This window comes from Chenopodium album, chromosome 9, assembly GCF_948465745.1.
Source record: "Chenopodium album chromosome 9, dcCheAlbu1.1, whole genome shotgun sequence".
In the NCBI taxonomy this organism is placed as follows: Eukaryota; Viridiplantae; Streptophyta; class Magnoliopsida; order Caryophyllales; family Amaranthaceae; genus Chenopodium; species Chenopodium album.
The window spans coordinates 55,678,793-55,750,508 of NC_137842.1; the positions used below are offsets into that span (position 1 = coordinate 55,678,793).

A 71,716-nucleotide genomic window follows, 5' to 3' on the forward strand; every position below is an offset into this window, starting at 1 on the left:
ATCACAGGAATGCTTTTCACTATAAGAATCGAGTAGAGGCCAATACGGGCGAATGTGGCTCCATGACTCACTTCGTACCATCATCCCCGATCCTCCTTTCGTGGTTCCGAACCATATGGAGTTAGTAATCTCATGGATTATGAATGGGGTGTAACCTTCACGGGTCAATCGTTGTTGCCTATCGTTGTCCCTTATCGTGGTTGCCTTTTTATGATCCGTGGACGGTTTACAAGTTCCTTAAAAACTTGTTGGCGGCTCCCTACTTTATTTGTCCCTAATCGTTGTCCCTAATCGTAATGTCAATTCCCACTTCCTATGAGTGCCAAGCATATTCACAACATGCTTTTTAATGTAGGCGCACTTCGAGCGACGCCTACAATAGTACATTACGTGTAATTTGCGATGGGGGGAAAGGGCGTGCTGAAATAGTCCTGCTTTGTTTTTTATTGCTCATTGTTTGTTTAAAATGTTTTTTGGTTGAGTGCATAAAATATTGCTTATTGCACGTTAATTGTGCTACTGTCTAGGTGTAAGTTTGTTAATATAACAGATAGATTTTCATTGCTCTGCAAGAGGCCAAAAGTGAAAGTAAATCAGTAAATCACCTAGCTTTAATTTATTTAAGTGCCTAAATTTTAGAGTAATACAAAAGTCTGCCAACAATTAAATCTCAAATCGATCCTCAGTTCAACTAACATGTCAACGCAACTATTGATTGCCGCCACTTTGACATTATTTATCCTTACAATAAATGTTGCAATTTTAAAGAAACGGAAAAAGTATTAGATTTAGATAGCCAATGCCACCAAGATATCTATGAATAATAGTATCATGTAAGATAATTTATTTTTTTCGTAGTACAAGCTGATCGAGAAGATGTGCATAACACTATGTAGAATATATGTTCTGATGCCATCTACTTTCTAGGGTAGTCTAAGTATAACCAAACTCCATGAATACATTTTTTTGTTGTTTGATACTCTAATTATAATTAGCAACTAGTTTAGCACTCATTATATCACTCGATTTATCCAATTAACCCTCAAAAGATGGGTGATGATAGGCATAGGCGAATAAGATCAGTGGAAAGGATGGACATTGAACAATGAAATGTGTTGGATGTATAAGATTATGGAGAAAGCCCCAGTTAATCAATTTGATAAACAAAATTTGTTTATCAAAGGACAAAATGGTAAATAAAACAACATAAATGTCCAGTCATCATGGCATTTTCGTAAATATATCAACAACAGTGGGCCCATATTTAATAAAAATATGCTGAGTTATTTACAATTTTGTCATTTGATAAACAAATTTTGTTTATCATATTGATAAACTTGTATTTTCACAAGATTATGCATCAATTTCCCTTGATTAGAGAATTCTCATTAATGAAATATATATGTATTTTGTACAATTAACTTGAAATTGAAAATATTTACATAAAAATGTCATTACATTTTTATACCACTATACAAGTTCATTTTCCTTACCACAACAGTAAATCAGAAAAACTCAGTAAAACACACTGTACTCACAAAATAAAGATTAACACAATTCATCTATGATATACACCAAATGCACAAACAATTCTCCATTTCCCAAAATCGATATCATATCGATTTTCCATTACAAATCTCCCAAAACTTGTAGTAGTTGGTGTCAATGTTGAAAACGTCCAAAAAAAAAAAAAACTCTGAAATGAAGATCGAGTTATAACTGGTAATTAACTAATTACCTGTGTGCTCGATTGTCAATTGATCAACGGAAACAAGGGCAAGTTCATCATCATGTTTAGTATCCTTTTGTTCATCATCATCGCGTTTAGTATCCTTTTGTTCATCATCATGTTTAGCATCCTTTTGTTCATCTTCGTGTTTAGTATTCTTTTCTTCTTCCGAAGGTTTTGATTCAGGAATTCTATAAATTAACTCAGAAAGTTTAGGCATCAGCTTTTTCTTCCAAATTTCATTGTCAGATACAAAATCTCCTTTTATCTTCAATTCAACAATTACGAATTCTTCAGTTAGTTGATCAATCTCTACCCTGGCAATTAAATCACCCTTAGTCCCAAGCAAGTCCGCAACACCATACTTCTTCCTCCTGCGGACCTGCAAGTCCAGCTCGTTCGCAACCTCCTCGATGGTGTCAAGGATCTTATCCACAGGCACATTTGAAAAAAACTTCTCATTATCCTCAAATGGATCATAACACTCCTTGAACAAACCCAACAAATCTAGAGCTGGTGATAATGCAACTAAATCGAATGCATTCAGTGGTATACCTGTACTACTGGTTGCCTCGGGTGCAGCCACCTGCTGCTGCGGCTGCTGTAAAGCAGAAGTATCAAATTCCTCACCATAATTATCATGGTAAAATGGGAACTTATACTCAGGACCTTTGCCTTTAAACAAACCCCCTTTCTTGAACCAAGGGTCATGAACTATCTCATCAATAGTGATCCTATTATTCGGGTTCTTTTCAAGCAAACGACCCAAAAATCGAATCAGATCAGATGACATCCATTTCGGACAGAAAAATCTTCCCTCCATTATTCTTCTATACATAGCCATTTGGTTTGGATGATCAAACGGTAAAAATCCAACTGTAAGAAGATATAATATCACCCCACATGCCCAAATATCAACCATAGCACCATCATACTCTCGCCTATGTAACATCTCCGGCGCCACAAACGCAGGCGTCCCACACTTCGTCCGTAACAGCTGATCATTTCTGTCTTTCAGAACCCTGATAGCACCGAGCCCGAAATCAGACACTTTTAATTTGCCATCATGGAGCAAAAGATTTTGTGGTTTCAAATCACGATGAACAACACCCCTGAAATGACAATACCCAACAGCTGAGATTAGCTGTTGGAAATACATACGGCTGAGCTCTTCGCTAAAATGATGATTGTCCTTTATCCTAGCCTGAAGCTCGCCGCCTTTGGCTAGCTCGATCACGAAATAGACCTTTCGTTTACAGGCTAATACTTCGTACAAACGAACGATGTTCGGGTGTCGAAGACGGCCCATGATTGTTATCTCTCTTTTGATATTGGACATTATATTTTTCTCGTTGATTTTCTGCTTGCTCATGACTTTGATCGCTACCTTTTGGCCGGTGTGGATGTTCAATGCAAGGTACACTTTCGCAAACCCGCCAGCCCCGAGTAATCCTCCGATCTGGTATTTTCTAAACAATATATTTTTCTCCATTGTTGATGAATTATTTCCTACTTTTTTTTATGGTAGAAAAAAAAAATGATGAAAATGTGGAAGAATATGGATGTTTAGAAGAAATTAATGATGATGAATTTGCAAATTTAGATGTTTTTTTTTTCTCTTGTTTCTAAAAGAAATTTTTATGTGTAGAAATTTTCAAATGGTCTTTTGTGCTGCAGGATGGTTTAATTGGTTTTGTAGGGTGTGTTTAGATTATGGTGTCTTTGTCAATGACAGTGGAGATAGGAAAATTATAATAGGCTTTTTCAATGCTACCCTGGAAAAATATTATACTTCCTCTGTTCGAAATTAATTGCAAGGTTAATATAGAATGAAAATGTCCTTAAAATAAAGTTGAATAATGTTGTATGGACATATTTTTCTTATTTAATGCACAAATATTTTGAAATAAATGGGAAACTGAAATTTTTTATAATTTGTTGTTTGGTCAAAATATATTGTCAACTTACAAGATACGTACTTAATATTATTATTGGATCTCTGGAGAAATGTATGACTAAATCTTACCTTTAATTAACACTCCATTAATATTATAACCCTTAATTCCCCTCCCTCCCCCCCCCCCCCCCCTCTAATTTCCTGCCAAGACTTTCGTGGGTCCATGAAGTCCTCTTTGCAACAGAAAGGACATACCAAATCCTTGTTGATCGGATACCATAGTTGCTGCATAATTCAAATACGCCATTGTAATTAAAACGTATTTGCAACAGGAAGGAGAGGGAGAAAGAAAAGGAGGATGTCCCAGTTTCTCATGGTGAGAAACAAATTTTGTGAAGCCCACGATAATGAAAAAGTTGTTGATTTATAACATTTTCGTAAATAAACCAACAACTTTATTCATTTGTGGAGCCCCCAATAATGAAAACGTTGTTGATTTATCACGAAAATGCCCCCATAAGAATTTTGTTTCGTTCTCACCATGAGATACAGAGAATTTCCTTAAGAAAATAAACATTGTTAAGTAATTTTATTATTCCACCTACTAATTCTCTATATACCAAATAAATTAAAAACATCATTTGTATTCTTATTTCACCGACTAATTTTCTATCCATATTTGAAACCAATAAAAGTTTTAATTGAGTAAAATACGGAGTATAAAAAACCATTATACCTATACAAAAAACTTAAATTAATGTGAAAATAGACGTTGAGTTTGCCGACTATGCCCTTCATGTCAACTATAAACATTTTATAAATACAATTATGAAAAAAAAATATTATAAATTATTTTTAATAAAGAAAGAAAATACTTGTAGACCGTTTAAAAGTCCTACACAGTTACACGTGTTACCTAATTGACAGTTCCATTATTTCATGGAAACATTCCATGACAACATCCAGTCAACGACGTTTTGAAACATAATGCATAAACTATTAGCAAGTCTTTGTGTTCACTCCACATTAATTAAGCTAGGATGTAATTATGAATTTAATATTTTAATCTAGTTATAAAGGTTATTGAGATGTTTTGTTTTGTTTTATAAAATTTGGGAAATTCTACATAATACCCTGAGGTATTGACTATTCCATGTTATGCCCCTCCCTTTGAAAAGTTTCACCTTGTAACCTCAAGGTTCCAAAAGTAATTAAGTTGTACCCCTACCGTTATCATTCCGTTACATGTTGCCATTAGTGGGGCCCACTTTACACGTATTTAATTTTTTTCTCGATTTTCGTGCTAAAAAATGTCTCATTAAAGGTTTTAGGGGTCATTTTTACCTTAAGGTTCCAAATTGAGCTCGGATTTTGCAAAAAAGTAATGTAAAAGCCCCGTTTTATGAATTCTAAATTTAACTATGAGATTTCAAATTCACAAAACGAGGCAATTTTTTTTTTTTTTTTTTTTTTTTTTTTTTTGCAAAACCCAAGCTCAATTTGGATCCTTTTGGAATAAAATGGCCCATAAAACCTTTAGTGGGACATTTTTTAGCACGAAAATCAAGAAAAAAAATTAAATAGGTGTAAAGTGGGCCCACTAACGGCAACATGTAAAGGAAGGATAACGGCAAGGGTACAACTTAATCACTTTTGGAACCTTGAGGTTACAGCGTGGAACTTTTCAAAGGGAGGGGCAAAACGTGGAATAGTCAATACCTCAAGGATATTATGTAGAATTTCCCTTAAAATTTTAACAATACAGAGTATATGTGTAAGTGTATTTAGTCTTCGTAATACATAATCATGAGACATACGGAGTAGTATACTACCTCCGGTCCACTTTACTTGTAACTATTTCCTTTTTGGGGTGGTCCAAATTACTTGCAACTTTCCCATTTATTTCCTTTTTTAGTAAAGTTTTTTATGTAATTTTACCATTTTACCCTTATCTTTGTAATAATTCAACTTTGTTAAATTACTAACCTTATCAGATTAAAAAAGAAAATTGATTAATTAAATTAATCATTCCCACCAAAATAATACCCCAACCCTTCAAATTCAACAACTCCCCAACTACCTCAATTGAATGCTCCTCATTCAATTCATCTGATGAATTGGTTGGAGTTCATTTATTCTGGAGAATTCTCCAGAATAAATCCCTCCCACATAAACCCTAGTTATTATTTTCTCTCTTCTCACTCGCCGAATCCCATCCTCTCTCTCTCTGTGTGTGTCTCTCTTCCTTGGTTTTTTTTCTTTGAATTCCTCTGTTCATCGTATCTCTGTATCCAATTTTGAGGTCCGTCAATGGCTTCTCCAACTGACAAAAACCTAGATCTAACTTACCATGAAACCCTTGAATCAAGTGCTTCCAGTCGCCGATCTGGTAGCGTTACCTACAAACCCCAGCGTGGAACGGGTGTGATGAAACCCATTCGTCGTGCTTCTGTGATTGCGAGGAGGCGGATCCGGGGGGCGAAACTCGCTGACTATGACAGCGATGAGGAGACGCCGAAGGTGGTGGTCTCTGAGGCTCTGGCCCATGATGAACCACCGTCTGAGGTGGTTCCTGCTGGTGAGGGTTCCGTGGTTGCTGCGGTTGTTTCTGCTGGGGGTTCTGGGTCTCCAGTGACTGAGGTTGAGGTTTCAGCCACCAGATATGCTACAGGGGAGTCTACCCCAGTAGATCTGGAGGTTTCTGAGGTGGTTAAGCCACCGGAGTCCCAAGACCGTGACGAGGGGCCTTCCTCCGGCGCAAAACGCATCAAATCTGGTCCTCCAGACGGCATGAAGAGGGAGGAAGTCATTGAGGCTTACCTGCAGATCTACTACCCTCAGTTCAACCCCCCTCGTAATTGAATGCGCAGCGTATACTCTATAAACCCTAATTTTTTTATAAGCTTCTCTGTTTGTGCTTGTACTGTGCAATTAGTTGTTTAGAAGTTGTGTGTTGGGTTGTTGTTGCGGTTTGTGTGAGTAGTTAATTTTGTTGAATGACTGTGATTTTAGTTACATGAGAAGTTCATGCATGACTGTTGGAGTAACTGTGGGTAGTTAATTTTGTTAGCCTCTCTGTTTTGGGATGGTGGTGTTTGCTATAAGTTGATTTCTGTTTGTGATAAAACTGGTATTTTTTGGACATGTATGTTGTTTGATAGAAGTTGATTTCTGTTTTGGGATGGTGGTGTTTGCTAGAAGTTGATTTCTGTTTGTGATAAAACTGGTATTTTTTGGACATGTAGGTTGTTTGATAGAAGTTGATTTCTGTTTTGGGATGGTGGTGTTTGCATTTGTTGGAGTAGTTCATTTGCCTATATGTTTGTTGCATTGGTGGAATTCACAGTTGATTGGTTTATTCTGGTTGTTGAAATTGAGTCCCCTGCTGCTTTTGTCAACCTTCACCTACTTGGCATGGAAGTGTTCAATTTTGACCCTTGTATTCTGCCTCTCATGCATTGAGTCCCTTTTTTGTTCATGCATATCCCTTTTGGTTTTCCATATGATGATGGGACTCATCAAATAGCTACTTGGGTGGTCTGGATGTTCCATAAACCTTGTCAAATTGGTTTTTGTTGAGTTACCAACACTCACTAAAGCTTTGACTGAAAACACAACCCTTCTGATGGAAATAATAGGTTATAAAAAATAAACCAAGACAAAATTAAACTTGTAAATGTTTGTTTAAGCAAAATATATGAGCTTGGCTGATTACATGACTGCCAAAAAAATAAACCAGTTGTATCTAGCAAAAGTACACATAACCTACACATAATCTAACTCAAAAAGTTGTTTGAATAGGAAAAGGTTATGTGTGGCAGTCAATTTTGAGTCCCCTAATACTACCCTTCCAAAAGTTATGCACAGTTATCAGTCTGCATCTACTTCCATGTGCCCTTCATCATCTCCTATAATTATGACTGTGTCCAAAAAATGGACAACTTGACCAATGAGATCCATGTCTACTTCAAGTAGTTGTGGTAGTAGACCTTGGCTGTCCAAGCTTCTCTTCTTCATGTGTGGGGGAGAGAAGTTATTACCCCCTTGCTTTTCCAGTATCTTAATCAGGCAGGATTGAAGTGTGATCCATGTGTACTTGTTTAGTATAGGATCAAATTCTTGAAAAGCTCTAGCCACTTCCTTGATTAAGTCATCTAGATTCCTTGGAAATGATTGATATTGTAATGATTGAATCACACTAAACAAGCCTAAACCTAAAACATTTGTTTCTAGTGACTGAGCTGGTTGGAATATGAATTGAATGTTGAACCCATGTGCATGACAAGCTGCTTGAAATTATTCATCCTTTGGTACCTGATGAGACCTAGCATTATCCCATTGTATGATGATGTTCCTTGGTAACTGTTGTGGCCATTTTTCATAGATTGTTGGGATGACATGTGTTACCAACATCCCCCTTATGCACTCTTTTGTGACACTTTGAATTGCCTTTGTCTCTAGAGTCCCTGCATCTCTGTTCTTGTTTTTCTTTTTTGGCTCTTTCATACTTTACAAAAGGAAAAAGGCCATATTTTCCATCATGTATCATGTTGTTTTCAGCATCAAACAATGGTTTCCCTATCATTCCCATAAACATTGCTTTGATCTTGAACCTCCTTGATTTTTTAGCCCTGTATGGATCATCTTCTGTTGGCAGTAGGTAGAAGGTTCTTGTTTCTGGATTAATGTAGAACCATTTCTCATCTAAATGTATCCATTGTTGCATATCAGTGAATGTTGGGTCCCCTACTGCTGGTACAGGATTTATTAGACTTAAAACCCATTTAATTCTTTAGACTTTGTGCTTCTCTGTCAATGCTGGGTGATTTGTGCTTGTGTGTGTTCTCAGCCTGCCTTGCTGCCTTAGCCTATGCAATGCTGTTTTGGGTATTTTCAGTGCAGCAGCATATCCCCTTTCAGTTGTTCTTTTGTACAATGGTACAGATGTCAGGAACTCATCTGTGTATTCTTTTGCTTTGCGTCCTGTCCTGCCTAATTTTTTTGTATTCACATCAACAACAATACCTTGTGCTAGAGAATGTTTTATTACCTGAAACCATCTTGTTGTTGTAGATTTGTGCACTGAATGTTTTCTTGCCAAATTGGCTAAAAAGCCCCTTGGCAGTGAGTCCCCCTCCATGTGCAACATAATCTCCTCAACAATTGCTCTTTTCTGTTCTGCTGTCATCTCTCTTGTTGGTCTGCAATTGTGTTATAGCTCTTCTTGGTTTACATCATCATCTGCATCATACCCATCTGCATCATTATCTTCATGATGTTGGTCTTGTTTATGATCTGAATCAGACGACCATTGATACTCTTCTTGGATGAATTGTTCTTCGTTGAAATCATCTTCCATGAGCTGGTCCTGTTGAATTAACTCATCCATAAGTTCGTGTATGAACTCTGCCATGAGTCCCTTCTCTTTTTAAATTTTTTCAGGATTGCTTTTTGGTGATGAAGTGACGGCTGGTGGTTTTTGGACGGTCTTCAACGGAGCCTATTCCTGTAATTATTGAAGCTGCATCTACTAACACAGCTTTAGGAATTAGGATTTAACTAATCAACTTTTAGACGGTTGTAATTTGTTAGGACTGCCTGTATTTTGGATTTAGTAAACTAATTTCTGATGTGATGTTACTTGAATTAATTCTCCCCCCTCCCCAATTCCCCTAAAACTGATCTTTTGAAAATAGGGAATTGGAAGGGAAGCCCTGGTTTTATATAGGGCATTTTGTTTGAATTTAATGCAAAAATTTAAATTTTGGGGGAATTTGGTTAAAAATTTGAAATTTGGGGAAATTTTGGGAGGGAAACAAGGTGGCCAAAAAATTTTCCCACTACTTGCTTATGCTGCCAGGAAAAAGGGTGGGAACTTCCCACTACTTTAACAAAAGTACAAGGGCTTACAAAAATAAAAAAAAGGGAACCACAACTATTCCCTCCAATTTTATCTCCTAATTACATACCCTTTTTCTAATTCACCCCTTAAAAGTTTTGCCTCGGCCTCCGCAAACCCCCTCAAAGTTGCTAGTAAAGTGGACCGGAGGTAGTATTAAAAACACCAACACAAGTTAAAGTGGTTTATGTTAAAAACACCAACATAAGTAGTACTAAATAAGGGTAAAGTTGAACCAAAACCCTTAAAAGACAAAGTGATTAGAGAAAAGACAAACTTAAGTGACTGAATAGGAGATATATATAGATATTTACATATTCAAAAGTGTGAACAAATTATCACCCAAAATTATAGTAAGAAAAAACACTGCACATCATAGCTAAACCCCAAAACTATTGAAGCTATAGATGAACTAAGCCAATACTGTACTTCCTATCCACAGCCTAATAGCATCAAAATGCTCAAAAGAACATCAAAATTAGTTAATTATATAATTAGGTCTTTAGACATTACGCTGCTTCTTAACAATAGAACATGACATCCTTCACACTGTCCTTTATCTTAGGAAGGGCCTGAGCCAGAGCCTGTCTTTCTGCTGTCAAATCCTTGCCGCCACTAGTGGAACCGCTATCTGACAATGTTAGACCTTCAACATAATAACGAGCACGGAATGCCAAAAGATGTGCATAATAAGCTGGAGGGACTGCCAATAAAATTAATACAGAAAGTTATTGTTAGTCCTCAATACAGCTGTCGAAGAAACCAAGAATCTATACTTGTTGAAAACTTACCAATGGAGACTGAACGTGTGCACCTAGCAAACCTGTATAAACAAGAATTCAACACCCAATTTCAACACACAAAACACCATAAATCTTAGGAGTAAGTCAAGAAAACCAATTACAAGTAAGTGGACTATTACGTGTAACACAAGCTATTCGCCAGCAGCTGAAGTAAGTCTGCTGTAAAATTGTTCTCATCATACAGCACATGATAATGCGAGGGCCTGCTTGTCCCCTACATATGTCATTCACAAAGTTTCAGAAACTATTGAATAGGTAACCAGACAGTTAATGTATGGCCAATTTGGCCATGGCTAAAAAGTTTAAATCTACACAAAACACAACAAAAGTAAAGCAGAAACGCCGAAGAAATTCAACAACTAGAAAGGGTGGTTATACAAAAGCAAAAGTTGATTATACACGAAGTATAATTTATACTGTTTGTATCAAACAAAAATGTAAATAAACTGGTTCCTATGGTTAGTTTAACTCGAGAAATTAGCATGCATGGCTAGAGCCTAAAAGGAATTAACTGAAAACAAGAAACCTAAAAAGTTACAACAAGTTACCTGTATCCCAGCATGACTGCATAAATAGAAATCAAACTCTGATGGATGACAAATGTTAGTGTCAACCACAGTACCTGTGAGAGATATATGATCAGAGCACAATTCAAAATAAATATCTTAAGTTAAAAAAAAAAAAAGTCAATAAGATTTCTCGAGAATTGCATAAATTTTAGAGAAAGATAGCAAGTAAACCCGGAAGAATATTTCCACTCTTGTCCGTCATTCTATTATCAACAGGAAAGAGACGGGTGTGATGCCGCTTTTGAACAACCACAAATGTCACACGTGGAAGATAGCCCTCTTCCAAAGACGCACAGGCCTTCAAAAGCAACAAAAAAGAAAGACAGGTGATTCAACATGCAAAACCCAGCTACGAACTTCATGTCATTAATTTGTGTGATGACATTTCTTAGTCTGACAGCCTTTAAGGTAAAATTTCATACCTGCCAAATAGCATTCACTTCATGCAGCAGAACTTGAGAGAATTGGCCTTCACTAACTCCATCCCTACCCCATCAAATAAGGAGTCAGTGAGAAAAAAATCAAAATAATGGTTTAAACACACAAATCAGCAAACGATTATACCTAAAAAAGATAATCCTATCTGGTTTTTGCCTTGTATTTCTTAGGAAAGATATCAGCAATTCCCTACAACCAGAACAAACCAATCAAAAACCTCAAACTCGGATAATATAAACAGCAGGAAAAGTTTATAGATACTTTACCTAATCATTCCACTATGTACTTTTCCCTTCACTGGATCATCAACAACTTTATAAAGATCCTGGATAATCTCTTCCCGATGAGCCTGGGCAGAGACAAGCCCCTTGTACTTCGTCACTTCAGGCCAGTCCATTGAAGCAACTACCTGTGATAAACAGCATGTACATGGATAACAGCTTCCACCATGATAAACAAAGAGCAGAGGGTATATTAAGAACATTAAAATCCCTATGGAGGGAACCATACCGCTGCTATTGAGGCACTAGAATCCTCCCCTGGTGGAGGGTGGGTAACATCAGCACCAAAAATAATTGTTGGACGATCAGTCAAAAGAGGTATATTTCTCTGAACAGCATCAATCAAAACAGTATTCCTCCCCCCAGCCTGAGCGATTTGAGCATTTGCATGATGAGCATAAATAAACAAAAAGATGGGTACATAGATATACAATAAGCATAAGTCATAAGTTGCATAGTTACCTTCACATTGATTTTCAAAGCTACATTTTCCATGTACTGATTATTATTCTTGGCAGCCTGCCTGGGCTGACAACATTGAGAGACTATTCCCAACTCTGTTTCACATATTCTTTTTATAGTTCCTGCATGGCAAAAAAATAACCTAATTACTCCATACTATCAATCAACAACCCCATGTCAAAAACAAATCTAAAAAGTAATAATGGCCAAATACCGTAAGATCCACTTGAATCTGGCAATATTATGATCAACAACTGCAACTGTTGTTTGGCTTCAGTCCAGACTTGTAAAAGTGCTTTCTGAATCTGATTTGGATTAGCTACATGTATAGGAATACATGGCTTCTGAGTGAAAGTCTGGCAGCAAAATTAGGAAAAATCAACAAGAATATCATTGTTGTCAGGAAGAAAGTATTAGTTTAATACCAAAGCATATACTTTCATGCCATGAAAACATACCATCCCCTTGCTAGCGCACATGGCAACCAGACTTGTACAGAAAAGGTCCACTGCATTTAGATCCATTTTGTTTGAAAAACTGAGGCATGTCCAACGATTTACAGATGCACCATTAATCATTTTCTGCACATCCAAAACGACAGTCATAAATTTGATGAGGACTACGGCAAAAAGTCACCACCCCCCCCCCCCCCCCAAAAAAAAAAAAAAATCAAATCGTTACTTTATCAATCATATTCCATTGGCCAACTGAAGGAGCAACTTGTTTTTCTCTCCCACTGTCATGATACTTGAGCTTCAAAGGAAAAGAATATAATATCAGTATAGCATTTGGAATGTCAAAACTGCAAAACCCCATGGTGTTCAAAAATAAATTCTAATTAAAACAATCTACCATTGGAGGAGGCAGCACACGGGCATCAATAGTTGTACACATTTCAGAAATATTCATTCCAAACTCCTTGGTCATCTGATTTTCAGTATACCTATTGTCTTTGACCATCTTCAGACAACAGAGGCAAAGAACAAAGGATGAGTAATACTACCAAAAACTCTTAAAGACAAATTTCCAATTATAAAAATAGCTTGATTGAAAAAAAAATTACCTTCTTAATACTCTCCTCTCTTAACTCAGGTCGTTGGCAAGTTGCCTTGAGGAGAGCAGTCACCTGCCTCTCATTCAACTTCTTAGCATACTTTTGTCCATGGGCAATTTTGCAGACCTGTAGAGGAATTCACAAATGCCTATAATCAATATGCAAAACACAGGGAACAAAAACTATGCAGATGAAATAAAAAAAAAAAAAACAAAAAAAACACCTCCATAGGCACATAGTTAGGCCTGCTAGATGGCCCAGTTTGGATGCATGGTAAAAAAGGATGCTGAAGCTGAATCCCATACTTAGTTTTGAAATACTGGGAAACAGACAACTGTACTTTATCATATGTAAACCTGCAAACATGTTGACCAGAAAACGTTCAATGCCAGCTTTAGTAATTACGAACAAGAACCAGAGAAAGAGAATGAAAACACTGTGTCAAATATAACAATAATGAGCACCCCAAATAATCCAGAAAGATAGTTCGTAATGTCCTATCTGTGGGGTCTCTGCCACCAGAAAGGTAAGAGCAAATGTGCAGAAGAAACGAAAAGAAAACACAATAATACAATATGACTATTATGTAACATACTAAAACAAACACAGAACAAAAACACTAATCATCCATCAAAGGAAAAAGAGGGTCACAACTTCAGGCCAAAAAGTTAAAAAGGTGCAATCTTGGAACATACATCAGCTGGTTCGCAGGTTCACTTGAGACACCAGTCACTTTGCTGCGTTTTTTGTAGCTCAAATGAGTTAATTCCACAGTAAGCCCTTTCAATGCCCTCTTGACCTGTAAAAAAAACAGAGATATAGATAGTGCTCTTCCTCCGTTTTTTATTACTTGCTACACTTTGACTTTTACACTACTCAAATAATCCACTTTGACTATCTTTGATAATTAATAGACGGTTAGACACAAAAAAATAGTCACGTAGGATCTTGTTAAATTCGTCTCAATTTATACTTTCAAACTATCAAATTTTTATTTTAACTAATGCATTTGCAAGTGTGAAATGTTAAACATTGCAAGTAAAAAAAAAAACACTGAATATATAAAACAAATTACATATTACCAAGATCATATGGAAGTACCTTTACACGATTGGCATCATTAAGAGGCCTGTTAAGATCCCTCAAATTTAAGTACACTTGAACAAAATAGTGAACCATCATCGACTCATAAAATGGACGAGCAGACCCATCTACAAAAGCAATATTCAACAGCTCATAATCAGTCAATATAAAAATACTCATATAATGACAAAAGACAAACAAAAAAAATTTGCCAAGGTACACCTATGTTCAGAGAAAGACCCATTTGGGTGGGCCGAATGCTTTGATAGTAACCCCTCCAGTACTCTACACCATCTGCAAGGGGCCCTGAACCCAGCTTAACGGAAAAAAATGATCTCCCAATCACTGCATAACTACATAACAAGAGCAAATTCTCTAACCATCTCAACGAAACAAACAATGCACAGCAGCACAAGATTGTAAAAGTTTACAGCATAGAAGAAACAAAGCTTACTCATTAAGAGGCTTAGATGCACGCATAACAATATCAAGAACTTGGATGGCATCTTGAGGGGCCTCTGAAGTCCGACCACGAAGATATTCTTGCAAATTATACAGGCCAACCTTGGCAGCCAATTTGATCGCTACCTTAAATTTAGCAACCTCCCTGACAATCCATCCATTACCAGTCAGCTAAGATTAAGCAGGATATTGACAATACCAAGAGAGAAATATTACACAATCGAGATAAAGCTTACATTTCTGAACTGCCTCTTTTTTCACGTTGCATTTCAACAATAAATTCCTTAGTCGTGAAAGGCAAGGGACCTGCAGTATAGATGCTCTTGTTGCCATCATATGCTGGAATCCGACCCCCCAAAAATGCCTTGTGATCCTTCACAAGTTTATTCAAAATCTCTCTGCTAAAGTTCTTTGCGGTAACCTCTGGGGTTATCGACACCTGTTCCCAAATTTATAAAAAAAAAAAAAAAAAAAAAAAAAAAAAAAAAAAACACATTACCAATATGCTCTTTGGATTAAATCCTTTACATTAGAAGATAGGACAGAGAGGTCATTAAAGCAGCCATAGTTCACATCAGCGCATAAACTCCTATTCTTGAGTACTGTACTCTAATTATCCTACTCTGTCATTCAAGGACACACTTTAACCGATCTCTACCTTCTAATGTAACTCTTCCATGTTTTCCACAAAATCTATGAAAGGAAAGGCACACTAGTGAAAGCTAAAATTGAGAGCACAGACAACAGAACTAGAATTTACAAAACTAGAATAATCTCATTTCATAGCTCATTCTCTTGCAGTATACAATCCTTTCATTATGTACTATTTCCAAACTAGAATTTGTCACCGGTACAAGTATGTACGAATTCCTTGTCAAATACACACAATATCTGTAATTTACGAATCCCAATTCAAGAAGGGAGAATAGCTGACAAGTTCATGTCCTCAAAACCGCACCCTACTAACCCTAATACCCTTTAAAACATAAAGTGAAATTAACATAGAGCCCATAGCACGCACCCGAGCACACACGCCTACTAACCCTAATACCCTTAAAAAACATAAAGTGAAATTAACATAGAGCCCATAGCGCGCACCCGAGCACACACAGAAAAAAGAGAAGGAAAATAATAAACTACATGGGAAAAATCAAAGGAAAAATTTGCAATAAATGATAACCAGATTAAAGACTACGTGCAAGAGTAACCACAATTTCCACATTGATGACATGAGCACAGCTGAAAACATGAATATTGGTTTAAACTCCTAAATGTAGCTTCAAACAAAACACACAATCGCGCACACTCAAACAACTTAAGTGACCAAACAAAATAACCCCACATCCAAATCATGAGACTATTGGCACATCCGCATATACTCGTACAACAATTTGAAAAACACATCTAAACAATACCAAAAAAAAAAAATAGTTTTTTAGATTTCTGGGCAAAAAAACTGTGACATAAATACCATCAAAACCCTAAATTCAATTAATTTCATGCAAAAAAAACTGCAATCATCAAAATCACAACTGAACCGCTGATCTAAGCAAAAAACGCCAAAAAAATTGACAAAAATGAAAACAATTAAGAGGAGAGAGAAAGAATGATTACATCATAGTGATGAAAATCACTATTTTCATAAGCAAGTTGAACAACAAAGTGATTCGCCCTAACATTACACTTCGTTCCAACCCTTCCAAAACCAGGTCTTCTCGGAGGATTCAACGACTTGGAAGACCTAGGCGTCGGCTTAACACTCAACTCCGTCATCGCTTTATTCAATCCATCAACACTCGCCGCTTTCCAAATCTCTTCCGACAATACTCCCATACTCGGCGGTCGGAATCCTCCTCGGCCACCACCACCACCTCTTCCGCCGGAATCACCACGACCTCGTCCACCGCCATAATCTCCGCCGCGACCTCGTCCACCACCACGAACACCACCGTAATCGCCACCGCGACCTCGTCCACCACCACCGTAGTCACCACCACGACCACCACCATAATCGCCGCTGCGACCTCGTCCACCACCGTAGTCACCACGACCACCACCGTAATCGCCGCGACCCCGTCCACCGAATTCACCACCACGGCCGCGTCCTCCGCCGGTACCACTGCCGCCACGGTGCGACATTGTTGGAAAATTGAGAGTTGGAGTTGAATTACGAAAGAAAATGTAGAGAAAATATGATGAGAAAGAAAGAGAGAGAATTAAGGAAGTGAGAGAAAGTGAGGGAGAAATGTGTCGTTCTTAGTTCTTAAGTAATGAGACTAGGGAAACTGTATTGTTTTTATCTTTTGGACGATTTTACCCTTTATTTTTTTTGTTTCGCAATTTTTAATTTTTTTTTGGAAAAATTGTTTAGCAAGTTTCTTTACTCCGTACATAGTATGGGCTTGGCTTTTTATTTTTGGCGGTTTTTTTTCATTTTCCAATTTTTTTTTAATTTTATTTAATGATAATGATGGGGCAGTTGTGGCAATGTGGCTTTTGGAATTTTAGTACTATGGTTTTATCATTTTAAATTGGGGTTTAGGCTTTAATTAAAGTGTTAAGGTAAAAAATAATGTTAGAAAATTATTTCAAGAAATTACAATTGCGTCATTGGAATTTGCGTCATTGTGATGAAGTAAGCAAATTAAAATCATTCTCTAGAACTTTCATCTATACCAAAGTTCTTAGACATTTCCTACATCTATATTATAATTGTAGAGTCACTTAATGAGAGGAGTAAGTATTACCCACTACTAGGTATGGGTAATACTACCCAATACCACAGTATAATTTTTTTCTTTTTTGTTTTCTTTTTTTCCATTTCCTCTTCATCTTCTTCCTCCCTTAAATCCTTTACCCACCTCCATGGATAGTTCCCATTGCCGGCCAAACCTCCGCCCACCACACCTTCACCTCCTACAGCAAGAAACCCACTCCAACAGCTACTACCTCGCAACTACCTCCGTTAAAAATCAACGGAAATCACCCAAAAAAACATAAACAAAAAACGAGAGACACAAACTTATGGCTCTAGCCATTAAAATCGGTGAGTTTTATGCCGAAAATCGTTGAGTTCTGTCCCAATTGACGATGGTAGCCATTAAAATCAGTGAGCTCTATGCTGGAAATCGTTGAGTTCGGTCGAATTTGACGATGGTACCTGTTTGTCGATGCTCGGTTATTACTGATTTCTGTACTGTTATTATTAGTTTGTGTACTGTTATTCTTGGGTTGTATACTGATATTCTTAATTTGTATACTGTTATTGAGCGGATAGAGACTACATTTTTACAACATGGGTAAGTTTTACGCAATATTACATTTTTGCCCCTGGTATGGACCCAACGAGCCCATACCTGGTAGTGGTCTATCACTACTCTAATGAGAGCCCTCCAAATCCCCAGTCCTCAACTATCATGCATTCATGCATTTGAGATTTTATTTTATTTATTTATTTATTTATTCATTTAAGGAAAAAATAACTACCAATCCCACTACTTTATTATTTATTTTATTTTTTATCATTTTTTACCAAAAAAAAAAAAAAAATCAGTAACTACCCATTCACTATTTCTTTTTTGTTTTTGTTTTTCTTTTTTTTTTTTTTTTTTTTTTTTTTTTTTTTTTTTTTTTATGGGGGTAGTGGGCTACTACTAACATTTCACTTTATGTGTGTGTTTTTTTTTAGTACGTAGTATAACATATCAAAATAAATGTATTCTAAATCCCCAACCAAAGTTATTAAAATTGGAATTCTACTTTGAATCGGAAGGGGCTATCAGAATCGAATCGTAAAATCGAATCGTAGAATCGTAAGATTCTACCAACATGCATAATCAAGACGTCAAATATAAATTTAATTAAATATATTGAAATTATGAGTTTGAAACCTAATTATTGATAGATAATAGTCATTTAACCATTAAGCAATCAATACTTAACAATATTTATTTATAAAAACCTATATAAACATGTTTTTTATTTGTAAGGATTTCGCTAGTTCAGAAAAAATATGTAAAATCGGGTAGAATCGTAAATCGAATCGTATGATATATATGAATCGTAAAATCGTAAGATTCTAGGATTTAAATCGGGATTTTAATAACAATGTCCCCAACTCTTCAATTATAGTATTTTAAATCTCCAACCCTTCAATTATATGCATTTTTTTTAGGGACTACCCTCCAAACATGTTCCATTTCTTTAATCATCAAAAACAAAAAAAAAATATATACAGCACGTTTTTGTGCAATTGGCCTCAGCGAATAACTACTTGCAACAGAACAAAGTATATAACTCCTAGAGCAAGACACTAACCCATGACACTAACTGAGTTACACGAGTAACCTCTATAACACTGAACGAGTAACCTCTATAACTTTGAAAAAGTAAACCCCATAATAACATTGTATGGCCACCGACATAAAAGAGTAAAACCCCTGTTTTTTTAGCTTCTAAGCTTTGTTTAAAATATCATACTCCGTATTTCAGCATAGCACATCAGGTGTCAGCATATTATTAATACGATTATTATTAATACTCAGTACAACAGAGCTAATTAGGGTTCAACAGAACCCACCAGTCCAAAACCGACCATTATAGCTCAAGTCTAAATTACAACATCAAAAATCAATTTTTCACATTTTAAATATATTTTTTCTTATATATCCCGTGCATTTTGCACGGGTAGACTCTAGTTTTGTCTAAATTTAGGGTCTTTAATAGTCACGAGTGTTTACGGAGTAGGATTGTATATGTCGTTGTTAGCCGTTAATGTTTGTGTAAACTAATTTAAAACATACATTCTCATAATTAGAGTAGTAGTAAAAATTGAAGTACCAAAAGATGATTATTTTCTTCAATTAATGAACGAGTTTTTAATAGGGTTCTAATCGACCTTGTTCAAATATTGATCAACACATTGACATCCCTAAGTATTATTAATAGTATATATTTAAGAATTTATCCTTACTTTACTACGAAGCATTGTTTATTCTCAAAAATTATTGTCAGAATCTTCCATAGATTTATCAGTATATTAAATCAATCATCAATCACAATCAGGTCAATGAATAGTTCAAGTGGTTAGAGCTTTTTTTTGGCTCAAGAGTTCTTGGGATCGATTCTCATTGTCTTTATGCTTCTCTAAATATCCAAAAAAAAAAAATCACAATAAGTTTAGATAAGTTCCCTTAAATTCTAATAAGGGTTTGTTCTGTTCATCTTATTTTCACTCATTTCAAATAAGTTCATTTAATTTTATATAAGTTCATAAGGGTTACTGTAATATAAATTACAACCTAGGATGCATGGACACTTCATCCAATTGTCGTGTCCGTGTCGGACACCGTGTCAGATACCGACACCCGTGGGACACACGACGACACGTCTCGGACCGTATCCCACTATGATATAGGTTGTTCAACTTTTTTTGTTAAGATATTTTAAGTAGAGTAAGATAAATAAGGTAATTGTTAAATAATATGGGTGCCTTCATATTGTTATATGATACTATATAATCTTATGAGAGGACAAAATGACAAATACATGGTCAAAATCTTTTTTAAAGTATATTTTATGAATATTAGCATTCCGTACCCGTGTCCCTTATTTTGGAATAGACGTTTTACCGTATCCGTTTCATACTCGTATCCGTGTCCGTACCCATTCTTGTGCAACTTAGATTACAACTAAAATACCTTTTAATAATATCTAATAAGTTAAGATAAGTTAAAATAAGTTCAGATTAGTGAAAATCAAGTGAATAGAATACACCCAAAACAAACACTAAACAAAACAAAACAAAAAAAATAGTCCATTTTTTCTTTTTCTGTCTTTTCTCTCCTCTCTCTTCTAAGGTTTTAGTTTTTTGGGCCGTTTAGGCCGAATTGAAAATAGTCTTATTTCCGACCCTTTTTTCTTTAATTCAATTTAAGGCTTATTTGGCATCGTTTTTTGTTTTCAGTTTTTTTTTTTCAAGTGAATAAAACACATCCTAGAGTAAAAAGAGATCAAATAGGTAAAAATCAGGTAAAGAATGGAAAAATAATAAGTTATGAATAAAAGATAAGTTCAAATATGTTCAGAGTGCATTCTATTCACCTGATCTTCACTTCTTTAAAACTTAAATTGATAAAATTTATTTAATTTAACTGAACATATGAGACCTTATGTAAATTTATTTATTTGTAATATGTACTTGGGTAACCTTAGCTTCATCATAACTTATTTTTATGAATTTATCTAAAATTATTAGATCTTAAATAAGTGAAAATAAAGTGAACAAAATATGTCATTTCAATAAGTTCAATCAATCTAATAAGTTTTTTATAATTTCAATAATATCTAATAACTTCCAATAAATTCAATACTTGCTAATGAGTTAAATAAGTTCTAATAAGTTCATGTCTAATAAAGTGAAGAGAACTAGCACACCCTAATTAGGTTAAGAAACTTTTGAATTTGTTTCTTATTTGTTCTTAATTTTTTTTTATAAAAAATCATGGACTATTTGAGAAAAAAAAATCTTATAAATCTCAATCAATTTTTTGTTATATGATAAATATTCTTAAAAAAATATTTTTTTTTTTTTTTTTTGTGAAATTATAAAGATATTTGTTGATATTATCTTTTTCAAAATTTGTTAAAATCTTAAATGTATCTTCTATCATCAATCAATCAATCAATAATCCATCCATCAATCATCAATCAATAATCAATAACTATATAATAAAAGACACACGAGTTGCTTCAAAAAAAAAAAAAAAAAGACACACCAGCAATGACACGTGTCATCTCCTGGTGTATTGTTAGTTGTTCTTTTAATTTTTTTTGTTTATTAAACTCTAATAAAGAAACAAATCATATAAAAAATAATTCCCTAAGCTGTTTTAAAAAAATAAAATAAAAAGAGAGATAAAAAAGAAGCAACTAACCTATGGCGGCAAGAGATGGTGAATTGGTTATGCACTTATGCACCAAAAACAAGAAGGGGGGGAAGAAGAGAAAATGTGACAAAAATAAAACAAGAGTAATTGAAAAAAAAAATCAACTAATCAACCAACTATATACTAAAATAAAGATACATCAGCAATGACACATATCATCTCTTGGTGTGTCCTTAATTTTTTTTTTTTTTTTTATTAAATTCTAATAAAGAATCAAATCTTATAAAAAAATAATTTCCTAATCTACTTTCAAAAAAAATAAAATTCCCTAATCTTATACAATATAATTACTTTAAATAAAAAAATTTTGATTCTTTAACACAAATGTTTATATATCTATAAAAAAAATTCTTAACATAATTTTGATCAATTTCTACATCATTTTATATCCAACATATCTTTTATGATCATTCATTTTGATCCAATTTTGTCAACTATGTTTTTAGAATTTAATTTTTTGTTTATAAAAAATTAATTATAGGATAATTTAATTATGATTATTGAAAATTACAGTGCATGGCACAGGGACTAACCTAGTCAATAACTTAACTATATAATAAAAGACACGTCAGTAATGACACGTGTCATCTCTTGGTGTATCCTTAGTTGTTTTTTTTTTTTTTTTTTTTTGTAATTATTTTTGTTTATTAAACTCTAATAAAGAAACAAATCTAAGTTGTTTCCAAAAAAACATAAAAAGAGAGATAAAGGAGAAGCACCTAACCCATGGCGGCAAGAGATGGTGAATTGGTTATGCACTTATGCACCAAAAACAAGAAGGGGGAGAAGAAAAGAAAATGTGACAAAAATAAAACAAGAGGAATAGAAAAAATAAAATAAAAAAAAAAAAAAAAAATCAACCAACTATATACTAAAAGACACACAAGTAATGACACATATCATCTCCTAGTGAATCCTTCTTTTTTTCTTTTGTGGTCTCTGAAAAATATTGGGCATGTTTTTTTTTTTTTTTTTTTTTCTTTTTTTGGTCTCTTTGGATTTTTATTTTATTTTTGGAAATTTAAAAAATCTTATTAAATTCAATTGATTTTTTTCTAAATTTTCAGCTATGTCACTCTCTCTATTTCTTTCATTTTTTTTAATTTCTAATCTACATAATTTTGAATGAAATATTATGATTAAAATATCCCAAGCTACATATAACAGAAAAAATAGATACTCGTAACTATAAATTTGAAAATTAAAAATTGAGGCGAATTTAAAAAGGTTTCACGTGACTATATTTTGAATTATATATTGCAATAAATTTTGTATTCTAAAATAATACTTCTATACTTGTATTATTTGTTTTTTTGTAGTTTAGAGAGCCACAAGGGCGGAGGTGAGAATCGATCCCAGGATCTCCTGGAATCGGGAGGGAAGCTCTAACCACTTGAGGTATCCATCACTCTCATACTTGTATTATTTGTAGATATCACAAAATAATTCAATACCAAATTTATGTCACGATTTTGTAATAACAAATTATTCAAATTAATTTTACATGCACAGTTTTAAATACGAGTAACAAACTTTTCACATTGATGATTTTATTAACAGGACTGTCAATTTGCACATTGCTCGAGTTGTACATAGCGGGCAATAAATAAGATCACTAACGTCAAGGGGCTGCTATTGAAGCTTATAGTCCTGGAGTCCTGAACCTTAGCTTCAATAAAACAACCACAACCAAGGCTCTAGGACAGCTTGTTGCCTACTACAATTCTTTAGTAGCACTGGGTATCGTGGGGAATCCAATAGACAGCAACCTAAGCAGTGATCAGACTTGGAGAGGCAGGAGAGCTGTTTACGGACTTCTCTCTAAGTTAGCCACAAGCCATTAATCAGCAGAAGGCTCGAGGTGTTTCAATGAATATTATAGCCAAAATTTGATCTCGAAACAATATTTGGAATGCTCGCAGAAAGTCTGTGAAAAAGAGTTAAAGACGTGCCAAAGTCACAAGTAGATTGATGTTTCAAGCACTATAAGGAGAAATGCGAATGTTGAGTAGAGAAGCATGAACAAGTTGAGAACGAAGGCAAGCAAATCAGCAGTCAAGGTTGTAGACAAGGACATTCATCAATCAATTGAAGATACTTGTTACGGACTAATGATTTATGATACAAGTATGTGGCATCAATGCAACTCTTTGAGTTCAAGTACATTCCTTGCTGTTGGTTCTGTCATCTTCTGTGTCATTGTTAGCCCTGCATTTTTACGGATTACTGCACACTGCACTGTTTTAAATGTGTAATGGAGTGGAAGAAGTTTCTATCTACGAAAACCTCTTTGCATATAATACCACTTAACCCCTGATTTTTTCATTTACAGCATGTAAAAAGCAAGCTTAATTGTGAAAATATGAAAACCATGACCCTAATACTCTAATGATAGATGAAAATTCCGTTTGAACTTCAACTTTATTCGACCTGTCAAATTTAAAGATCATCTAAAATTAAGTGCTCCTTGCACAAGTTAATAACAAAGCAAATTGCATACATATAAGCCTAGTTTTTGGACAGCACAGAAATATTATATCGGACAGCAAGTTCAGAAACAAGCAAAAATTAGGAATGCCAATTTTTTAATATTGAGTTGAAACAATACAAAGGTACCTATGCTCAGACGAACCATATCAAATCTATTTACTTGTACGTTTGAAAGTTACCGGCCAAAGATCATTGTTCAGGAAATAATTTTTTCATCAGACCTGGACTAATGAAGTACAGATACTGACTACCAAAATCATCTAATTGCCCCATCTATCTTGCTTGATCAAGCTCAATTTGTCACCAACGTTCACTGTTACTATCACGACACAATTATCAGGATGCTGTATTTGAGCAAACCTATAAAACCTCTTATTTAAAACAACCTGAAGATCTTTCTAAATCAAATTCCCATTCTCATCAAACCCACCATTCAAGAAAACAATCTTATCTATCTGAGCCAGCTAAATAAAACGCCATAGGCTGATTCTTAAGCATTTTATACGTATGCTTAGTAAGACTCAAGTTGGTAAAATTGTAGTACTTGCATGTTATAAACCGTCTAATTCAATTTGGCAATGACAAAACAAAAAGTTTCCCAAAAACAAAAAGTTTCCCCGTCCTTTTGTTGTTTTCAGTCTCACCAGTTATTACTGAATACATCAATAATGACAAATTTCTTAATTTCTTAATGCCATTAGAGCCAATATGATTTGATCAATTCTAAAGTAAACCAATATGATATGATCAATTCTAAAGTAAGCCAATATTTGTTAGAATAAGAAAAACAAGACATAGCATTGTCACGAGTTGACAGCTTCAAGCTTAGAAAAATTGGTCACCAGTTTACAAGCAGGCAACAGGACATGAAGCAGTCCACAGGTTGCTATTTAAAAGATGCTCTTTCTGTTTATGATTTTCATTTCACAATAGCAATAACCCATTAAACCTCAGCATTTCAGAGTAGAGACATGGTCAAAACCTTATGCACCATGGTCTATAGAGTAGAGACAATACACTACTATGGACAATAACCCTTTTGAACTGCTTTCAACCTTTAAGCCATTATACAAAAGTTCAACAAATCATTTAAAAGACGCTAGATCAAACAATACATAAAGTTTCTGACAAGATCAAAATATAACACAGATCAAAAAGCATAATATAGAGTTGAGGCAAAAATAATCACGATTCCACCATTTTGAGACAAAAAAAGTTGAGAGAAATCTCGACATACTTTAGAGTAGAACATACAAGCTGCTATAAGTCTCAAAATCTCTCACTAAAGCTATGCTAACTGGAGTAGACAAGTAACAAAACAAGTTAATAAGGAAAAGAATTTTCGATAGTTGCAAAGGAAGTTGCACCAAAAAGAAAACTGCTCCACCAGTGTATACAACATCCTCAATATAATTAGTTCCTTATTTCTTCTTTCCAGCTTCTGCAGCTTTAGTCTGCCAAAAAAAAACAAGACATGGGTTAGAAAAATGAGTACAGCATTTTGAAAATTTGAAAAGAGTAGACTCCATAGCATGAAAGGGTTATGTATACAAGGGAGACAAAGCTCAACAGAACATACGGGAAGATATTAGTTAAAGAGAAGACAATAAAAGTGCTTTGTCCTACCTTCTTAACACCACGGATCTTCTTAGCTCTGTTCTTTCGCTCCTTCATTTGTTTCCTCGACTTCTCAACCTTGGTGGCCAATCCATTCTGCACAAAAGAAAAGGGAAGGAAGGTGAATCAGAGCAACATACAGAGTATGAGAGTAAAGCACAACTACTCGTACCCCATTTCCATGGATAAAATAGAAGAGAAAAGGATCAATCAAAATTACCCTGATCAGCCTGTACTTGGGCTCGTACTTCTTAGCGCTATCAACAGAATCATAAATCAAACCGAAACCAGTTGATTTACCACCTCCAAAATGAGTACGGAACTTGAAGACGAAGATAGAGTTTGTATCATTCACATCATACATTCTAGCTAATTTTTCCTTCAACTCAGCCTATCAAAAAGAAGATTGTGATAAGACATTCAGCAAGCAAAGACATTACAAATTCACATCACACTAAAGACAGTAAAGCTACAAATAAATATTACACAGCTTTTGCAGTAATATTGGAAGACACAAGTGTAGAGTAAGGTTATGTTAACAGAAGCAACATACATTCATCGTGGAACAATGTTCTTCAAAAATGTACATTTAGAAATCGAGGGAAAATAACTGAAAATCCAACAATAGACAAACAAAACTTCTAATTGGAATCATTTACGAAGGTGAGTATTGCAGTGTCCACCACTGATTGATCAATTTCCAAAAAAAGACCACGACAACTGCAACACGTAGAGTAATAAACTAGCGGCATTATAATTGCAAACATTAACAAGCTACTGTATTAACAATTCAGAGGATTAGGAAAGCAACAATTACCATGACCCATTGGCTACACTATACATATAGTAAGTTAGTAGCCACTGCTTAATACCAATATGCTTCGTTTGGCATTGCTGTGGTTCTCTCTTTTTTGGTTTTTTGTTTTCTAAAAGTATATGATATGTGTCCCAAAATGAATCAAAAATTATATAAACTTGCTAAAATTATGATAAATTTGAAAACCGACATCAGAAAAGTGGAAACACCTTATTCTTGTTTCCTGTTTTTTGGTTTTCAAAAAATCAGAAAACTGATAACCAAAACTGATGCCAAACAAGCCCTAAATTGACTACTTTAAAAATGACATAATATTCATAAACAAATAATGTAAGGCTTCAGCACACTTGGTTCCAGCATAATCAAACATCAGTACTAATCAATTACAATTACCATATTAATGTTGCAAATTACACAAAATATGAATGTTGCAAATTACACAAAATATGAATGTTGCAAATCACACGATATACTAATTATTATTAATGTTGCAAATTACATGTTTGTAAAAATTAATTCAATTGTTGAAGTAAATTAAGGGGTACTGATTTTAAATTAGCAAAAAAAAAAAAAAAAAAAAAAAAAAAAAACACCACCATCATCAAAGAAAATGCGATTTAAAATCGAGAAAATAAGATGATACCTTGGAAACATTTGCGCGACCAGGATGAAGAACATCGATGACCTGAAAGATAAATTAGGGTTTAAGTATTAAGAAATCAAAAATTAATAATTTAAGGAATCAAAATGATAAATAAAAAAGAAAAGAAAATGGAATGAAAACTAACGAATTGCTTCCTAGAAAGAAGACGATTAGTCATGAACTTGCGAGTCCTGAGTGTAACTGCCTTTTCCGCCATTGTTGATTTCTCTCAACTCTTTCACTCTCTCTCTCCTCTGATGCAGGTACTTGCGGCTGTTTTTCCAAAGAGAGTGTGCAGAAAAGAAGAAGGTGGATAATTTAGTACGAACTAGGGTTTGCTTCTTTGTGTTTTTTGGGTTTTTTAAAAATAATTCTTTCGGGCCTCTTGTTTGAGCCCAATGTAGGACATTAATGGGGTGGGCCGTGAGAGAATCTGATCCGATTGACCCGATCCGTGATCCGATTCGAAATAGGATATCTAATCCTATAAATTGTTCTATACACCCGGGTGTATCGTGCACATATGACTATTTGCTCTTATTTTGATTATTCTCATTTTGATAATTGTTTTTCATTCAATCATCAAATGAAGAACAAAAACTAACCTTGGGGTTAGTTGGGATACGGTACACCCAGGTGTATGTAACAATCTCTCATCTAATCCAATTTTCTAAGGATTGGATTTGTTTGGCAAAAAAACAAAGGCATTTCTACTTTTCTATATTCAGTTTTTAAAATTATCTTTATTTAAATAAGTTTGACCAGTGCTTCATTATACGATAATATATCATTTGATTTTGAAAAACAAAAAAAAAACGACAGTGATACCAAACAAACCCTTATATTTCAGATTTGCTTTTAAAATTTTCAAATATTCTAATTTACTCCGTTAATTTTTAAGAAAAATTAATATCTTTAAATTAAAATATTATACAACCACCTACCAAAAGTTTTGGATATTCGAAATGTCTAAGAAAAATTAGATACACAATAAGAAAAGCAAAGGTTTGAATATGCATTTTTTAGATCGGGATCTAATTAATTTTTCTCGATTCGAAATTTTTCCTTTTTTATTTTTCAAATCGAATCAGATCGGAAATATGGTAGCTTGTTACTCCATACTACTTTTGTTTCACGATATAAATCCCATATTCTTGTTCATCGTCTCCAGAAATATATACAACCGTATGGATAAAATTATCTTAACACTTTATAAAAGTGCGAAAGTCAAATTACTAATCATTTCCAAAAATATGAATAGTGTTTTTGCCATATTGACATTTATTATTTTAAAAAAATCTTGTTTTTTTCCAACTGTTTTGTTTCTTTTGCATTCAATTTATGTTAGGAAGAGTGTTTCCTCGAAATAAAATAAAAAGTAAAATAATACCAATCTACTATTCACACTGTACACTCTACGTTCTTAGAGCATTGCCACTAATGGGCATTTTTTTGGTTGCCCAATCTCTCTCTAACCACTTTCTCACTCCTCCTCCCCATGGGCATTTTCTTGGTCATTTTTATTCTACACCAATGGTCAAAAATTATAATCCCCACCATTCTCTCTCCTATTTTTAACCCTATACCCCACCAATATTTATCTCTCCTACACATCATTAAATTTGTAATTTAGTATTTCTTAATTTTATTGTTAACAAAATTTTGTATTGATTAAATTATTTATGAGTAGTACAATATTAATTATTTTTAATATTAATTTTTGCAAAATGTATTTTTTAATAAAATAATAATATTTATTCTTAACTAAATTTTTTTATTGATTAAATTATTTATGAGTACAATATTAATTATTTGTGTCATTATTTTATGCGAAATTTCATTTTTCATTAGTACAACATTAACGATTACAACATTGGAACATAATGATCGTACACCAATCATACAAACTAAATAAATTAACGATTACAAAACTATTTATTCATTACGACCGTATTTTTGCCAAATATGCTCAACTAAATCATCTTTCAAAGAAAAATGGGTTTGGCTATCACGCAGGGTAATTCTTCTTTGAATATACGCGTCAAAATCAACGTTTGGTGGTCGGCCAACGTCAAATTCGAAAGGCTCGTTGTTATTCACTGTGGCACTTGTACTCGGACCGGACCTTGCTCTATGAAGCTGAGGGCGATCTTCTTCGTAATACCTTCAAAACTTCGGCACGAGTGTAATTGTGTCGTTCATCCTCGACAATCATGTTGTGCATAATGATACAAGCATTCATTATGTCGCTCAAAATGTCTTCGTCGAAAGCAAGTGAGGGTTGTCTTTCCGAGCTGCAGCTTGTTTATCTGCAAATAACTTGTCCTTCTGGAGTTGAGGATATGTGATACCTTGTATAAATGTTGCCCAGTTCGGATATATACCATCTGTTAAGTAGTATCCCATGTTGTACTCATGGACGTTTACCATAAAACTAATTGGTGGTGCCCGACCTTTCAAAACATCGTCAAACACCGGAGAGCGGTATAGGACGTTAAGATCATTACAAGAGCTGGGTATTCCAAAAAATGCATGCCAAATCCATAAATCTTGATCCGCAACAGTTTCGAGGATAAGGGTTGCATTCTTGCTACGACCTGCGTATTGTGCTTTCCAAGCCATAGGACAGTTCTTCCACTCCCAGTGCATGCAGTCGATGCTACCGATCATGCCCGGGAATCCACGCATTTCATTTTGGTGAAGGATTCTCCTTAAATCTTCATCTGTTGGACTTCTTAAGTACTCGGCCTCAAAATGCTTGATCACCCCTTGAGTAAAATTTTGCATTGATTTTCTAGATGTTGTTTGACCCATGCGTATGTATTCATCTACGGCATCCGGAGCAACACCGTACGCTAACATTCTTATTGCAGCGGTGCATTTCTGCAGAGGTGATAAGCCAAGCCTACCAGCTGCATTCCTACGTTGCTGGAAGAACGGATCGCCCTCAACCACTTTATTCATAATCCGACAGAATAAAGGTTTGTGCATTCGAAATCGCCGACGAAACTGATTTTCAGAATACACAGGATTTATTGCGAAGTAATCATTGTACAATTGCAAATGCCCTTTCTCCCTTTCTCTATCTCCCCTATGCTGCGGGACTGTTTCATCTTCATTTACAATTTCGGTCTCGGATGGAGGTGGTTGAGGAAGCATTATGTTAGGTAAGTGATTTGTGACAAATTCGTCAACTAGATTATCAAATTCCGCATATTGATCTGAATCAGAAGAATTTGAGCTTGAGGTTGAGCTTATGGAAAACATTTTTTGTGTTTGGTTTTTGAATGTTTTGGTGTTGTGGATCAATTTATGGATTTCACACCTTTAAATAGAAAATGTTATCAGTGCATGTCCTTCAACTGAGTGTGAACTGACTACTCAATGTATAGTAAAAACAAAATACATGAGTACTCAATTCTTAATAATCAATACCAATGTTTGTCATACGGTTGAAGTTATGTATGAAATGACTACTCAATGCTTGTATAAAACAAAAACTACAATTGGACTTGACTACTTTTTGGGATTTGACAGTTCAATGGTTGATAAAACCAACCACTTGGCTCATAATTGTATAAGACAAAATCTACACACAGTAGCTAGTACTTCACTCATAATTGAACAAAATATATGAAAATGTAATATAATTTGATAAATTTTTGGAACATAATTAATAATAAAAAGTAATTCATTGCAACATAAAATAAACAAAATACTTGAAATCATAATGCATAATAAACTACTCTACTTTCCACCATACACTTCTTGAATTAGTTCCTCCTTCCACGCTTCTTCAGTTGGTGTAAGTGGCGTCGTTTTGGACATAATTGCTTGCAACATATCAAATTTCATCTTCTTCTCTTGTAATTCGACCTGTTTGTTTTTCCTCTTTTCCTTTTCCCTTTCAAGCTCCAACCTTTGCTGCCGTAAATTTGCCTCAAAGCTTCTAACTTCAGTACAAGCCTGTATCTGTTCACCAATACTTAAAATTGCACTATCATGAGCAATAGCTTTTCCCTTACGCTTAGCCTTTGCTTTTTTTACCCCGTCGGGTCTAGGTATACCTCCTGATGAAAACCCACCAACGGGAACATCTCCTTCAGCTTCACTGTCAGTTCTCGATCTCTTTCCACTTCCACTGCTATCCTCGGTGTCCCCTTCCGGACGCAGTTGACAATCCTGTCGTTCCTTTAGTGAGAATGCCCATCTGAGTTTCGGCCTCCACTTTGGGTCATTCTTTATCATTTCCCAAGCGTGGGGAAAAACAAAATTGTGTGGTGGTTTGGCTGATATATGGAACAACTTCGAGGCCTTTTGAATTCGATCAACTTCGTTGAATCCACTTCCAGTTAACGGACCCGCTTCATCATAACAACTTGTCCATAACAGTACATCTGCCGCCATCCTTCTCCAACGGTTCTCCAAACTCTTCGCATTTCTGGGTGGTAGTATTTCTGGCTTCTTAGCTTGAACCATGTCGTACGCCGCAGATATTTGTCGCCAAAGTTCAGCTGCTTTCATGCCCGTACCCACTATCGCATTTCCACTGTATTTTAAATATAGCCCAATAAGAGCTTCATCTTCTGCGACTGACCAAATACGACTAGCTTTAGCGAGTTGTTGGTTGGAACCCACCCGCATTCTTTGAGTCGACGGAGGGTATTGAGGTGTCTCAGACACATTTTCTTCTTGGCTATCATCGTACTGAGAGTTACTTCCTTGGTAGACAGGAGGTGATTGCTCGTAATCAGTGTTTTCAGTTGGAATTTGTGGAGGTATTTCAAGTTGTGGAGGTATTTGTTGTTGTGGAGGATTTTGCAGAGAGGTGTTGCTCAATCTTTGTAGGAAAAGTTGAAATTGAGGTTGATTCATGAAATTCTCATCAAAATCATTACAATTTTGAGAAAGTATTGAGTAAAAGGGGTTATTGGGATCCATATCTATTTTTTTTGATTAATTTCAAAAACTAACACAATAATAACAATAATAATAATAACTATAATAATAATAATAATAATAATAATAATAATAATATTATTATTAATAACAAAAATAATAACGAACAACAATAATAATATTAATAAGCTAAAATAATAACAATAATAATTATACTTCCAATAATAATAATAATAATAATAATAATAATAATAATAATAATTATTATTATTATAATTATAATAATAATAATATTTATTTTAATAATAATAATAATAATAATAATAATAATACTAATATTAAAAGGATGACTAATTATGAGGGAGAAATTGAGAGAAAATGTAAATACAACAAATTTATGTGAATTTTGGAAATATGAAAATATAGGCAAAATGGGTCGGAATTTTTTTTTCTAGCCGTTGGTAAATTTTTATTTTTTATTTTTTAATTTTATAAGCACAAAATACCCGTTACAAAATTGTTACCGTTGCAATTATCAGGAATTTCCTGATTGGTCCAACTCACCTGACAGGACGCGTGTCAGCGCCTGATTGGGCGTGCTGACGCGCCTGTCAGGGCTGCGAATATAATTTTTTTTTTGCTTTTCCTACCCTCAAAACGCAGCGTTTTGAGGTAAGCTTAGCAAAAAAAAATTAAAATGCAGCTATGCACGTGGGGCCCACTTCTTCTTGGTCAGTTTTTTAATTTTGCCGAAACTTTGATCAAAAATTGATTTGCCCATGGGCATTTTTAATTTAGACCATTGATGGGGAGTTATTTTTTTTTATTAAACCCCAAAAACTACCCATGGGCATTTTTCTCCCCATTGGTGGCAATGCTCTTATAGTCTCATTTTGATTGGCACATTTGTCAATGCATTACTTTTTTTTTTATTATTAAGGATTGTTTTTTTTTTGGTAATAAATAAAATTTATACAAATCTACAAAGAGATTTAGGGCCTATTCTCTTACGTTGAAATTCAGTTCAGTTCAGCTCAGTTCAGTTCAGTTCAGCTCAGTTCAGTTCAGCTCAGTTCAGTTCAGCTCAGTTCAGTTCAGTTCGGCTCCTAATTTCCTTCTCTTATAAAATATTCATTTCAATCCAGTTCAGTTCAGTTCAGCTCAGTTTAGTTCTGTTCAGTTCAGTTCAGTTTAGCTGAGTTCAGTCAATGAGAACAGTCCCTTATACATAACAAATATATGACATTATTCTTAAAGTGCCTACCACTATGAGTTGCAGACTAAAATAATACTACTTTTTTTTATTGTTATCTCGCAATTAATACTAGATCCGATAAATATCAATTTAGACCAATTATATCAATAATTATCTGACGATAAGAAGCATGTGTGTGTATGGGTGTACATAAACAGAACCGGATCTGAAAATCGATCGGAACTGTCCTGTCTCTGTCCTTGAAATTCAAGAATTCCGGGTCCGGTCCGGATCAGGTCTAAAACCGGGGTTTTTAGGTCCGGACTTGAAACCCGGTTAAATTGTATCTTTATTTTTTAAAAAGCTTTTTTTTCAAAAATCAAAACAGGTCATTAAGCAACGGGTCTAAAAATCATCATAACAGGTCCAAATACAAGTCCAACGGGTTATTTATTAATAAAAAAAGAAAAAAAAATCACAAAACAGGTTCGTTCAGGTCCAAACCCGGACCGAAATTGTTGAATCAAGTCTGACCCGGAACTGGACTTGTTGAATCAGGTCCAGTCTCCGATCCTCAAAATTTTTCAATTCAAGTCCCGATCCCAACAGGTCCGGTCCAGATCCGGTCTAGTTTTGGACTGATGTACAACCCTATGTGTGTGCATAGGGGTAAAAAGGGGTGATAAATATAGTAGAATGAAGAGCATGAGAATCTTATAGTAGCTCTTTTGTAGAGCATGTAACGAACTCATTATGAAGATAAGAACATTTTGATAATGGATCTTTTTGCAGAACTTTGTGGATCATGTCCCCTATTTGTAAGATAGTTTCGTTTTATGGTATTTTTTTTTTGTTTTTACATATTAACTAGCCTTCTGGGCACGTGTAATGCACGACTTGTTCATAGAAAATTACATTGAGAGATGAGTGAGGAAGTACCAATAAATAATTATGAGTTTAATATGTAATTGAAAACATAATTAAAGAAATAAAAATTTTGGGACTTTAATTTAAAATGAGACTTAAGAGCAGCTCCAATGGTTGGGAAAAGGGACTAGCTTGCAAATATTAAAAATCTTAAGCTAGTAGCTACACCATTGTTGCACATCTTGTTAATTTGCTTTGACAAGCAAATTAGCTTTGTAGAGCTAATTAGCTTGGCAAATATTTATTAGATAAAAAATATTATTAATTTAAAAATAAATTAATTTACAACTAGCTTAACCATTGAAGCAACAAATAGCTTGAATTGTTGTAGCTAAAGAAGATGATGTGACATGCCAAGCTATTAAATAAATTAGTCAACCATTGTAGTTGCTCTAATAGAAAGAAGATGGAGGGACTAAAATCAAAGAGAGAAAATAAAAAGGTTGAATTAAAGAGGGCAGATAAAGATAAAGTGTTTAATGAAAGAGTTAAGAAGAATTATATAATTTAAAATAAAAAAATATAAAACGACATGTGGCACATTGAGTTGAAGAATATGATAGGGAAGTGTAATAGAATGATGACATATGTATTTTTTGGTTTGCTTTTTAAAATACTAATAAAATAAAATATAGAAGTATAGATTTGATCTAGTTTTGTATCTTTTATCAAATTTTTGAAATATAATCGTTAATAGTGAAACCATACCTCCATAATAAATATAAATTTAATTATATTTTAATAGAGTAAGAGAAGATGAAAGTTAACAATTTTTAAGGTTGTCCAATTAAGGGTATAGTCCCGAATGTCTGAAATAGATTTTACCATTGACCATGTCAACACAATGTTGTATGATTTTCTAATACATCGTATAACCTTCACTTTAACTAAAATGTCACAACATGCCATTAATGACTAACGAACGGACGTTAACACCGTTAGTCATTAAGGCTAATAAGGCCACGTGGCAACATATGATTGGTTCCCTTTTAAATTACTTAATTTTAAAATAATTATATAATTTTAATTAAAAAAATAAAATAAAAAAAGAAAAAGAAAAAAACCCAGCCACCCACGTCCCTCCAGCCAGCCAGCCACCACCGGTCGGCGAAAAACTCGACCATAACCCTTGCGCTGGCGCCGAATTCCGACCACAACCCCCGCACTGACTTGAAATTCGACGAGAATACCCCCGTCGGGCCACCGTACTCCCTTTCTCTTGAACCACCGGCGAAATCCTAGAAGAACAATCGAACCACCGGTCGCGAAACAGCCCATCTCCCTCGAAGAACCCTTCGCTAACCACCGGTCATATGTGTATCACATGAGTATTTTTGAGTTTTAACATGACAATGTTGTATATTTTCTATTTGTAATATCTTGAAATTTTAGAATATTCCTATTATATGATTATTAGAGTCCGGTTTAGTTATAGGTTTCTTCATTTTATCAGTTTAAGGTTTTTAAACAGATTAATTAATTTGTTTTATATTAAACAAATGAATTTAGTAAAAAAGAATCTCATTATTACCAAAAGCAAGATATTTACACTCTAATCCTTTAATGATTTTTAATATTATTTCATATCCTTTATTTATCCTTAAATTACAAATTAATCATTTTCTTTTTCTATAAATACCCCCAATTTTCATATTCCAACACACCAAAATATCTACAAAACTTCTCTCTAAGAATTTTCTTTATAAATACCCTCTTCTAATATCTTGTTTTAGTAAAAAAAAAAAAAAAAAACTTTTTAATTTAAGTTTTATTTAAAGTTATTAGCTTATATAAAAGCATCATATAGTTAAGCTATTAACTTTATGCTATTTTAATTATTGTTATTATCTCTAAATTCTATATTAAAAATAATAATAATAATTCTAGCTCTTTAAGTTCAAGTATTACTATTGTTTCTTATCTTTATTTCAAAAGAGTAGTTGAATTGCTCAAGTATTCCTAGTCCTTATATTAAAAACCAAAAAAATAGTTTATTTCTTCTATTTCGGTAAGCAATTAAGATAGATCTAGCTTTAATTTTCTTGAAATACATCAAGTTTATTTTCTTAAATAAAAAAAAAAAAAAAAAAAAAAAAAGGGTTCATTAGCTTCTTAATATCTCAATAGTAACAAAAAGATCACCTAGCCTTCTCTTGATTCACTTTAATTAAGGTGATCTCATCCTTAAATTTGCATGGTAAGACAAAGGTGTTATCTAACATAGCTACATCTGGCTCAAGCCTTGAGGTATGTTATTCTTCTTCCTTTCTCAATTTCCTTAATTGTTATTATCATACTAACTAATGTGTTCGTTTCCATCGATATGTGATGTTATCAATAGGAATAATGGCGATATTAGGCGATAAATTAGCCCTAAATTTCATCATTAACTATATACTAAAAGACACACCAGCAAGCAATGACAAATGTCATCGCATCGTGTGTCCTTAAATATATTTCGTTTTATATATTTTTTTTAATTTCCTTGGAGAAAATCTTCTTTTAAGTAAAGTTTAATAAGGGAAAAAAAGCTGACTAAAATGTAAATAACCTTGATTGTAACGAAATAATTATTATCTAGATCTTTAATTGTAGAAAGAATAAAATACAATAACTTCTTAAGGAAATCATATATGTAGTAGATTATCAACAAAAGATTTTTATTACTTATTTTTATTAAGTAAATTACTTTGATAACCAATATTAACGTAAGAACATCAATCAATAACTATATAATTTACTGATTGATAACTATGAATTATTATATAAAATATTACCAAAATATAATTTAAAATATATTGATATCTAGTTAGAGTTCATATCAGGAGAAAAGTTGAATAAGAAATAACATGTCGGAATGATATGTAATAATATTATTTTAGGTTGCACATTTTGGATGATATAATAGAATGATTTTAAAAGTGTGTACAAAGAAAATTAATTCACAAGGTTAGTACATAACTTTAAAATTTACATTTTTTTTTTAAACCCAAACCGAAGAAAATATTATTAGCCTTCTAGGCAAATAAGGTCCATTACATCAAAAGTGCATAGAAATCTATAGTTACCAAAACTAGTGAAAATATTGGTAAATATAGAAATCTGCTGAAGACCTAGATAGGAACCAAAATACAGCAAGCAAGTACAGTAAGCATAATACAACCAAGACATTAACGAAAGACTTAGAAAGCAGTAAATCACTAGGCAGATAACTAAGGAGATAACTAAGTAGCTAAAGTTTGAGTAGACATCCATAACAGCGAGGAAGAAAGTGAAGCAAGCTTCAACCCGAGGAGGATGATGCACCAAGATCAGCATCATAGATAGGTTTGGCAAAGTGAGGAACAACAAAGTGATCCTTATGTCCAATGCTCATCTCCAAACCATAAGTTGCTAAACTGTGAGCCAGAACATTATTTTCCCTTGGGACGTGCCTAATCAAAATATTACCATTAGAACGAAGAAGATCATTGACATCATTAACACTTTAAAATTTACATTTAGTTAACAAGAAACATAACACTTTAACACAATACCACACAGAAATACATAAAATAACCATATGCTCAAATGTCTTAACTTTAAAGTACATATTTAGCTAGCTAGTTGGTTTTTTCATGACTATGTTTCATTTTAGTAAATGTTTCGGTAGTTTAATTCACACTATTTCTTGACAATTTTTTTTACATTGATTAAAATAGTTGTAAGTTGATAATAATACTGAAAATTACCGTGCGTGACACATGTTCTAAACTCGTTATTCTATATTAGATAGCCAAACCTATTGGTGAGGTAATAGGACATAGGGAAAAGGTTATTAGGTTTTAATGCATTTGCATTTTTACCTTTGTCTAATGTATTAGAGGAATAAAGTATCAATGCATTCATGTATTTGTCTAAAATATATCAAGGATAATTTTCTTTGTAAGGTAAATATAGAGACATAAGGAAGTAAGAGTTTGTGCAAGATATTAAGAATAAAGAGCAATTTATAACGTCATAGAAATTTCCAATTTAACACATCTTAGGTTATGGATCAGCTCTCATTCTCTGGCTCAAATTGTAGTTCTTTTCAAGAGCTTTCCAACCGTATCTTACAATATTTTTTACGATTTATGATTTTTAATGAATTTTCTTATTCTAAGTAAATAAATAAAAAAAAAAACTCGTTTTTCTTCCTTAATTATTTTTGGAAAATATTAAATTGTACTAATTTATTTTAAGAAACCATTAATAACATGGAACTTATATTACACTGTATTATTTAATTTTAACTTATAAGTTCTAATTGTTTAGTGGTTTTTACAAACTTTTGTTTTATCTAAAGATGACTTTAGATATAGAAGAAGTTTTGTTTTTTTTTTTTTTTTTTTAATTTTTTATTTTCAGTTTAAGATGGCTTTAGAAATAAAAGTCTTTTATAAATTTTGTGAACACTTTATTTTAAGTCCACTTATATCACAAGAATAGATCATAACATTGCATGCTTATTTAATTAAATGGTTAATGATAGTTGATATAAGTTAATGGCCTCAATTCCAAACATGAGGTTAAGATTAAATATTTAGTTGTATAAGGTTGTAACTATCCATCCCCATACAAAAATATTTTTTTGGTTCCATTATAATTTTTCGATAGATTAATTGACAATTAAATACGATTAAAATAGTTTATTGTTCCCTTTTATTTGGAAGTAAGACATTGACAGGTGTCGCGTTTTAATTAGCTAACTAGTGTGTGGCCCAAGCGATGCTCTGGGGTTTTTTTAACACTTATAATTGAATAAACAGGTTCATTCTTTATTATTTATTTATTCATTATTGCTTACAATTTATAATAGTTTTTCATTAAACCTTTGAATAAATTATTTATGGAACAACTATTGATTAAATCTACAAACGTGTTCCTGTCAAAAAATATATATATATAAACTTGTCCTTTGTTTATAATTTATAATATAATGAAAATAAAGACATAATTATTATCAAAATAATTAAATAACTAAAATTGATTTATAACAATAGTTAATCTTTCTTGCTTGTATGTATTACCTTGATTAGCATAATTAGCCAATAATAGGATCGATTTTTGTTTTTTTTTTATTTATTTATTTTTTTTAAAGAATTGTGGTTATTAAATGTTTAGATCTCTATCCAATCCACATAGTTATATATTTATGAGTCAAGTATAAAGATGAGATAGTAAGACACCTAATGCATATTTTTGTGGTTATGAGTTCGAATCTCATGATAGACATTTTTATTAGAATATGCTCATAGTTGAAAGATGACATGGCGAAGGCGCCACGTGGCACATAAACGTTTTTAGAATGCTTTTTAATATATAAAAATAATAAAGTATAGAGTATAGATAGATATAGATATATATAGATTCCATTAACCTAAACACATAACCCTTAAAACATTAAAAAAAAATTATCCTCTAGTAATTTTAAACCCAAAGTGATATTATACAGTGAACTCTTGTCGTTACACTCCAAAAAATACCTTGGCCCACTAAAAGTTGTCAATTAGGACGCATTTGTTGAATTGTCTTGTTCAAAGGATATTTTTTTTTGGCAATTATGTCTCAACCAAGGTGTTTTATTTTACTTTTATGAGTGAATCTATCAAAGATTACTAAAATTTCACTTACAAAAAAAAAAAAATGATGACATTTATGTCCATTACCCAAATTGAAAACCAAACGGAATTGGTTATTTAAGACACCACATCTGTTTGAATCACGATGAGTTTGATCTGTGAGTGGATTCAAATCCCACTATGATCAGTACGTAGGGCAACTTTGTTGCTCAAACCTACCTTATACTATTGTTATATCCCCATGACATTATTTTATTTTGTGTGAATAACATACCTCAAAACTAGACTCTATTTATTATACCTACGATAAACTCTTTTATAAACAACGCAATAGTAAGAGCTTGTTGTTTAGAACGGAAGAGAAGACGAGTTCCAGACGTTCGATTCTTTTTAACTTAAACCTCTAACCCAAGACCATGTCTTAATTTTTTTTATGGAGTTAGTAGTCAATTTCAAGTTTTATTTTTAAATTTGACTGTTTAAAATCCGTCCTTGTTTGGATAAAAACAAGGTTGGGACTCTCAGGTTAAAGTCTTATCAAACTCCTAATTGGAGCCTCTATGGACCAATCTATCTACTGTCTACTAAAAACTCCCTCCATTTCATAATTAGAAGCCCGTTTTCCTTTTTTGGGTGTTCAAAATTAAAGGTCTGTTTCTATTTATAGGTATTCCGTACTATTTTTTTAACAATAATACCTTCTTGTTTCTATTTGTAAATTGCAGCAATTTAAAACTTGTATTTTGTAAATTGCAGTCATTTTTTTTAAAAAAAATTGCAAATTGCAGCCCAAAAGTTGTTCTAGATTGTATATTGCAATTCAGTTCACTTTTCTCATCGGTTTTCGTGTCGAAAAATGTTCGACCAAGGTTTTAGTGGCCATTTTAGATCTTAAGGGACTAAATTGAGCTCGGAATTGCAAAAAATTAACGTAAGTGCCTCATTTTTACAGGAAAAAATAGTTGTCCACAAATCGATACATTTTTGTTACGCAAAACAAGACACTTACGTTATTTTTTTTGCCAATTTCGAGCTCAATTTGGTTCCTTACGGCCTAAAAGGACCCCTTAGACCTAAAATAAACATTTTTCAATGGCCAAACCAATGGAAAAATTAAATTAGGTTGCAATTTATAATTTATAACAACATTTGGGCTGCAATGCATTTTTTTTTAAATGACTGCAATTTGCTAAATACGGAATACTAACCTTAAATGGCTGCAATTTGCAAATTTTTCCCTTCTTTTTGTGATTTGTCATCATTTTTGTTTTTGTTTTTTTGTACATTTGGAATCATTTTCTAACACTTTCTCTCTCCATCTTTTCAATAATTTTCAACCACTTTTTCTTTCTATCTCTCTCTACCCACATGTGCATATTTGTACTCTCAACTAAATTTCTTAATTCCCGTAAAAAAAATGAAAAATATGCTTTTAATTATGAAACGAATGGAGTACTATACTTCAATTTTTTTTTTTTTTGATAAAAGGGCATACTTCATTTATTTATGATCCAGGTATCATTAATACTCCGTATAACGCTATAGTTAATCACTTAATCAACAATCCAACACACCTAAATCATGTCTTTCCTTGAGTAAATTAAAAACTCAACACCCTTACACCTCTTAATTAAAACCCCACCAGTCTACTACATTACTACATACCCCCAAATAAAAACAAAGAATTCGAAAAGTCATAACTGCCCTTTACCCAAAATAATTCGAAAATGAAAGGAAACCGTCAAATAATTAAAACCCATCATAAAACCACGAGCTCTTTATTATCCAAAATGGCAATTGTATTTCGGACAACAAAATTATTCAAAATATAATGCAAAAACTAGCCTACTATTACAGTACTACTACTAGTAGGTCATCCATGCTAAAAGAACGTCTTCCCAACATTTCTATATAAAGCTGATTACTTACTCCCTTTCTATCTCTCTTCATCTTCATCACATTTTCTCTCTCCTCTCACCATTTTCATCCTCCATTAAACCCCCTCTTCAAACCTCCACTTTTTCGTAAGTTTTTTTTTTTTTCACCATTTTTTCTCTTCCAGGTTAAACGATGTCGTATCGTGGCGGTAGCAGCAGCGGCGGTGGCCGAGGCTACGGCAGAGGCGACTCCGGCGGTCGTGGTCGCGGCGATTACGGAGGTCGTGGTCGCGGCGATGACGGAGGTCGTGGTCGCGGCGATTACGGAGGTCGAGGTCGAGGTGGCTCAGGAGGAAGAGGCTACGGCGGAGGGCGCGGTGGTGGTGGTTCAGGGCCACCGAACGTCGGAAGTTTGACGAAAGCTTACTGGGATACGGCGGCAGGTGTTACGCTGATCGACGAAATGAAGAAGCTGAAAGTATCGGAGTCATCGTCGTCGTCTTCGCAAGGTCAGGGTCGAAGGAGTCGTAAGCCGTTAGTGTTACCGAAGCGACCTGGGTCTGGTAATGTTGGACTCCGTTGTGCTGTTCGTGCTAATCACTTTCTTGTTCAACTTTCTGATAATGACTTTCATCACTACGATGTAAAATATCTTTCTCTAATTTTTGTAATTTTGTAAATTTTTTTACTTTTTTTTTTTTTTTAGAAATGTTTTTTTTTTCCGTTGATGATGATGTCATTTTCTCTGTGAATCTGGTTGATGAATGGGTTTTTATGTTGTTGTGTTGATGGGTGTTTAAATGTGTTGAGTTTTTCTTCCAGGGTTTTGTCTTAATTTTGATGCTACCTTGGTTTTTGTTTTTGTGTTATTTTGTTGATGATGTCATTTTATTTTTGTTATTTTTAAAAATATACTCGTATTTCCTTTTTTTTTTTTTTTTTTTTTTTGGGAAATGGGGGTAAATACAAAGTATGTCATATTGTCACAAAACTCACAATATTTGCTGTAAAATGTGTGAGTAATTTCAATTTGGGTATAATGTTTTTGTGTTGTTGTTTATCAATCAATCAATCAATCAATCAATCAAAGCCTTAATCCCAAAAGTGGGGTCGGCTAACATGAACCAAATTTGATTATTCCGTGTAGTCATCAACGTAAATCTTTCTCCTCCATCCCTTACGATCCAAAACTTCATCCTCACGTAAATCCATGCACTTCATATCCTTCCTCACTCCTTCCAACCAAGTCATCTTTGGTCTCCCTCTTCCTCGTTTAATCCCTCCATGGTCCCACTCTTCCACTCTTCGCACCGGTGCACCCTCGGGTCTCCGTCTTACATGTCCAAACCAACGCAGACGATTTTCCCTTAATTTATCTACAATGCCCGCCACACCTACTTTCTTGCGAATAACCTCATTTCTGATTCTATCTCTTAAAGTGTTTCCACACATCCACCTTAACATGCGCATTTCCGTAACCTCCATCTTTTTAATATGCTCTTTCTTAGAAGCCCAACATTCTGTACCATAGAGCAACACTGGTCTTATGGCAGTCCTGTAGAATTTTCCCTTCAACTTTAAGGGAATGCTGCGGTCGCATAACACTCCCGTGGCCGCTCTCCATTTAAGCCACCCTGACTTAATCCTGTGGGTCACGTCTTGATCAATGTCACCATTCTTCTGGATGATCGACCCTAGGTACTTAAAACATTCACTCATGGTCAAATCTTTTCCATCCAAACTCACCACTTCATTGCTTGTCCCCCTCTGAGTGCCAAAACGACATACCAAATATTCAGTCTTACTCCGACTTAGCTTAAACCCTCTAGATTCCAACCTTTGCCTCCATTGCTCCAACTTGACATTAACCCCATCCTTAGTCTCATCCACCAAAACGATATCATCTGCGAACAGCATACACCATGGAACCTCATCTTGAATTGGTCTAGTTAATTCATCTAGAACCGTTGCAAAAAGAAAAGGGCTTAATGCAGACCCTTGATGCAATCCGATTGTAATAGGGAAATCTTTTGTCAACCCTCCGCATGTCCTCACATTTGTTGACACATCCCGATACATATCCTTAACTAGGTCTACGTACCTTCGTGGGATACCTTTCTTCAACATTGCCCACCAAAGTATCTCTCTTGGCACCTTGTCATATGCCTTCTCTAAATCAATAAAGACCATATGAAGATCTTTCTTCTTTACCCTATAAAACTCCATCATTTGTCTTATCAAATGGATTGCCTCCATAGTAGATCTCCCAGGCATAAAACCAAATTGGTTATCTGAAATGCTTGTGCATGCCCTCAACCTTTGTTCAATCACCCTTTCCCACAACTTCATAGTATGGCTCATAAGCTTAATTCCTCGATAGTTAGAACAATCTTGAGCGTCTCCTTTGTTTTTATAAACCGGGACCAAGGTGCTCTTCCTCCAATCTTGTGGGATCCTTGTAGCCGTCCATATCTTGTTGAAAAGGTTTGTTAACCAATCAATACCAATCTTACCCAAACACCTCCACACCTCTATCGGTACCCCATCAGGGCCAACCGCCTTCTTAGGTTTCATCTTCCTCAGTGCAATCTCCACCTCTACTCTCCTAATCCTTCGCACATACTCCATGTTGATTTCTTCATCACTCATAGAGGTATCTCCTATCACAACTCCATTACTTCCATTAAATAATTCATCGAAGTACCCCTTCCACCTGTCCTTGATGCCCTCCTCTTGCACTAGGACCATTTGGTTCTTATCTTTGACACACTTCACCATGCCAATATCCTTCCTTGCCTCTTGTCTTCTCTTTGCCATCTTATAAATGATCCTTTCTCCCTCCTTGGAATCAAGCTTTTCATAAACCTCCTGATATGCCTTTTCTTTTGCTTGGCGAACAGCTGCCTTTGCCTTGCTCTTAGCCTCCTTATACGCTGCAAAGGTTTCATCACTCCTACATTTTCCTAAGGCTTGATAGCATTCCCTTTTTTGCTTAATTACTGCTTTCACCTCTTCATTCCACCACGAAGTATCTCTCTGTACCGAAGTTCTTCCCCTTACTTCCCCTAAGACCTCTTTGGCCACTCTTAGGAAACAGTTCTTCATTCGTAACCAAGTCATGTCCGGATCCACCTCTCCATCCCAATCCGCTTCTTCAATTACCTTTTCTGTAAAAACCTTAGCTTTTGCATCCCTTAGGGTCCACCATCTTATCCTTGGTTCTTCTTGTCTAACTTTTTTCTTCGCCTTCTCTTTCAGACGAATAGTCATTACCAATAGCCGGTGTTGGGTGACCACACTCTCCCCTGGGATAACCTTACAGTTTATGCAACTTTGTCTATCTATGCTCCTTGTGAGCAGGAAGTCTATTTGAGTTGCATTTGCTCCATTCCGAAAAGTTATCAAGTGTGAATCCCTCTTCTTAAACCAAGTATTAGCCAAAATTAAATCATATGATAACGTTGTTGTTTATCAATGTTTTTTTTTTAAATTTTTTTTTTTTTTATTTAAGTGAGAATGATAACGTTGTGTATTTAGGTCTGTTTTAAAAAAAACTGGATTCATTAAAAAAAGAATAAAAATTTACTCCGTAATAATAATGGTTATGGGTGCTTTGGGCTTTGGCTGTTTTATAAATAAATATACAAAATCAAAAGTGATAATTTCTCCTATGAATAATATCGGGTTATTTTATTTTATTTTATTTTTTTTTTGAAACGCAATTTTTAATTTTTTTGGTTTCAAATTCTAAATATAGGGTGTTGTTCTGTACTTCTGTCACGGTATGCACATTGCTGGGTCTTCAACGATTTTGTGAAGCTTAAACAGTTGCACACTGTTTAATGGGTTTTTAAAATGATGGGTTTCAGTTATTTATTTATTTATTTGTTTGTTTTTACATGTTTTTTGGGGTTGTGTTTGAGTTGGCAGATTTTTGCAAAAGATGATATGTACTCCGTAATTAATTAATTATGCACTTCATCTAACTATTCATGTGTTTATGTGTTCATTGTAGTGGCTGATGTTAATATATTGTTGTGGTAATTTGTAAGATATCCTTTGTACCCATGTCTTTTGGTGCAATTTTTTTCTTTCTTGGAGTCCTTTAATCTTGTTCATTTGGGGTGGGTTATTGGGCGAGCGGGTTTCAGTATGGTTTAAATGGTTTGTTAAAAAGCTATTCATGTGTTTATGTATTCTGATGCTAATATATTGTAGTGGTAATTAGCATGCTATCCTTTGTGTATCCTTTGGTGCAGTTTATTTATTTATTTTTTTCTTGAGTCTCTTTATCTTGTTTATTTGGGGTGGGTTATTGGGTGAGTCAGGTTTCAATATGGTTTATCGAGTATGGTCCTAGAGTTGGACTGGAACAAACCTGACATGTGTGGTGTGTTATGCTATCAAGGCATCAAGTACGCAATATCCTAGTTTTTCTTATTGTTCTCTTTTCCCTTTCTGTGATTTTCTATTAGCATTACTTTTTTGGTACCTTTTAAATCTAATAATTTTCCATGTACTCCTGCATTGTGCTGTAAGGGCCATTTTATACAGTAAGCCATTAAATTGAGGATTGAAATAAAATTTTACTAACATTACATTGCTGGAAAACTAAGTGGTAAGAGACTCATACACGGAAAAAAAAAACCCTTATATGCAGCTTTCACTAATTTACAAGTAAAACATTGTGAGTAAGAGCACTGTGGAAGAAAGTGAAGTAATTTTTGGTTCTGTGCTCTTATAGTTTAGTATAATGTGGAGTACTCTTAATTCTAGCTTTCCCTTATGTAAGTTGATGGTAAGATTTGTAGATAACAGTAAACAATGAACCAAGAAGGTAGAATTTTCAGTAATTTCAATTGCTAATTTCTCTTATAATGTGATCGATCAATAATTTCCCTTTCCGGGTTTGAGTTAATGTGTTTAGTGTTACAATTTTTGAACTTTGACTCACAGACAATGAGTGAGGACTCCCATTATTTCTTGATGCTAAAGATGCAAGTTTACTTTTGGAATTCTTTGTAAGTACTGTACTAGATTTAGTCAAGGAACACTTATTTAAATTATTATTTGTTTTCTAAAGGATGCTCATATCTTGATAATGGGAATGTTTGCAATGGTTTGTAACTATGGATATTAGTATGACCAAAATTATGCCCTCTGTTATCATATACCCTTTAACTTGATGGCATACTGATGATGTTTTCTTTGTGGAGCAGGTGTCAATCAATCCGGAGATAGCCTCCAAGAATTTTAGTAGAGAGATACTGAATAAGCTTTTACGTGATCACAAGTCAATTTTGGGGAACAAGATTCCAGCGTATGATGGCAAGAAGAGCTTCTATACTGCAGGTCCTTTACCATTCACGTCAAAAGACTTTGTCGTTGAAATTGAAAAACAAAGAAGAGGCAGTTCTGAGAGGTGTTTTATGCTTCTATCTCTTTAATATAAAAGATTGTCTATTTATGGATATAACAAGTTTTCGCTAATTTTGTTTGAACTGTTATGTTTGATTGTCAGTGAGGTTCAGAAATTCCAGGTTACCGTCAAATTGGCTAACAAGGTTGATATACATTTTCTGCAAGAGTACCTTGCTGGTCGATTTTCAGAATCTCCCCAAGATGCCATCCAAGTGCTTGATGTTGTTCTTCGTGCAGCAAAGCCTCCTACAGAGTAATATTTCTTATACTCAATCTTCTTTAAGTGTTTGACTCTCATAAAATCCTGTTGCCTTTTGTCTTTCGTTAAGATGCTGAAAAGTCGTTTTTTGTAGCTATGTGTTGATTGGGAGATCATTCTTTTCGGAATCACTGGGCAAGGATTCTCTTGGGGAAGGTTTAGAGTATTGGAGGGGGTATTATCAAAGTATTAGGCCAACCCAGATGGGCCTCTCTCTCAACATTGGTACACCCTTGTCTAACTTGTTGCAATATTGTATTGGGCTTTGATTGTAGTTCCACCTGTGCTAACCAAATTGACTATTTGACATTATAGATGCATCTGCACGGCCTTTCTATGAACCGATAATGGTTCATGAATTTGTGGCTAGTTATTTGAATCTGAGAGATTTCTCTAGGCCCTTTTCTGATGCAAATCGTATCAAGGTATTATGGTACTAGTGTTACAGTGGCCATGTGTCGCATTGACGCATTCATTATTCCATTATTTTTATGCTCTGCAACTTTATATTTCTTTGTGCTTATTTCAGGTTAAGAGGGCATTAAAAGGTATCATAGTGGAAACAAATCATTTAGCATCCAAGAAATGCTATAAAGTGATAGGCGTGTCAAGTGAACCTGCAAACCAGCTGATGTATGGTTTTGGACTATAATGTTAAGCATGTTTTGTTGACATAAAGAGTGTACTTACATTCATTTGTGTTTTGATGTCTCAGTTGTGGCTATTGTTTGTTATTGAGTGTGTGTTGGTACTGTTATCCTTCTGCCTCTCTAGCATTTTTCTCACCTTTCGGTGGGTTGATGCTGAATATAACCTTGTGTGAAGTACATTATACGAAAGCAAATTAATTGTCTTACAGGATTGTCAATGTTGTAAGCATGTAGATATAATGTCTTGAAAGAATATAAACTAATTAATAATATCAAGCAAATTGTCTTCGTACAAGGTTTCTTATGTTTGAAGCTATTGTATCTAATGTAAACTATATCTAGTTGGGATTTTGAACTTGCAATATCCAATACTAAGCATAATGATGTTGCATTGTAGGTTCTCTCTTGGGAGTAATGACATCCAGTTGTCTATCTCACAGTACTTCAAAGACAAGTACAAAATACAGCTTAGACATCCAGCTTTACCATGCATCCAAATTGGGTCGGCTAAGAGGCTTACCTATCTGCCCATGGAGGTCTCCTTTTTAATTCACTTGTTACTTGACTTTCTTTGTATCATGTGTAAATGTTATTTATTTATTTTTCTTTTAGGTCTGCCAAATTGTTCATGGTCAAAAATACCCTAAGAAGTTGAATGAGAGGCAGGTGACTGGTCTTCTTAGGGCAACCTGCCAAAGACCTCCTGAAAGAGAGAGTAAAATCATCGCGGTAATCTTTATAAGAGAGTTTGTCATTCTGCTTTATTCTAGAATGTTTGCAGGTTTTGTTGTACATGCAGTTGGTTTTATTAATTCTTTTTAATCTCTGAAGATGGTGAAGAACAATCGCTACTCTGAAAATCAGATGGTCAAGCAGGAGTTTGGAATGAATATAACTGAAGTGCCTGTAACTGTTGATGCCCGAGTATTGCCTCCACCAATGGTATGTTGTTACAGTTTCTCTTTAACTTTATATCTTGCTTTTTATTTTAGTTTAGCACCCTTGACTTGACAAGTTAATTCTTCCATTTTATAGCTTAAGTATCATGACAGCGGAGCTGAACGAGAAGTTGCTCCAGGGGTGGGCCAGTGGAACATGATTAACAAAGTAAGATTTGACTATTATAACCTTCTTGTGGTTGCAGCATGCTTTATATTTCTCACTGGTCAATTTGTATTTGTAGAAAATGTATATTGGTGCTACTGTGTCTCACTGGACTTGCCTGAGTTTTTCAAGACTAGATCAAGTTTTAGTGCAGCGGTTTTGCGAGGAGCTGGTTGCCATGTGCTCTAGCAAGGGAATGGTATGGTTTCAATAGATGAAAATTAATAATTTCTTTGTGTGAATGTTTCCTTTTTTTGATTTTTTTCTGTCATTGTCAGAACTTCAACCCGAACCCTTTTATTCCTATACGCTCTGCTCATCCTGCTCAGATTGAGAAAGCTCTTTCAGAAGTGGGAGATAAGGTGCAGTTGCTAATTATTGTTTTGCCGGATGTAACTGGATCCTATGGTATGTGACTTTGTCTATTCTCTAGATTTATATGTTGTGCTTGTTGGTTAAAAGTAACAGGGATTTCTGTAACCATGCAGGGAAAATTAAAAGGATATGTGAAACTGAGCTCGGTATAGTTTCTCAATGTTGTCAGCCTAAGCATGCTCAAAAACTTAGCAAGCAGTATCTTGAAAATGTGGCTTTAAAAATCAATGTGAAGGTGAGTTCTGAAAATTACGAGTCTAATAACTTAGCATTTGTTTACCTACTGCTAAGCCAATGTTTGCCGCAGGCTGGAGGAAGCAACACAGTCTTGTGTGATGCGATACAGAGAAATATACCCCTCTTGACTGATCGTCCAACAATAATTTTTGGTGCTGATGTCACACATGCTCAACCAGGGGAGGACTCTAGTGCCTCAATTGCAGCTGTATGGTTTTTCAAGCTCTGTTGTCTAGCTTTCTTGTTAGTGCTATGGATTCAAGGTGTTCAGCTGTTAATTGTTGCTCGCTATTGCAGGTTGTTGCCTCAATGGACTGGCCTGGGGTGACCAAGTACAGAGGGCTTGTTCGTGCCCAGGGTCATCGGGAGGAAATTATTAAGGATCTGTATGCATGTGCTAGGTAAATTCACTGTAAATGTTGCTCAGGAAGTTGCCAAAATCTTATTCTGACTTGCGAGTTTCTAATATATCTCTTGTGCTTGTAGAGAACTTCTGATAGCTTTTTACAAGGCAAATAATAGGCAGAAACCTGAGAGAATTATCTTCTTTAGGTATAATTTGTGGCTCAAATTGTTTGCTGCTCAAAAACTTTGTTGTCTGACTTGCCTCTCTCATACTCACTCCTTTTATATTGGACAGAGATGGAGTAAGTGAAGGCCAGTTTGCTCAGGTCTTGCTGCATGAGGTTGATGTGATACGGCAGGTAACAGGCTTTTGACATATAGAAAAACCTGAGCTTAATTTTCTAAATGAGTGGATTATTATGCTGTGACATTTAGCCGGTAGCAACAAGCGAGTTTGAAATGTTAATTGCAGTTGAAGTGCATTTTGCGGTTTTATTGAATATTTACTTCTGTTCAATCCTTATTCTATAATGTTTTGTTTTCAAGGCTTGCGAATCCATAGAAGAGAACTATCAACCACGTGTGACATTTGTGGTTGTGCAAAAGAGGCACCACACCCGTCTTTTCTCCGTTGATAACAAATTGACTGATAGGAGTGGCAATATTCTGCCAGGTTATTATATTTTCAAATTTATGCTATTCTTGTGAAGCACTGTCTCTACTTATTTGTGATCCTCGTAATGACTTTCCCCCCATTATCTATCCCAGGAACTGTGGTCGACAGCAAAATTTGCCATCCATCGGAGTTTGACTTCTATCTATGCAGTCATGCAGGGATACAGGCAAGTTGTTTTGGTTGGCTTCAGTCTGTTAGTTCGCCAATTTAAGTTTGACTGTCAATGATAATTCACCACTTAATAATCAGTTAATATTACTGTCATTTGACTATGTGCATTTGCTGCCTAGTTGATTTCACTTACTGCAACCCAATCTTGTGGTTTTATTGACATTGTGAATGACATGTTTAGGGAACAAGCCGACCCACACACTATCATGTGCTCTACGACGAGAACAATTTTACTGCAGACTTGCTCCAGCTGCTGACCAATAGTTTGTGTTACACGTAAATATCCGTTCTTACAATTAGTTTCTTAATGACTGTAATTATGACTTCTTACTTTCTATTTCTGAACTCGTGTGTTTGAATCCTGTTTTTTCAGGTTTGCTAGGTGCACACGCTCAGTATCTGTAGGTAAGTGTTATTGAAAAGTTGCTTCTTTCTTTCATCACCTCTTTGTGTTTGGATACACTAACCATAAACTTTGATTGGCAGTTCCCCCAGCCTATTATGCACACCTTTTGGCTTTCCGTGCTCGGTATTATGTTGAAGGCATGACCATGTCTGATAGTGAATCAACAAATACCAAAGATCTGACCAAGGACAAACAAGCAGAGGTTCAGGCCCTTCCAAAGATCAAGGAAAATGTGAGTGGTGTCATGTTCTATTGCTAGGAGGAATTGCAGCATCCTCAACCTGTTGCTAGTTTTTGCAGTTTTCACTTATTTTCTGGGGCTACGAAGTTCGAGTTTGCTATCGAATATCGATTTTAACTTAACCAGTGGTGTATATAGTTATGTGGGTGGAAAATGTGCCTAGGAGATTTAATGTAAGGTGCACTTTTGAAAACACTGATACTGATACTGATCAGTAATCACAGATCAGGTTGCCAAGGTGATTAAGAAAGTTTTGTAAAAACTTGTCTGAAGTTTGGTCTTGTCTCAAGTTTTACACTGTTAAAGATCTTGTTGAGAAAGTGAAAACTAATGTTTAGAATTGTCAATATTTGCCTAGTTGGTCAATACTTTAATTTTGGAATATGTTACTGTTTTCTTATTGTTAGCTACTGTATAGTAGATTAATAGTAACTCTCTAATACTCCGTATTACTAGTTTACTGCTACCAATTTAAGCAAGTACGCAGACCCTACTTTTTTACATATCATTTTGCAACCACTTTTTTGTTTCCCTAATTGCATAAGTTTGACATTAGCAGAGTTTATAAAATTTGATATCATAAATTGGCATAAATTAAACAAGGTCAATTATGATAGAACTCATAGAAGGCATGACTATGTATATATGATTGGTGGATTTTGGGATTGTAAGATAGATGAACTTGTATTTTATGCTCATGTTTTGTGATTGATCAAGATAGGAGCTTATTTCCAATTCCCCACAACCATGTTTCAGACTCAAAAAACTCTTTGGAAAAGCTCAAAACATATGAACTTTTGAATTAGCTTAAATATATTTAAACATCTATTTCGTAAAAATTAACAGTTATGGAAAAGTATTGTGTAGGTTGGACTCACGTGAGTCCAATCATACAAACAGAAAAGAAATTCAAAATTTAATTGTCAGAAATTAGATAATAATGGTCAGATATTAGATTATAAATATCAGATTTTAAATTATAAGTGTCATATATTAGATAATAATGGTCAGATATTATATTTCTTTTGTTTGATAATGGTGGATGGTCAATTGGTCGTTGTACAATTACCCTAAAACCAAACAATATTTCTACCTAAACCAACCTAAGACAAGTCTAGGGTAAGTAAAGAATTGTATCCACAGGGAATGAGTCAAGAACACCAAGAGTATGAAACGGTTGTAAGCTAATTCGGTCACAAATTGGGTTTTGATTGGTAAAAGGAACGCTAGGGGAAACGGGATTCAATACCAACCAAAACCAAGGAATCAACAACAAGGATAAATTATGAGCACACATGAAAGATAGAATAGGAACTTAACATTGTCTTATTTCAAAGTCACAATATAAGTACTCCTTAGATTAAGCACTAACATGACAAAGATTAAGTCTCAAGGATAGGAAGTGGGTTTCTAGCTCGAGTTTGTCTCTCGATCGTTCCGAACTAGTATGAGGCACAAATAATTGGGATTTCTCATCTAATTACCACACTAAAGCATCCTACTTAATGAAACCAAACATCCACAATCATGAAAGTAGCATAATCCAATTGCACAAGAAAGGACTCACCCCAAAACTCCATCTTTCGATGTGAGAAGAGGGATGAACACATGAGCATGAAGTGGCCATCAAAATACACATGCAATAATCAATTCAAGCACAAACAACCATCAATCCAAGGTAGAACATGAACAATTCCAAGTTAATCAACCATAGTTTGGTTGGGTTTTCACCCAACCCTAACTAAGAGACTACTCACTAAACATGAAGTGGCCATCAAAATACACATGCAATAATCAATTCAAGTACAAACAACCGTCAATCCAAGGTAGAACATGAACAATTCCAAGTTAATCAACCATAGTTTGGTTGGGTTTTCACCCAACCCTAACTAAGAGACTACTTACTAAACATGGTAAAAATTACTCTAAGAATTAAATCTAAGGTTTTCATGAATTCAAATAAACTAGGAAAGAGATAGAACAAGAATGGATTAAACATGCAAGAACAAATAAACAAGATTAAGGGAGAAATTATCAACTCAAAACAATTAAATATTGAAAATTAAGAGTAAGAGATAGAGGTAAGAGATAACTTAATAAACTTCAAGGTCGAGAAATTGTTGTAATTGATGGAACAAACTTCCAATAATTCTTACAATTGTTTGAGTTTTTAAGAAACTAAACTAAGGGAGAGGAAAACTATGAACTAATTAAGAGAATAAGTCTAGAAGAGTTAAGGAGGAAGAAGGTCCTCAAAACTGAAGTCGAGCGTCCTATTTATATGCCCCAAAATTACATTGTAAAATCCGTCGAAAATCGGGCTTCAGAACAGGAGGAGCGCCCGCTCCAGTAAGTAGGAGTGCCCGCTCCTCTATAAGGAGCGCCCACTCCTGGCTTCTCTGCGTGCCCGCTCCTAGTGGTGCAAGAGATGGCAGAATTTTGGGAGGCAGGGATGCACGGTCGCTCCTGCTTGGAGCAGGGGAGGCAGAATGTGATGCTGGAATTAGGAGCGGCCGCTCCTTTCTAGGTGCACGCCCGCTCCTTCCTGGTGTAAGCTCCCTCAAGAAAGTCTTCAAGCTCTATAGAGAATATTTCAAGCGTTATCCCTAGCTTGAACCCCACTATGATCATACACTAAAGTACGGTGGCGTCCAAAGGGAAAGAAGATAGAGCAAAAGAGTCGCCAACAAGTTTTAGGAACTTGTAAACCGTTCACGAGGTGAAAGTTACACCCCTTAACGATCCAGGAGATCGTCAACTCCAATAGGTCTGGAACCATGACTGGTAGTTCGGGGATGAAGGTACAAATCCAACCTAAAAGAGATTGAACCTACCCTAATAATAGGCCTCTACTTTATTCTGATCGTATTCATGTGCGCTTTCTGACTAACATACAATCAATAGGTTTACCCTAAACTTGTTTAATCTATGTTGGTTGAATTTTAATGTACAAATAAATCTATTATTGGTGATCACTTAAATTATAATCAAATTAACCATAAACAAGATTATTAATTATCTTATTAAGCGTGATTACAAGTACCAATTCCCTTTAAACATGCATAAAAGGCGTGATCAAACAATAACAATAAACATCAAGCAACATAATCATAAACAATAATAATAAATCATTATGATCATAATCATAATTATAATAAATAATCATGTTAAAGCATAATAATAGCAAGATCCTAGGCATGATACTAACAAGATTAATAACAAATCCTAGCATGTCACTAAACAATAAAAATCAAAGCTTTAACCCTAACATGATACTAACATGCTATTAGGAAAGACAATAAAAGGTATCATACTTTTAATCATACTTGATATTACGATTTTTTAGTTGTTACCCTAAACATGATACTAGGAAGATCAAAACACCCTAACATGACGCTAGGAATCATAATAACAACCTAAGCATGATTTCTACATCATAATATTAATGAAAACCATTAAAGCACTCACTTGGATGCCTCGTACCTCTTTCTAATAACAAAATACACGCGTTAGTAACTTCAAGGAAAATAATAAATCAAACAATTAAATTAAATAATTAAAAGAAAGATTTGGGACCAAACCCTTAGAAATCAAAAACCTTTCACATCTAGGGCGAAGGCAACTTCGAACTATTCTAGGTGTTTCTTGATCTTGTGAATGCGGAATTTTGTATATATAAAAAGGTTGGTTTAGAAAAGAGAGAGAAAGAAAGCTTAGAGAGAGAAGAGAATATAAGAATTGATGAGAATTGATGATTGTTGGTGATAGTTGATGATGAAAAACGGAGATTTTAGGAGGCTATTTATCGAGAAAATCAGCCAAAAAGATAGAAAAACAAATCAGAGTTTCGACGAGGAAAAAACAATTTAGCGCCAAGCGCCAGGCGCTAATGTCTGGCGTTAGGCGATAATTAATTTTTTACGCGTTTTTTAAATTCAGATAAAATTTAGCCGTACAGAAGGGCAAAATCGTATTTTCCTTAAAAACACTCTTTTATTCTGATTAAAACTCTAAAAAGTCAACAAAAGTCAATTTATCAATGCTAATTGAATTAGGAATGAAAAGAACCTTCTAGAAGAATCTAGAAGACTAAAACCATTCCTAATTACATTAGGAATGATAAATCCATATTAGGCCCTCATCTAGATCATTGGGCCGCATATAAGGCTCAAACCGGGCCCAATTTAGTAATTTGATTGGCCATAGCTTCCTCATTATTCATCGGAATTGGGCTTATAATATATCGTTGGAAAGCTCTTTCGAAGCCCCATCCAACTACACTATTATTGGACACTTTCCATGGACCAAACCAAACTGGATTGGCTGTTTTCTTTAAAATAGGTTTTCAAAAACAGAAAGAAGAGAAAAATTAAAAACTAACCGCAACACTACACTTTCCACACTTTCACTTCATTCGATTATGATTCGACGTGAAAGGTACTCATCACCGGGTTTGGTTTTGGGGAGACACAAATGGGTGTCTACAGAAGCCCCCACTTTGACTTAGTTTGGAGAAACGCAAGTTTCGAAAACAAAAGTCAAAGTATCGATAGGGACTGAGAATGATTCGGAACGTTCTGCGATCCTAAATCATTCTTGTAACGCCGATACCTGCAAAACTAGCTTTAATTAAAACAGATAAAAGAGTTAAGAAACACGTATCTTGCACCGTCGAGCACTCTTCTCTGAAAGTAACCGATTTGTTGCTGCATTTGTCGTATTTGCTGTTGTGACAACCTTCCACAAGCCAGGGAACGCCATCTTGTTGTTTTGATGTTCACTCGTCTCTGAACAATAGAGCTTTTTTGGATATGCCCACGCGTCTCTGAACAAAAGAGCTTCTTTTAAATATGTCCACGCGTCTCTGAATAAAGAGCTTTGATGATATGTCCACGCGTCTCTGAACAAAAGAGCTTTAATAGGATGCCCACACGTCTCTAAGCAAAAGAGCTTTGAATGATATGCCCGCGAGTCTCTGATCAAAAGAGCTTTGATAATATGTCCACGCGTCTCTGAACAATAGAGCTTTGAAAGGATTGTCCACGCGTCTCTAAACAATAGAGCTTTGATACTTGAATGTTTATTACGATTGTTCAGCTGGCTGCGAACAGGAGCTTTGCTGAATGGTTGTATCCTGTAAAAATCAAAAGATTGGCAAAAGACTTTGCTAGCATTTTTCTTAGGGTTGACCTAAGGCTTGATGTTTTTTCTTTGGGTTGACCTAAGGCTTGACTGACTTGAGGTTGACTCAACGTGACTGGCACGTGTTACTCATGACCCGTGTGTGCATTGTATTGTGATCGTGCGACTCGAAAGTGCAAAAAAGCAAAAATTTTCCGTCATTTTTGTGGAGGGTACCAACTTTCTCCCGAAAAAGAAAGACGCGAAAAAAGAATGAAGCGATGTTTTTGAAGGTGCATGTTGAATGAGCTTAATCCGTTAGCGTTGTCTCTCATAGTACAAGGATTGTAACATCTTAGACTATCCTAGTTGACTTGATAATGAAAGTATTCAGGTAACTTAGGCGCGGAGGCTAAGTACTTCATACTTTGTGATGCAATGACGATTACAAGTGATGAGGTATTTTGACATGACAAGACATGCTTCAGCATTATGTTAAGATTTCATGACAAAGGGTTCCTAAGGGGAAGTATACTTGGTCATGTATCTGTGCAGTGTGTGAAAGTGACACTAAGGTTAGGCTGCAAGGGCTAAATGTATGGAAAATATATTGAAAAGAGTCAAATGATGGTGACTCTTAGGCTGGGTAAACTAATGATATAAGGATCAAGCCCCCAAGTCTAGCTCTAAATGAATAAGGATGAGCATAGGAGATCCCCTTGATATGATCAATTATGAATGTAAATATGAATGCATTTTTATTACGGCCGCACCTCGATGTGAGGTTGCCTACGTATCCGTTAGGAATCAGGCCGAACGTAGCTGTAGCCGAACCTCGCACAAGTATGTGTATACCTCAAAAAGGTCTTTTTAAGGGTTGTAACGTGGTTAGGCTAAAGGTTGAAGAAGAAAGGGATAAAGGCTCAAGACCCTAGATAAGCCCCCAAGGTGTGCAACCTTGCTTTTGAATCTTTGTAATTTTATGCTTGAGTTTTCTCACTTTTGAGCTCTTTCTTTCTTTTTTTTTTTTTTTTTTTTTTTTTGCTCTCTTTTTTTGCTTTTGCATTTTTTTTAATAAGTGTGGGCAATCCCGATCATGCGGTCTATCACTCACTTGGCATTCATGTTTCTCAGGCACGGTACCGAGCACTCGATAAGAGACGCAATCTGACACGTGTTCATATCGAAGACATGTTCATGTCAAAGACATTGGAACACTTGCCCTTTTGTACACTTTTATTTTTATTTATTTTTGCTTATTTTAATCTTTTGATTCACTCAAGCTTTTTATGAAATTGAAAATTGCATAAGTTGCACACCATCCCATCCCAAGGTTAGGTAGATATGGGTTAAAAAAAGAAAGGTCTATCGTTAGACGGGGTTCAAAGTGGTTTACCAAAAAAGTATTGCATATTTGAAGGGTGAAAGGTGATATGATGTGGCTACAAGGGGTGCCTCAAGTCATTGGTATACCTTGTGCTTAGTTTGACATGGATTATTATTATTATTATTATTATTATTATTATTATTATTATTATTATTATTATTATTATTATTATTATTATTATTATTATTATTATTATTATTATTATTATTATTTTTTTTTTTTTTTTTTTTTTTTTTTATTTTTATTTTATTTTATTTTATTTTATTTTATTTTATTTTTATTTTTATTTTGTTTATTTATTTTATTTTTTTTTTTAATGCAATGCAATGTAATGATTATATGCAAGGAAATAAATGCTCATTTTATTAAAAGGAAAAAGGAAATTTTTTTACAAAATGAATCTAAGGAAAGAAAGGTGCCTATGCTAGACTTATTGGGGAAAGGAAAAAATGAAAAGGAAATAGAAAAAAGAGGTCATGAAATCTTGTCATTGAAGTTCGCCTCTTGTCTTGTGTCGTTTTCTTCATCATCACCCGGTCTTCTCGCTAGCTGGAGGCAATGGAATCTTGTTTTCTTCCATGAGATCTTGAATAAGATTTTGAAACCTGTAACATTCATCAGTGGTATGACCGTTTCCTCGATGGTACTTGCAATAGGAATTGGAATCCCATCTTGAAGATCGTTTTTCTGGTGTTGGATCCTCGGTAGGGACAATAGGTTTGATTAATCCTTGATCATAGAGACGATCAAAAGTAGTATCATAGGTCATTCCAATGGGTGTGAATTCTCTCCTGGGTTTCTTTTTATATCCTTGATTATCCATAGCTAAGACACCGTTATGGTCAAAGGTATTAACATTGTTACTAGAGTGGGCGTTTTCGGAAGAAGAAGGATTGTCGTTCTTCTTTCCTTTCTAGCCACTGTTGCTATTGTTACTAGCCTTGGCCTTTTTGTCGCACGGAGGAACATGAAGGAGATTTGAATCAATGAGGTCTTGAACACGATCTTTGAGAGCAAGACATACCTCGGTGGTGTGACCACGACCTCTATGGTATCGACAATAAGATTTTGTGTCCCAATTGGGATACCGTTTTTCAGGCGGAGGGTTTTGACTTGGACCAATGGGGTGAATGAGACCTTGATCGTGAAGACATTCAAAAGCTTCATTGTAAGTCATTCCTATTGGTGTGTATTCTTCAATGGTCCATTTTGCCCGTGGCTTAGGAGCATTGAGTTCTTCATTAAATCTTTGGTGAGAATTTTGTTCGATAACCATCATCTGATTTGCTAGTTCTTCTACCATATTCAAGAGCATGGAAATGACATCTTGCAGTTTTCGAACGTCTTCTTTTAGACTTGACAAGTTTTCCCTGGTATTATCTAAGAAAAGACTTTCATCCTCCTCAATAATGGCCACTTCATCAAGAGAGGTTATATAAGCTGTCTCGATCATGGGCTCACCTACAAGTGTGATAAGGAGTGAAGGATCAAAGGATGTTTGATCTTCTGCGATGGCTAGAATCTCGAAAGTTTTACTGTCATCAATCAGATCTTGAATAGCTTCTGTTGTGACCCTTTCCTTGGTGATATTTGCAGTGCTTATTAGGATCCCACTTGGGTGGCCTGACTTCTGGAACTGGATCTTTGATAGGCCCTATGGGCATGACTAGTCCTTTGTGGTGTAGCTTTTCGAAAGCTGTTTCATAACTTATACCAAGTGAAGTGAACACTCTTTTCGACCTTTGGATTCGTGATTTAGAGGCGTTCGTAGCATGTACTTCATTAATGGGAGAGGAAGAAGAAGGATGGTTGTTCTTCTTTCCTCTCGCACTATTATCTTTCAGAAGGTCATCTTCAATATCAATGCCTATATTATACACAGCCTTAAAAGTATTCAAGTTGTGTTGATATTTTAAGTGCTTTGCATATTTTTCTTGAAGGTTTTTTTGATGAACATCCTTACAGAATATTTTTCGATAGGAACCTTAACCATATTAGCAGAAGTTTCCCTCCATTTGTCGAAGAAAGAAGTGAACCCTTCGTTTTCTTTTTGTTTTAACATCTCAAGTTGCCTGTGTTCTGTTTCGTCTTGGATGTTGCACTTATATCTATCAATGAAAGCGTTTACTATAGATTCTCAGGTAGAGGTTTTCTCTTTGTCAAGGGAAAAGAACCATTGTTGACAAACGGTTTCAAGAGATAAAGAAAACAAGGAATGAAAGACTTTCCTATCAATCCCCTTAATGTTCATTATGGTTTCAAAGGCTCTTAAGTGAAGATAAGGATTATCTGTTGCCTTGAATTTTGGGATGTCAGTGGTATTGAACTTTTGCGGAAGAAGCTCCTTGTCCACCAAGACCCCTTGTGAACTAATGCCCTGAAACTTATAGTCATTGGATATCTTGCTCAAGCTCTCTTGCATGAACTCCATTTGTTGTTGCTTCACAGGGTCATTGATTTTGAGGGTTAAAGCCTTTAATGCCTCAGTCACGGTAGTCAATTGATTCCTAAGTTCGTTGACTTCTTCTTGAGTTGCCATTATCTTCTTAGCTTTTCTTTTCCAACTCACTGGTTTATCAAAAAGTAGAACTTGAACAAATATGTTGTCCTTGATTAATCGCCTTTCTTTTCTTGACCAAGTACTGTGGAAAGGGAAATTAGGGATATTCATTGTTAATTATTTGATTCAACTCTATTCAACATGCAAAGATGGACGAAGGTAGGAAGAATGAAGGTTGTGAGGTGAAGAAAGATGATGTAGATGGAGAGATATGAAGAAATTAGGAATAGACTGTACCCTCAACTTAAATGACGGAAAGAACCGACTCATGCATGAACTTAAGACATGGTCATGGTGACAGATACTCAAAGTGTGTGCTAAGACTAATGAGTTTAATGAGTGTAGGTGACATATTAAGACTCTTGTGTAAGACCATGTGGCTAGACTCAATTAAGGACTTAACGAGGTATTATTATTAATAAAAAATAACCGAGTTGATTAGCAAACAGTTCAATTAGACATAAAGTGATGACTGAAGCAATATACCGAACTGTCGCCAAAACGACAGGACTGGCGCCGCACTGTGCAGTGTAGCGCCAATCGACAGAACTGTCACCAGGCGCTGCAGTCCAAATCTCGGCGCCATTGCTGGAACGTTGATCTGGGACTGCTCTCGATATTATTACTCTACAGGGTATGCCTAAAGTCGTACTATGTCAATTATGATTAAATTATTAGACTTTAATTACTCAAAATTAATTAATTAATTAAATAATTAAGCAAAGTCCTTTTAGCCATTAAGCAGTTTATTTAATCTTAACACAAGTCAAACAAACGGTTAGGAAAACACATAGAGTATGCACAACAATAATGCACAATTAGTCAAGTAGGCACAATATGATGCAATGAGTTTGCAACCTAACTATGGCTCTAGTTCTCTAAAGTTCAGGATATGGGTTAGTCAAAGAGGATCCATGGTTAATTGTCCGGATGCACCGCGCGGAAGCCTAACCTTGAAGGGTTGGTGCGAGTGGATGGGACACCGCGAGTTAAAAAAAAACTCGCTTCCATGGTTTGGTGAATTCAACATTCTCGGATGTACCCTTTGTTGCACAGAGCGTCCAATCAGGTAGATGGAGCATGAATTCCCAGAGGGTTATGTCCATATGTAGAACACATATGGGTTTCAAAAAAGTGAGAAAAACTCAATCAGGAAGTAGGAATGAGCAAACAGTGCTAAAAACTAGTCAAAATTAGAACGCATATTTTTGGTTCGGTATTGGAAGAACTTGGCGCCAGCAAAGAGAGGTCGGCGCTGCGATTTGGCTTTAGCGCCTGGCGACAGAAGTTGTCGCCTGGCGCCAGAGTCAAATCATCGGCGCTAGACTCTGTTTTCTCACGCTAGTTCCTACACGCCTCAGCAGCTTTATGTTCTTGATAAAATTTTCCAGTTTCGCGCAGCATTATTTCGATCATAGTTGTGAAAGATATTCCTCAAATTTCCTACGTGTAAAAATCCTATGTTTTTAACTCATTACGGATGGTATTTCCAATGAGATCTTTTTTATGCATATGACAATAATATTAATCAAAATTACGCACATGAAATACTTAGAACTTTTCGAGTCTCATCCACTCATTCTAAATCATTACCGAAATAAATTTCAGGAATTAAAATAGAATACTCCCTAGTGGAGTCGCCAAAAACTGTTGGGAATATTTCAAGCATTACATACCCCTAGCTTGAACCCCACTCTGATCATACACTAAATTACGGTGGCGTCCAAAGGGAAAGAAGATAGAGCAAAAGAGTCGCCAACAAGTTTTAGGAACTTGTAAACCGTTCACGAGGTGAAGATCACACCCCTTAACGATCCAGGAGATCGTCAACTCCAATAGGTATGGAACCATGACTGGTAGTTCAGGGATGAAGGTACAAATCCAACCTACAAGAGATTGAACCTGCCCTAACAATAGACTTCTACTTTATTCTGATCGTATTCATGTGCGCTTTCTGACTAACATGCAATCAATAGGATTACCCTAAACCTGTTTATCTATGTTGGTTGAATATTAATGCACAAATAAACCTATTATTGGCGATCACTTGAATTATAATCACATTAACCCTAAACAAGATTATTAATTATCTTATTAAGCATGATTACAAGTACAAATTCCCTTTTAACATGCATAAAAGGTGTGATCAAGAAATAACAATAAATATCAAGCAACATAATAATAATCAATAAATCATAACAATTATAAAAAATAATAATCATAATCATAATCATAATTATAATAATCATGTTAAAGCATAATATTAATAGCAAGATCCTAGGCATGATACTAACAAGATTAATAACAAACCCTAGCATGTCACTAAACATCAAAGATTAAAAATTTAGCCCTAACATGATACTAATATGAATATTAGGAAAGAAATAGGAAGCATCATAGAAATCATAATTGATATAATTAAGAAACTTATTCTTACCCTAAACATCATACTAAGAAAAGCATCCTAACATGATACTAGGAATCAAAATAACAACCTAAGCATGATCATAATATCAATAAAATCAATTAAAACACTCACTTGGATGCCTCGTATCTCTTTCTAATAACAAAATACACACGTTAGTAACTTCAAGGAAAATAATAAACAAAACAATTAAATTAAATAATTGAAAAAGAGAATTGGGACCAAACCCTCAGAAATTAAAACCTTTAACGTCTAGGGCGAAGGCAACTTCGAATTTGGTTAGGTGTTTCCAAATCTTGTGAATGCGAAATTTTGTATGAGAGAAGGCTAGTTTAGAAGAGAGAGAGAGAGAGAGAGAGAGAGAGAGAGAGAGAGAGAGAGAGAGAGAGTAATCAAGAATTTCTTGATGAAAGTTGGTGATGGAGACAATTAGAGAATTGATGATTTTTTGATGATGGAAAACGAAGATTTTAGGAGGCTATTTATAGAGAAAATCAGCCGGACGGATAAAAAAACGAATCAGAGTTTAGAAGAGAATAAAACGACTTAGCGCCAGACGCCAGACATTATCGCCGGGCGCTAAGGCTAGCTCCAGACGCCAAGAATTAGCGCTAGGCGCTAGAAAACAATTTCACGCGTTTTCTTAATTTTGATAAAATTTAGCCGTACAGAAGGGCAAAATCGTATGTTCCTTAAAAACACTTCTTTTATTCTTATTAAAACTCTAAAAAGTCAACTAAAGTCAATTTATCAATGCTAATTAAATTAGTAATGAAAAGAACCTTCTAGAAGAATCTAGAAGACTAAAATCAATTCTAATTGCATTAGGAATGATAAATCAATATTAGGCCCTCCTCTAGATCATTGGGCCGCACATAAATATCAAACCGGGCCCAGTTTAGTAATTTGGCCATAACTTCCTTATTATTCATCGGAATTAGGCTTATAATATATCGTTGGAAAGCTCTTTTCGAACACGACCCAACTACACTATTATTGGTAGGGATGTACACAGTTTGGTCTGGACCGTAACCAAACCAGACCAAACCGTATTTTAGCGGTTTGGTTTGGTTTACGGTTTATAAAATTACGGTTTGTGTAGACACCCATTTGTGTCTCCCCAAAACCAAACCCAGTGATGAGTGCCTTTCACGTCGAATCATAATCGAATGAAACGAAAGTGTGGAAAGGTCTAGTGTTGCGGAAAGTTTTATTTCTTTTCTCTTCTCCCTGTTTTTGAAAACTTTATTTTAAGAAAACAGCCAATCCAGTTTGGTTGGTCCATGATATGGGTCCAATAATGGTGTAGTTGGATGGGGTTTGCAAGGACCTTTCCAACGATATATTATAAGCCCAATTCCGATGAATATTGAGGAATTTATGGCCAATTTACTAAACTGGGCCCGGTTTGAGCTTTAAGTACGACCTAATGATCTAGGGGAGGGCCTAATATAATTTATCATTCCTAATGCAATTAGGAATGGTTTTAGTCTTCTAGAACATTCTAGAAGGTTCTTTTCATTCCTAATTCAGTTAGGACTCTTCAGAGTTTTAATTAGATCAAATAGCATTTTCGATGGGAATTATATTATTTTATCTTCCAGTACGGAAATTATTAGATTTTGGAAAACGTGTTAAAAGTCAGTTTGGCGTCCAACCCCAGGCCTTGGCGCCTGGAATCGGGATTGGCGCCAGACGCCAGCATTGGCGCCTGGCGCTAGCCACTGGTTCTGGCGCCAATTAGCCAGGGCTGGCGCCAAGGTGTTTTTGTGGTCTTCAGACTCTGTTTTGATAAATTATCTTTTTTGGATGATTTTCTCTATAAATATCGTATCAAAAACTCCGTTTTCATTCACCAATTCTCTTGATTCTTAAGTTTTCATCAACTCTCTTCATTCAAAAATTATTCATCAATTAGCATTCATCTACAGTCAAATAATCCTTTTTATTCATCTCTTTTCATCAACTTTCATTTACATTCATTCTTTCTTTTCTAACTTTGCTTTTTCATACAAAATTCCGCATTCACAAGATCTTGATACACCTAGCCATATTCGAAGTTGCCTTCGCCCTAGACGTGAAAGGTTTTAATTTCTGAGGGTTTGGTCCCAAATCTCTCTTTCAATTATTTAATTTAATTGTTTTATTTATTATTTTCCTTGAAGTTACTAATGTGTGTATTTTGTTATTAGAAAGAGGTACGAGGCATCCAAGTAAGTACTTTAATGGTTTAATTGATATTATGATGTAGAAATCATGCTTAGATTGTTATTTTGATTCCTAGTATCATGTCTAGGGTAACTTTAATATTAAGTATGATTAAAAGTACGATGCTTCCTATATTCTTCCTTATATTTATTCATGTTAGTATCATGTTAGGGCTAAAGCTTTGATTTTTATTGTTTAGTAACATGCTAGGGTTTGTTATTAATCTTGTTAGTATCATGCCTAGGATCTTGCTATGCTTTAACATGATTATGATTATTTATTATGTTGCTTGGTATATTTTTTATTGTTATTGCTTGATCACCTTTTATGCATGTTAAAGGGAATTGGTACTTGCAATCACGCTTAATAAGATAATTAATAATCTTGTTAGGGTTAATTGTGATTATAATTTCAAGTGATCGCCAATGATAGTTTATTTGTGCATTAATATTCAACCAACATAGATTAAACAGGTTTAGGGTTAATCCTATTGATTGTATGTTAATCAGAAAGCGCACATGAATATGAGCAGAATAAAGTAGAGGCCTATTATTAGGGCAGGTTCAATCTCTTTTAGGTTGGATTTGTACCATCATCCCCGAACCCTTATTTGGTTCATGACCTTATGGAGTTGACGATCTCTTGGATCGTTAAGGGGTGTAACCTTCACCTCGTGAACGGTTTACAAGTTCCTTAAAAACTTGTTGGCGACTCTTTTGCTCTATCTTCTTCCCTTTTGGACGCCACCGTACTTTAGTGTATGATCACAGTGGGGTTCAAGCTAGTGGGATTTTAAAGGCTTGAAATTATTCCCTACAGTTTGGTCTCGATTTTTTTTGTAAATATGGTTTATGGTTTGGTTTGGTTTTGCAAAAATTATAAACCAAACCAAACCGTAAACCAATAAACCGTATTTTAATATTTATATAATTTTTCAATAATTTTTTTTATATTATATAAAAAAATTAAAGAATAAATAAAAAACCATGAAAAATAGATAAAAACTATACCGTCATTACTCTATAATTAATGACTATAATGTAGTACTCATATGAATATATTTTATTGTTATGTATTATTTTTATTATGTGTTAGCACTTGATATTTTTATTGCAACTTTGTAGTACAATTTAATCCGTTAGGGCTACTTATTTAAACATTATTATAAATTAGTGAAGTATTATTTGACAATTTTTGGAAAAAAAATATCATCTCATCATAAACCGCAAACCAAACCGCACCAAACCGTATTATTACGGTTTGATTTGGTTTGGTTTCAATACTAATATGGTTTGGTTTGGTTTGAAAATTTTACCAAACCGTATTTTGCGGTTTGGTTTGGTTTGGACTCAAACCGCACCAAACCAAACCATGTTCACCCCTAATTATTGGACCCTTTCCATGGACCAAACCAAACTGGATTGGCTGTTTTCTTTAAAATAGGTTTTCAAAAACAGAAAGAAGAGAAGAATTAAAAACTAACCGCAACACTAGACTTTCCACACTTTCACTTCATTCGATTATGATTCGACGTGAAAGGTACTCATCACTGGGTTTGGTTTTGGGGAGACACAAATGGGTGTCTACAAGTGGTTTCATTGTTAGTTCTTTTAAGTGGCCATTGCTAGAACTATTTATCTAAGCTTTCTCAACGAAGGATCAAGAGATGAACTTGAGTTAGCTCCCCTATGCTTAATTGACTTGAAATGCCATGAGAATAGGAATTTCCAGTCAAGGGAATCTTTATGATTTCATTGTGATTATGCTTTAACACTTGCTTTATGCTTTATAACCACGAGGGTAGGTTGTATTCATGATTTAAGTAATCCCTCTAGCTTGAGAGAATAGTTGGGTGCCTTATATGACTTCACCTAATTTATCCCCAAATTTCTATGTTTTGTATGTTAAATTGTAATTCGTGAATGACTTAATTTGTGTATACCTTCCCAAGATCCTTTTTATTTGGTTTGCAGTTTTCTATATATCTCTAAACCTTAAAAAACTTGATTTAGCTTATCACAAATCGATATTTTTTAGTGCTCCCCTTAGTTCCTGCGGGATCGACCCTTACTTGCCCCTTCCACTCATTAGAGAGACTAAGTTAGATTTTTTATCTTTGGTAGGCTCGACGAAGGCCTATCACCAACCAACGATACTGTTCCGGTTGAGAAAACAGCTCACCGGAAGCATGTGCAAGACGATGGTTCTGCTCCATCAGAGTATCAATGGGTTTACAACCCAACATTTCTGCCTCAGTTAAAATATCTAGAGCATACTTTCGTTGAGAAAGAAATATGCCCTCCGGACTCCAAGCAACCTCAATGCCTAAGAAATACTTAAGAAAACCCAAATCCTTCATATAGAAGCATTTGCACAAATAGATTTTGAACCGAACAATGGCATCATGAGAGGAGGCTACAATAATCAAGTCATCGACATATACAAGAACATGCAAAAAGACATTTCCTTGTACATAGCTAAATAAAGAGTAATCAACATATGAGTTTCACTACAACAGAAAGTGGAAAATAAAACGCATGATATACAACTGTCAAGTTAGATAGGCGATCTGCCGATCTCTAGAATCATATAGAACGTCTATGTTAGCCGAACGTTTTGTATGTTGAATCATATAAAACGCCTGTCTTACATAACAACTCTATTTGTTTTTTTTTTTTTAATTTATTAAAAGTGTCTTTACAATATAGAACGCCTTATGACTTGACCGTTCTATTTTATTTTGATATTATTTATTTATTTATTTTTTAAAAAAGAAAACTAGGAACCCTAATTGTTGTCCTCTTTTTTTTCTTATTTCTTTTAACACAACAGCCGCTCAAGTTCACTCTCTAATCTCTTCCTCAAATATTTCCTCTTCTCCTCCTTATCAGATCTAATTAACTCCAATCAAAGGAGGTAAAAAATGTGAAATAAAGGAGTGGTTTGTATTCACTCACAATCAGAGTGCGTGTTTCATTCCGAAAATGAATTGTTGGGAATCGACAACAACTCGATCAGATTCTCATTAGTGCGTGGTTTATATTCACTCAAAATCAAGTTTCCGCCATATCTAATCGGTTTCTTAACAGGTAATTTCAGTTTTGTTCATTATATTCTACCTAATTAGCTAAATATACTACAAATTTATCTGTTTTTTAGAACCAAATTAGTGGTTTATTTAAAACAATTTATTTAGTTGTGATGATTTTCAAAACATATGCAAAGTTAAAATTGCATTATTTATGAAGTTTTAATATACTATAGAAAGGAGAAGAGGAAGAGTGTGGAGAAGATTTGGGCCAGGTTGACATTGTTCGTAACCGTTTAGTGTCGCACCTTGTGGGTTGCAGACCACCGATTTCGATTGATTTTTATCTTTTTGTATAGTTGATTTTTAGATCTAAATACTCTACTCTGTATTATTCTTGTAGGGAATACATAATTCACAAGGTTTTGAAGTTTGAAGAACCTCTACAATACGAAGGAGGCTACCACTAAGTATTACTGAATCAAAGTTGGCATGCATTTCAAATTGAAGCTATGGACAACTGGATATTGGGGTAGCGCTTATGGAGCTAGTGGAAGTGAATATATCTCTGAAATTAGACTATACTTGAATTAGTTTTGTATTTTGTGTTTTGATTTTTAATTTTCATTTTGTGAATTGTATATACTTGAATAAGTGAATGATTGTTAAGTAGGTTTACTTAATAAATTCATATGTTTTGTAGTTTCTGATTTCCTTCATTATTTTTCTATATAATTTTTTTTTCTTTTCCAAATGAGGGCAAAGCGCATTTATTTAATACTTTGTAAAAAAAAAAAGTTTACAATATCAGTTCCTAAAATATAGGCGTATCAAGAAAATAGCAAAAAACATTATTTAAAATAAAAAAAGTTAGAGAACGGTTATCTAAACATAACCGTTCTCTTTTTAATTGTATATAAAACGATTAAGTAGTTTGACCGTCTGTATTGCTTCATTATTTTTCAATTTTAGGAAGGGAAAAGAGAACAGTTATGACTAAGAACCGTTCTCTCTCTTCCATGATTCAAAACGCCTATTAGAATCGTTTTATATACTTTATACATCGCTTAGCAGAAGAATGGTCCTAAGGCGTTCTATAAAGCCTATTTTAACAGTTCACTAAGCCCTTTTTTGTAGTAGTGTTTTTAAACCCAGAAGCTCGCAGAGCACTAGACAACTTTGAAACCACTGTTTCGGGGCTTATTTCAAGCCATATAAAGACTTCCGTAACATGCAAACTTTGCCAGGTGTTGGAGTACCGTACCTTGGAGGAAACTGGATATACACTTCTTCATCCAAATCACCATGAAGAAACACATTATGAACATCCATCTGATGTAACTCCCAATTCAAAGATACAACAACAGCTAATAAAATACGTACCGTACCCATCTTTACAATAGGAGCAAACGTCTCATTATAATCAACACCTTCAACCTGTCGGTTGCCATGAACAACCAAATGAGCATTGAGACGTTCCACCTTTGATTTGTCGGTGTACTTGATCTTGTACACCCAACCACTACCAATAGCCCTCTTGCCGGGAGGAAGATCCTCAACGATCTGTGTGCCATTACGCTTTAAAGCAAATCTCACCTTGCATCGCTTTCTGCCATCCGACGTCTTTAACTGCCTCTTTGAATGAAGATGGTTCCTTTCCCTTAGTGATTGTCGCTAGAAAACACCTGTGTCTATTAGAAAAACGATTATATTCAACATGACAAGTTATAAGGAAAGGTTTACCTGAGGAATGTGATTGAGGAGGGATGACAATTGATGTGGCGGGTCTCTATTTTCAATGATGATTGTATGAGTAACATAATTACGATGCCACAAAGGAGGGCGTTTTTCATGATGTCCATGACCCAAATTATCCGACGAACTCCCCCTCAAATATTCCGACAAAATTACAATATTTACGTCAAGAATTTCTAGCTCAAAAACCACTCCGGTATGAGAACCATCACCGGATTCATCACTAAATACACTATGTGGCAAGCCCCTAAGCGAGACACCATCACTACAAGACTGCGGACTGCCGGACCTCTTACTGTCGGACTGCTGACTGCCTGGCTGCCGACTGCCGGACTGGTCTTGTTGGCCGTGGCTGGGTGACTGACTGCTGGCCAGCAGGCGCTAGTTTACCAGCGGGTAGACCAGAACCCTAAGATGGGTGGGCTGCCAAGCTGCCAGCGGGCGCTGGGCTTGTGACATGTCTACCTGCTGATTATGGTGGGGGGTAGGCAGCAGATCGACACCACAGCCTGGCTGCGGCTGGGCACCTGCTCTCGCGGCTGGGCTGTGGGGTGATCTGTTTCAGCAATGGCGTCCCCACTTTGCACTTCAACAAATATATTAGCATCGTCCTTATTATCCCACGCAGCTGGATTAGCAAAATACTTCTCCCATAGCTCTCTTCGCTCATCCGGAAGAGATTCAAGATATGAAAATTTATCCTCAAAGAACTGAACGTCGCGACTTATGAAAAATTCATTAGTGGCCAAATCATAAAGATGCCACCCTTTCTTCCAATGGGGATAGCCAACAAATATGCACTTTTTGGAACAAGAATCAAACTTGTCTTTAATACGAGGATGATTCGCAGCATAAGCAAGACAACTGAAGACCCGCAGACTGTCATACGACGGCGTTTAACCAAACAAACACTAATGAGGTGTCTTACCCTAGAGAACAGGAGTCGGAGTCCTGTTAATCAAATGAACAGTTGTCATAACACACTCAACTCAAAAATACTTAGGCACACCATCACTACAAGACTGCGGACTGCCGGACCTCTTATTGTCGAACTGCTGACTGCCTGGCTGCCGACTGCCGGCTGCCGGACTGGTCTTGTTGGCCGTGGCTGGGTGACTGACTGCTGGCCAGCAGGCGCTAGTTTACCAGCGGGCAGACCAGAACCCTAAGATGGGTGGGCTGCCAAGCTGCCAGCGGGCGCTGGGCTTGTGGCATGTCTACCTGCTGATTATGGTGGGGGGTAGGCAGCAGATTGACACCGCAGCCTGGCTGCGGCTGGGCACCTGCTCTCGCGGCTGGGCTGTGGGGTGATTTGTTTCAGCAATGGCGTCCCTACTTTGCACTTCAACAAATATATTCGCATCGTCCTTATCATCCCACGCAGCTGGATTAGAAAAATACTTCTCCCATAGCTCTCTTCGCTCATCCGGAAGAGATTCAAGATATGAAAATTTATCCTCAAAGAACTGAACGTCGCGACTTATGAAAAATTCATTAGTGGCCAAATCATAAAGACGCCACCCTTTCTTCCAATGGGGATAGCCAACAAATATGCACTTTCTGGAACAAGAATCAAACTTGTCTTTAATACGAGGATGATTCGCAGCATAAGCAAGACAGCTGAAGACCCGCAGACTGTCATACGACGGCGTTTA

The 71,716-nt window shown here is 35.1% G+C and overlaps 5 protein-coding genes, 1 long non-coding RNA gene and 1 pseudogene across 7 annotated transcripts; 2 read left to right on the top strand and 5 right to left on the bottom strand.

Annotated features, from left to right (window-relative positions):
* Nucleotides 1-1,726: 1,726 nt before the first annotated feature.
* Nucleotides 1,727-3,468, bottom strand: LOC145559909 (CBL-interacting serine/threonine-protein kinase 14 pseudogene; annotated as a pseudogene).
* A 6,334-nt stretch (nt 3,469-9,802) lies between these two features.
* On the bottom strand, nt 9,803-16,963 carry LOC145558587 (protein argonaute 5-like). 2 transcript variants are annotated; one of them, XM_081619875.1, is made up of 22 exons: nt 16,292-16,963; nt 14,914-15,116; nt 14,670-14,822; nt 14,438-14,568; nt 14,234-14,343; nt 13,828-13,931; nt 13,356-13,488; nt 13,142-13,258; nt 12,931-13,038; nt 12,760-12,831; nt 12,537-12,659; nt 12,293-12,434; nt 12,079-12,200; nt 11,846-11,983; nt 11,602-11,744; nt 11,462-11,524; nt 11,320-11,383; nt 11,069-11,195; nt 10,877-10,950; nt 10,448-10,542; nt 10,317-10,348; nt 9,803-10,228 (listed from the first exon to the last, which is right to left on the bottom strand). In XM_081619875.1, exons 1-22 carry the CDS (start codon nt 16,814-16,816, stop codon nt 10,047-10,049), a joined length of 2,961 nt encoding a protein of 986 aa, XP_081476001.1. In that variant the 5' UTR covers nt 16,817-16,963; the 3' UTR covers nt 9,803-10,046. The 2 variants fall into 2 exon arrangements, with proteins under 2 accessions (XP_081476001.1, XP_081476002.1); XM_081619876.1 differs by lacking the exons at nt 9,803-10,228; nt 10,317-10,348; nt 10,448-10,542; nt 10,877-10,950; nt 11,069-11,195 and having other exon boundaries at nt 11,322-11,386; nt 11,464-11,524.
* Nucleotides 16,964-25,284: 8,321 nt separating this feature from the next.
* On the bottom strand, nt 25,285-27,492 carry LOC145559911 (small ribosomal subunit protein eS24z-like). The gene is made up of 5 exons (XM_081621187.1): nt 27,337-27,492; nt 27,192-27,233; nt 25,952-26,122; nt 25,741-25,827; nt 25,285-25,568 (listed from the first exon to the last, which is right to left on the bottom strand). The coding sequence occupies exons 1-5, from the start codon at nt 27,406-27,408 to the stop codon at nt 25,536-25,538; spliced, it is 405 nt and encodes a 134-aa protein (XP_081477313.1). The 5' UTR covers nt 27,409-27,492; the 3' UTR covers nt 25,285-25,535.
* A 1,949-nt stretch (nt 27,493-29,441) lies between these two features.
* Nucleotides 29,442-30,458, bottom strand: LOC145557751 (uncharacterized). Its single transcript, XM_081618922.1, has one exon. The coding sequence runs from the start codon at nt 30,456-30,458 to the stop codon at nt 29,442-29,444; it is 1,017 nt and encodes a 338-aa protein (XP_081475048.1).
* Nucleotides 30,459-30,938: 480 nt separating this feature from the next.
* LOC145557752 (uncharacterized) lies at nt 30,939-32,132 on the bottom strand. The gene has a single exon (XM_081618923.1). The coding sequence runs from the start codon at nt 32,130-32,132 to the stop codon at nt 30,939-30,941; it is 1,194 nt and encodes a 397-aa protein (XP_081475049.1).
* A 9,576-nt stretch (nt 32,133-41,708) lies between these two features.
* LOC145558588 (protein argonaute 5-like) lies at nt 41,709-51,906 on the top strand. Its single transcript, XM_081619877.1, has 22 exons — nt 41,709-42,335; nt 46,912-47,114; nt 47,214-47,366; nt 47,467-47,597; nt 47,688-47,797; nt 47,902-48,005; nt 48,420-48,558; nt 48,635-48,751; nt 48,854-48,964; nt 49,058-49,129; nt 49,206-49,325; nt 49,405-49,534; nt 49,615-49,736; nt 49,809-49,946; nt 50,036-50,139; nt 50,225-50,290; nt 50,379-50,442; nt 50,630-50,756; nt 50,852-50,925; nt 51,112-51,206; nt 51,304-51,335; nt 51,417-51,906. The coding sequence occupies exons 1-22, from the start codon at nt 41,886-41,888 to the stop codon at nt 51,593-51,595; spliced, it is 2,841 nt and encodes a 946-aa protein (XP_081476003.1). The 5' UTR covers nt 41,709-41,885; the 3' UTR covers nt 51,596-51,906.
* Nucleotides 51,907-67,969: 16,063 nt separating this feature from the next.
* LOC145559912 (uncharacterized) lies at nt 67,970-69,008 on the top strand. Its single transcript, XR_014093028.1, has 2 exons — nt 67,970-68,367; nt 68,710-69,008. It is a non-coding gene; the product is annotated as an uncharacterized LOC145559912 (long non-coding RNA).
* Nucleotides 69,009-71,716: the final 2,708 nt, after the last annotated feature.

Excerpts from the sequence above, each read along its gene's own strand:
- LOC145558587 (XM_081619875.1), bottom strand. The coding sequence starts at position 16,816 with ATGTCGCACCGTGGCGGCAGTGGTACCGGCGGAGGACGCGGCCGTGGT. Across the intron at positions 14,823-14,913 it reads AAAAGAGGCAGTTCAGAAAT|GGAGGTTGCTAAATTTAAGG; the intron begins GTAAGCTTTATC and ends ATGGATTGTCAG. Across the intron at positions 11,384-11,461 it reads GATAGGATTATCTTTTTTAG|GGATGGAGTTAGTGAAGGCC; the intron begins GTATAATCGTTT and ends TTGATGGGGTAG.
- LOC145557752 (XM_081618923.1), bottom strand. The coding sequence starts at position 32,132 with ATGGATCCCAATAACCCCTTTTACTCAATACTTTCTCAAAATTGTAAT.
- LOC145557751 (XM_081618922.1), bottom strand. The coding sequence starts at position 30,458 with ATGTTTTCCATAAGCTCAACCTCAAGCTCAAATTCTTCTGATTCAGAT.
- LOC145558588 (XM_081619877.1), top strand. The coding sequence starts at position 41,886 with ATGTCGTATCGTGGCGGTAGCAGCAGCGGCGGTGGCCGAGGCTACGGC. Across the intron at positions 47,115-47,213 it reads AGAAGAGGCAGTTCTGAGAG|TGAGGTTCAGAAATTCCAGG; the intron begins GTGTTTTATGCT and ends TTTGATTGTCAG. Across the intron at positions 49,130-49,205 it reads AGTGGAACATGATTAACAAA|AAAATGTATATTGGTGCTAC; the intron begins GTAAGATTTGAC and ends TTGTATTTGTAG.
- LOC145559911 (XM_081621187.1), bottom strand. The coding sequence starts at position 27,408 with ATGGCGGAAAAGGCAGTTACACTCAGGACTCGCAAGTTCATGACTAAT. Across the intron at positions 26,123-27,191 it reads GTCGCGCAAATGTTTCCAAG|GCTGAGTTGAAGGAAAAATT; the intron begins GTATCATCTTAT and ends TCTTTTTGATAG. Across the intron at positions 25,828-25,951 it reads CCAAGTACAGGCTGATCAGG|AATGGATTGGCCACCAAGGT; the intron begins GTAATTTTGATT and ends TCTTTTGTGCAG.